We start from the raw sequence: 71023 nt of genomic DNA, 5'->3' as shown, positions 1-71023 counted from the left end.
TCCCTGAATTCGCCGCCCCTCGGTGGTTGATGGCTCCGACATCGCGTGGAGAAGTATTGCCGCTGCAGCCAGGTTCTGGCCGACTCCACTGGAAGTCGGTGGCGGCCTTACCCTGACATCGTCGGCGATGCCACTAGTACAATTTGGCTCTATACAAGCGGTAGGCTTTTTACATCACAGACGGTTCGGTTAGAAAACTGCATGTGATGTCCCAGGCGGTTCAGTACGCCTGTGATGTAATAGTATCACAAGCGATTTTTGTTTAGGACCGCCTGTGGTGCTCTATCCTTTTCACAAACGGACCCTAAGAAAAAACCGCCTGTGATTGTAAAAATATGAAAATACAATTTAAATATGAAAATAATTTAAATTTTTAACAGAAATATGCAAATCCAATTTAAATGAATTAATATTTAATTTTTAACAGAAATATGCAAATACAATTTAAATGAATTAATATTTATTTTTTAACAATAATATGCAAATACAATTTAAATGAATTATAATAGCACACATAGATAACTAGAGAGATTTTAAATTAATTGGCAACCACAATTCATAGTCGATCATACATGATAACAAATACAATTTGATTCATACAATTTTTCATGAACTACCATTTTTCCGCATGTATGGCTTTAAGTTCTTATCAATTTTCTTTTCCACACGCTTGATTCTCTCTGGACCGTTAAAGACGAACATCTCTTCATACTTATTGTATTCCTCATCTTGGTCTCCCACATTCTCAACTCCAACAATTTTTTGCTTTCCAGAAATAACTACATGCATCTTCTCATCTACTGGATCGAGTACATAGAACACTTGTGCAACACATTCGGCGAGAACCCACGGGTCATCTTTATATCCTACTTTCTTTAAGTCTACCAGTGTGAGTCCGTAGTTATCCACTATCACCCCCACAGGATGTTGTACCCATTGGCACTTAAATAAGGGTATTTTCATGCTTGGGCCATAATCAAGTTCCCATATTTCCTCTATGAATCCAAAATATGTGGTCTTCTGTCCATGTAGGTCAAAAGCATCGATACGAACACCGCTATTTTGTGCAACACTTTTCATGTCTTTTGATTTAGTGTAGAATGTGTACCCATTGATGTCATATGCTTGCCATGATGTCACAAAACACGATGGCCCAGAAGCCAAATTCTTCATTGTTTTCTCTTCCAAAGAGTCTCCGAATGGGATGTTTTGTCCATTAACCATTCGCTGAAACGATGTTTGTGCTCCCTCATGATCCAGTCCTCTGTGCGGTTCTGATTTTCTTTACGAAGCTCATCCAGGTGTTCCTCTATGTAAGGCTCGGCTATCATGAGATGTTGTAGTACACTACCATGAGCACAATGTACTAGCTTGTAATCCTCAACGCGAAAAGTTTTCTTGCCCATTCTCCCTCTCCCACATAGTTTACCCTCATGTTTAGGTACATGCACACCTATCATTGTTCCGTCACTGATGTAATCTATACAGCTCTCAATCACTTCTTCTGTAGTGTATCCCTCCATGATTGAACCCTCTGGGTGAGCGCGATTTCGCACATAACCTTTTAATACTCCCAGGTATCGCTCCAACTGAAACATATGATGTAAATATAGTGGCCCTAATATTTTTATCTGATCCACGAGATGTATGATTAGGTGTACTTGCATATCAAAAAATGATGGAGGAAAACACATTTCAAGCTTGCACATAGTCTCGATGATGTATGCCTTTAGATAGTCCAAGTCTTCTAAAGCTATTACTTTTTGTGAAACCGCATTGAAAAAGTAACACAAGCGTGTGATGACAACTTTGACATGCTCTGTTTCGAGGGCTCTTACCGCAATTGGGAGGAACACCGTCATCATCACATGGCAGTTATGAGAGTTGTAGCCAAATAGAGACAAGTCCTTCATCCTGACTAGTCTGCTGATATTGGATGAGAAACCTGTGGGCACTTTGACCCCACGCAAACATTTGCAAATCTTTGTTCTCTCCTCAACTGACAAGTTGTAGCTAGCTAGGGGGAGGTAAGGCTTCCCTTTGCCACTATCCACTGGATGAAGTTCTGGTCTGATTTGAAGATCTACTAGATCATTGCGTGATTTGAGTCCGTCTTTTGTCTTACTCGGCATGCCCAGCAAGGTTCCAATGATGCTGTCAAAAACATTTTTTGTTACATGCATCAAATCAATGCTGTGGCAAATTTCCATATCCTTCCAGTATGGGAGGTACTTGAAAAAATTGATTGCTTCTTGAAAGTTGTGTAAGTTGAAGGGTCAGTTCTCTTTCTCTTTTCTCCTTTGTTTTTTCCCTTTCCGAATACAACATGAATGTTCTTTACAATTTCAAAAACAAGTTTCCCACTATAAGGCTTTGGTGCACCTTCACTTTCCAGTTGATTGTTAAATTCCGCTTTCATCTTTCGGTACTTATGCTGCTTCATCAAGAACCGTCTATGTCCCATGAACACCAACTTCTTGGATGATTTAAGGTACATGGAAGCAGTTCTTTGCTTTAGTCTTTTGCCCTGATAGTGTGGCGCCACTGGGAGAATCATGGATGGTAACAAATATAATTGCTCTTAAGTTGAAATACTCATGGCAATACTCATCCCATATTCTAACTCCTTCATTCCAGAGCTTTGTCATATCTTCCATAAGAGGTTCTAGGAACACATCAATATCAACACCAGCTGATTTCGGACCTTGAATAAGAATAGTCAACATAATGTACTTTCTTTTGTGACACAGCCATGATGGAAGGTTGTACATCGTTAAAGTCACGGGCCAGGTGCTATGTACACTTCTTTTTTCACCAAATGGATTCATTCTGTCTGTACCCAAAGCAAATCTTACATTTCTGGTTTCTTTGGCAAACTCAGGATACATAAGATCGAAATTTTTCCATTGTGATGCATCAACAGGGTGTCGAATCTATTTGTTATTCTGCTTGCGATTTTCAGCATGCCAACGCATAAGCTCAGCCTCCCTAGGATTTGAGAACAAACGTTTTAAGCGATCAATTACTGGAAGATACCACATCACCAAAGTTGGGTTCTTTGACTTCTTTTTCCCATCCATGTCATCAAAAGTGTCATCGTCACTTTCAGGTCCAATAGTGGATTTCTTGTTTTTATTTTTCTTCGGGAATTTTTTTACAGACTTGATTGTAGCTCTTCTTGTATCGACTGACATTGCAAACTGGGCATCTTGATGCGTTCTCAAAATCGTCACGATACAGAATACAATGGTTCGGACATGCATGAATTTTTTGCACACCCAGAGCTATGGGAGATATAAGCTTCTTCGCTTTATAAGTGCTTGTTGGTAGTTTGTTGGGTTTTGGTAGTAATTGGGACAGAAAATTCAAAAGATCTGTGAAGCTAGTATCAGACCATCCGGCGCTAGCCTTCAACTTCAGAAGTTCTAGAACTGTACGCAGTGTAGTAAACTCTTTCTCACAACCCTTTGATTCATCATATAAAGGTTCTTTTGAAGCACTTTCCAGTCCCTCCATTTTAGATAGCCCTTTCTGCGATCCCATAGAACTCAACATTTCTGGTTCCATATGGCGCAACATCTCTTCGCAATCAAATTCTTCAAAATCTTGATTAGCATCCACATTATCCACTTTACCATCAACTTTAAGATCTAAAATTCCGACAACTCTCTCGTCATTACCAGGCACTTCACACGGATCCAACTCACCATGTTATGACCATATCGTGTAATTGTTTTTAAACCCTCTTTTTAGCAGATGTGATTGGATTACTCCTGTATCTCTCCAAGCTATCTTATTATCACAGTCGATGCACAGACATAATATCTCCTTGCTCTTTCGCAAATTCGCGTGCTTTTTGGCCGCTTCAATAAAGCTTCTCAAATTTCGAATATACAACGGATGTGGTCTTGGCACATTGTACATCCAACCTCGGTCCATTACCTATCCTTATATTGATTAACATCAATAAAATCATTAATTAATTGAATTCATCCATAAAACATGAAACGAATTGATATGTATGAAAATAAAACAAACATTGCAACAATAGATACCTTGAGGTGAGACAATTGTGTTTTTAAATAATCTTTAAACTAGATCAACTATTATAAGTCCAAATCTTGAATTCCAAAGCTTTTCTTCAAATCCGTTCTATATTACAAAATTGAGGCAAAAAATCGCATCAAAATGAGAAAGAAAACAAATGGAGATCATATATATGCATAAACTATTGAAATCAATCAATAAACTCAAAAACAAAACCTTCTCCCTGTAGATCTCAAAAAAAACCGCCGCCGCTACAGTGCCGTGAATTAGGGTTCTACGAGTTAGGGTTCTGGAACCCGTCGGGGGCTAGCCCTTTTATAGTGTACACACATCACAGGCGGATATTTAGCAAAACCGCTTGTGATAGATAACATCACAAGCGGTTTTTTACGTCGACCGCCTGTGAAGTTAATTTATCACAGGCGGTCGGAATTAACAACCGCCTGTGATGTTGTCTATCACAGGCGGTTCTGCTAAATATCCGCCTGGGATTCTTTACAATATAAAAGGCTCGTTGGTCGGCAGGAACCCTAACTCTTCCCGCCCGAGCTGACACAGTGCGCCGCTAGGCTGCCGTCGTGTCCCCGTCCCCGAGCACGAACCCGAGCGCCGCCGTCCCCTTCCCCGAGCTCGAGCGTCGCTGTCCCCGTCCCCGAGCCCGAGCGCCGCCGTCCCCGAGCGCCCGAGCAACACCGTCCCCTTCACCGAGCCCGAGCGCCGTCGTCCCCTTCACCGAGCTCGAGCCCCACCGTCCTCGTCCCCGAGCCCGAGCGCCGCCGTCCCCGAGCGCCCGAGCAACGCCGTCCCCGAGACCGAGCCCGAGCGCCGCCGTCCCCTTCACCGAGCCCGAGCGCCCGCCGTCCCTGAGCCCGAGCGCCGAGTCCCCGAGCCCAAGCGCCGCCGTCACGGTCCCGGAGCCCGAAGCGCCGCCGTCCACGAGCTCTGTCTTCTTCCTCTCGATAAGGTCGAAGTTCAGGTTCCATTTCTTCTTCCCCGAGCTCTTAATTCAGTTCAGGTTCCATTGGCTACAAGCAAGCAATGTTCTACAAATTGTGTATATGCATTCTTATTGTGTATTTCATTGTGTATATTCTACAAGCAAGCAATGTTCTACAAATTGTGTATATGCCAAGCAGAATTGTGTATTTCATTGTGTATATTTCAGTTCAAGTACTTGGATTATTTCATTGTGTATATTTCATAAGTGCATATTGACAAATTGTGTATATGCATTCTGCCCAATCGATGGCTATCCCTGATTATCAGTGCTTAGATTAAATGTTTGTCAATATGCTTATTGCTTATTGTTTGCTTATTGCTTATTGTTTGCATATTCATAAGTGCATATTTTCACTTACATATATTGTCAATATGCTTATTGCTTATTGTTTGGTTGTCAATTACTTCTTATATGAAGTCTATTTTTAGTGTTTTTTGACTACCTATCTTTGTTTGATAATCATTAGGCCAAATGTGCTTATGGCCACATACATCATGGAAGTACATAGCCATGACAATGTTATTATCTCCCTATGTTATAAGACTTGTTCTTATCTCCCTTCTAAGTTTTTTGAATACCTATCTTTGCTTCCCAACCCTATGTTATAAGACTTGTTCTTATCTCCCATCTTTGACTTGTTCATAGCCATGACAATGTTATTTGGACCCTTCTTTTTGCCCTATAAGCCACATCCTTGTTTTCCCTCTAATCCCTGCCTTTGTTGCCTTTGTTCTTTTGATTGTGAGACTTGGTCATTTTCAGTTTCAGAGATGGAAAAAGAGCCACTTGACATGGTTGAGACCTCAGTTCGAGTCATCGAGACACATGTTGACATCATTCGCAGTCTAGTGACTGATGGGGTTGTGGATACTAGTGAACCGGAATCAGTGTACACACTTAAGACCACTTTGTTTCAAATTGGAGATGTATGCGACATGCTTGAGAAGTGTGCTTTGTCCATCAAAAAGTATGCTGACTCCAAGAGGGCTAAAATTATTCAAGATGAAGCCCTGCAATATGCTGAAGATGATGAAGCTACAGATGATTTGGAGGAACTCCCAAGCCCAAATCTCCTTACTCAAGCCGACATATTGGAAAAATATTTTGGAATTGAGTATGATAGCGACCAGTCAAGGGGTTGTTGATGTTTAGTCCTAAACAACACGATATGAGTATCGTAGGTTTCACTCTTAGAGATAATGTATTTTGTATGAACCTCTTAGAGAGTGTCAAGTCAATGAACTATCTTCGAGTACTATTGGGAAGTGGATCTCTTTGATGTATTTTTTTCTAGTGATATCGATGGTGCCGAGTAGCACCAAATTTGGACTTGTGTCCATATCTATAGATGCTAGTAGTTGAGCACTAGCGCCTACAATCTTGACTACCTCATCCCTATTCTCTGTTTGGGACTTATATGGAGAATGGCATCGGCGGAATGCCTGAATCGGGTCGAGAAGCAAGCTCGCAGATAGAAGTGCACTTTCCAATGCAGTTAGACAGAGAAGGCATGGCTGTGATGTTATAATGCTGAAGGACCCCAAGAAGAGATTAAGCCCTGTAGTCTACCACTTCCCGTTATTTGTGGGCTTCACCGATGGCTGGAAACATTTGGTGATAGCAAACGACCTTCGGGCTGAAGACGTCTGCGAGCTTGTTAAGGGGCCAGACGATGGTGAGCCGGTGTACTATGTCCGGATGTGTGGTCACAAAATTTAAAGCCGCCCCGGCTGCATGTGTGTGCTTCTCTTCTCTTAGGTGGGGTGCTAAGTGATCTTAGTAGCCTACATAAGAGAAGAGAAGCGCACAGATGAAGCCGGGGCGACTTTAAATTTTGTGACCACACATCCGGACAGAGTACACCGGCTCACCATCGTCTGGCCCCTTAACAAGCACGCAGACGTCCCCAGCCTGAAGGTCGTTTGATGTCACCAAATGTTTCCCGCCCTCGGTGAAGCCCACAAATAACGGGCAGTGGTGGACGACAGGGCATAATCTCATCTTGGGGTCCTTCAGCATTATAACATCACAGCCATGTCTTCTCTGTCTACTGCATTGGGAAGTGCACTTCTATCTGCTCCGTGCTTCCCAGCCCGATCCTGCCCCGGAGGCGGGTTTGGGCTCGATTTCTTTTGAATCACCTTTTCTCCAAGTTCCCTTATTGATGGAACCAGTATATCAGACTAACATTATATCCCTTTATCGATGGAACCAGCTTGAATGGCAGACAACGAGCAGCCTAGTATGGATGTGGTCTGCACCGGTGCGTCTAACAAAGTTGATGAAGACGCGACCAAACTTGAATGGCAGACAACGAGCAGCTCCGGTGAAGGGAGCGGGGAGGATAGTTCTAGTGACGACAATCCTTGTACTCCTATACCTCCAAGGAAGAAAAAAACATCAGATGAGCTTGATGCCGACTATATTCCCAACGATGAAGAGGTAAATAGAAATATGCCGACTATATTCTAAAATAATGTTCATATATGAAAGGACATTAATTGTTTCACTATATAGATTTCAAATGAAGAGAAGAAAGAGGATGCATGTTCTACACGAAACACAGAGGATGCTCCGATGTCTAAATCATCCGTTTCACATAAGCGGAAACGAGGGCGACGAGGTCCGTATCAGATGAAAGAAGGTGCAGTTATGTACGTAACAAAACTAAATGCAGAGGGGTTTCCTGAAGAACCACTTGACGTGGTTACAAAGTTTCGAAATTCCTGCGGGTCTACTGTTAGAGATATAGTGCCAATCACACTTCAAAAATGGAAGGATTTAGATGAAGACACCCGCAATAAGCTATGGGCTAAATTGTCTGAGTCATTCAAGTTCCCAAAAGGCACAGAGGATGCAGTAAGGAAGTCGATGCTCTCTGCTATGGCCAAGATGTTTCGTGGGTGGAAGGCCGAGATGAATAGGGAATTTGTTAAGAAGAATAAGGTTCCTCCACCCAAGAAAATGGGGAAAATCACTCAAGCTCAGTGGGAGGAATTTGTTCGTTAGAAGACCGAACTGAAGGCCAAAGAACTGGGCGAAACTAATTCTCAGAGAGCGAAGATGAACAAACACCCCCATCGCCTGGGGTCAACCGGATATCACCATAAAGTTGTGCAGTGGAACAGGATAATCGAGGAAGCTATAGCTAACGGCACTTTGGACCCAATATTAAAAGATATCGATGAGCGAGCTATTCGTTGGATCTTAGGTCGGGCAGGTTTGAGTGAGGACGGCAAACTTTTGCATCCAGAATTGGTAGGCGAAGTTTCGACAAAAATTCAAGAATATGCAGATAAGAGAAAAAAGGAGAATTTAAGCCTCGGAGGGAGAATGACATACTAACTGCAGCACTAGGCAATCCTGAACACACTGGACGGGCTCGGGGAATCTCTTCTAAGATTTCCTGGAGAGAGGCGTTTCCAGAGTATGCGTCGTCATATAGGAAACACAAGAAGTCGAAAAGGACCCTTGAAGAGACTATTGATGAAAGGGTACAAAAGGCTATTAATGACGTGATGAACAAAATGAAGAAAACAGAATGCATATCATTTGAACTCAAGCCAAGCCACATGAGTCCACCTATAGTCCCTAGCAGCGTAGGATCTGTGCAAGACTTTACCAAGTACCCTGTAGACGATATTGTTGAGGACAAGCCTTGCTTTCTTCATATTCCAATCAATCGATCTGGGACAAAAACAAAGCAAGCTGCTACTGGTTTGGTAAAACCAGGACTTGTTAACTACAAGGATAATCCTATCCCGCCACACTATGTTGTGGTCCAAGTTCTAGAAATCACAGACAGTGGTTGTGAAGATTGAGAGATAGATTTTCCAGTTGAGGGGATCATAACTTTGCAGGAGGCAATGAACGAGTTGGTCCTTTGGCATCGACGCGACATCAAGTTGGGTGATGAGCCGAATTCAACACCAATGCAACAAAAAGATAGTTCGATCATTCCACACCCCATGGTGCAGGAAAATATGACACCGACGTCCAAAAAATCGTTGAAACAATCATATCGCCTCTTGCGAAGGAACTCGACGAGGGGGACGTAGACAAAATTGTTCCTCAGAATGTCGACGTCAACATCAAAAAGGAACCAAAGGTTGGCACCAATGTTGAAGGGCCAACTATTTCAAAGAAAATTCATAAGCGAATCGCCACTGACGATGTCAAGAAACTGTCAGAATCAGTGGCACGCTACCTGCATAAATTGAAGAGAGTTATGACAAATCAATCAAAAGCAGAATCAGCATCTCATGGAGTAGGCACACGGTCCCAAATAGACAATTTCGAAGTATGGGAAGAAGATGGAATGATTCATACTCGAGAATCATTACGTCTTAAAACCAATATCTCGGTATACAAGAAGGAGGATGTTCCTCCAAAATTTGTGAATGGGAGGCCGTTCTTGACGACGGTGCAACTTTCTAAGTTGTCGACTCCGGAGATTAGAATGCATGAGTGGTACATGGTGGCTAGCAACAAATACAAACTCGAGGACTTCACATTTGTTGTGCCAGAAGATGCATTTTGGAGCAATGATCATATAGATCCTGTGCGGCATTTATTCTTTGACGATCTCTGGTCGTTGTACCACCGACAAAGGATGGAAACCAACTAATTAACCCTCTTTTGCTTGTAAGTACCTCTAAACTTTCATATTTGTTAGTTTTTTGTACACGCACACATAAACGAGAGTCTAACGATTAACACTATTACACGTAGGATGCAATACATGGATGATAAGAAGAAACAACTTAAGACAGGGTTTCTTGACCCGTTGATGATATCCCAAGCTCGCTACAAAGTAGTTGCTCGGAGGCATGGAGAAGAATACAAAGACTTGGATGATGCTGAATTTGAGAAAGCCGTCAAACAGAATCAGAGAAAGAAAATGAAGGTAATGGCGGCATACATTGGACGAGCCATGTATAATCATGTGCAACATGGCAAGGACTTAATAATAGCTCCGCACCACTTTAAGTAAGTTATCAACATGGTTTAATTTTGAACTATAAATTATGGCAATCGTGATCTTAACATGTGTTTTCGTCTATGTCTATATAGTGACCACTACATTTGTATCATGATCTTTCCAAAGGATGGTAAAGTCGTGGTCTTCGACTCACTGAGAATGGAAAAGGCTACGTATAATGACTTCTTGAAGATTTTAGAGAAGTATGATTATTATTGCACACTTGTACTTATTACAACTTAACAAATGTATTCTTAATCTCACAATGCTATTCTTATATGCAGTGCATACCATTTTTATTGGAAAGATCTTGGCGGCGAACATCCAGAGGACAAGTCTAATTTGTCAATATCATTATTTCCATATGGTGACAAACAACCTCCGGGTACTGTCCTGTGCGGTTATTATGTATGCGAATGGTGTCGTGTCACCTTCCATTACATGGTCAATCGTGAGGATGTAAGTTCGCTATCATTGTCTATGTTGCAATTTTTATGTTATATTGTTGCACATCACATTACTCTTAGCACTGCTTGTTTTTTTGCTTTCATTGCAGGTTCCTAAATCCAAGATCAATGCTGAATGGTTAGAAAGAGATATGGTTTCCGTCGACGTGGCTAAGGTTGTAAGAGACTTGCTTTACTTTATGCGCCGTGAAGTTCTTCATCAACAAGGGCTATTCTACAATACAAATGGAAATTTGCAACAATTCCCAGAACTAAGTTTGTACACAATATCACACAGTGTTTAGGTATTTAGTTAGGAACTTTAGATGTTTAGTTGTCTATGGAACTTTGAGATGTTTAGTTGTCTATGGAACTTGATATGTGTATAAATCTATGTATGACGATGGAACTTGATATGTGGATGAATCTGTGTATTATGGAACTTGATATGTATAAATCTGTGTATGCAATCGGTGTGAATCTGTGCATGAAATCTGTGTATAATCTGTTTGAAAATTATGTATATGAATCTGTATATTAAAAAATCGTCTGTGATTTATATTGTATGCAGTCGGACTAATATTAAAAACCGCCTGTGATGTGTAGCTAACACAAGCGGCTAGGATAAGAAACCGCCTGTGATGTCTGTCTATCACAGGCGGTTCCTTTGAACTGGACCGCCTGTGATGTCTGTCTTCACAGGTGGTTTTTGATTGACCGCCTGTGATGTTGTTTTACTTCACAGTCGGTGCACCACAAGCGGTTCCTGGAACCGCCTGTGAAGAGGCGAACCAAACCGCCTGTACAGAGGTTTGCTGTAGTAGTGTGCGGTGCTGGATACCTTGGGGTAGATGACGCACTTCTCTGGCCGGAGGTTGGCCCGCCCATTCCTGCCCGATGTCCTGGCGGATCGGCTCAAGTGTTCCTGCCCCCTCGTCGAGCCTGGCCTGCATCTCGCGGATTTGCTCGAGCTGTGGGTCATGACCCCCCGCCGGAACGGGGACCACAGCTAGCTCCCGAAGGATGTCAACGCGAGGCACAGGCCTAGGGAGATCACCGTTCTCCGGCATACCAAGATGGTTGCCTTCGTCGGGACCCCCTAGATCGACGTGGAAACATTCACGACTTGGGCCACAGTCCTCGTCGCCGAGGCTGCGGCTACCGTCGGAACAGTCGGAAAGGCAGTAGTCGCACGCGGTCATAAAGTCCCGCATGGCACTGGGGTTACCAAGTCCGGAGAAATCCCAACAGAAGTCGGGCTCGTCATCTTCCTCGGACCCCGGGGGCCCATAGGTCGATACGGCCGTCAGCCGGTCCCAGGGTGACCGCATACGATACCCTAGAGGGTTTGGACTCGCCTCTATGAGAGCGTCCACCAAAGCGAAGTCGCTTGGCGGGTCGAGGCTGAATCCAAAAGGCGTGAGATGGGAATCGGTTGGTACCTCTTGGTCGACGGGCGGTGACGAAGTCACATCAGGGGCTGACTGCACCGTCGTCTCAGGTACGAGGGTGACGCCCAACAAGTCCTTCGCGAGCGTGCTGGCGTTGTCCGTTTCCTTGGGATTGGCGTGTTGCGGGGAGACGACGCTCGTCTTCGTCTCAGACGCGAGGTCGATGCCCGACGTGCCCCCCGTTGGGGCGCCGGCGCCGTCGACTCGCTCGACAGCCGACGAGGTGCCGCCTCCTGCTTGGCCTTGGTTGCCCCGCCTCCTCCTCCGTCGACGGGGGAGGGGACGGGGCGAGCTCGAATGTTGTTCTTCCACCACGCGGGGAAGACGTCGTCGATTCCGCCGCCGGCGAGCGGGCTGTCGGCCGCCATTGTCGCTGTCGCGCGGCGGGGGAAGGAGTATCATGTCGTAGCTGCCGTCGAGGGACATGAACTCAAGACTCCCGAAACGGAGTACCGTCCCGGGCTGGAAAGGTTGCTGAAGACTGCCCATCTGGAGCTTGACGGGAAGCTGTTCGTCAACACGCAGCAGGCCCCTACCTGGCGCGCCAACTGTCGGCGTTTCGAACCCGGGGGGTCCCTGGACCGACGAGTAAATTATCGCCGCGTGCCCCAGCCCAGATGGGTCGGCGCGAGACAGAGTGTGAAGGGGGGAAGAAGCCGGAGGGAGACAGGCGTGAGAGGTGAAATCCCGTGGCCTTCGTGTTTGTCCCGCGCCCAGGTCGGGTGCGCTTGCAGTAGGGGGTTACAAGCGTCCACGCGGGAGGGAGCGAGCGGCCTCACGCGAGCGCCGTCCCGTCCTTCCCCGCGCGGCCAACCTTCTGTAAGAGGGCCCTGGACCTTCCTTTTATAGGCGTAAGGAAAGGATCTAGGTGTACAATGGGGGGTGTAGCAGTGTGCTAACGTGTCTAGCGGAGGAGAGCTAGCGCCCTAAGTACATGCCATCGTGGCAGCCAGAGAGGTTTTGGCACCCGGTTTGTGTGGTGTCGTGGCCGTCGGAGGAGCGCTGGAGCCTGGCGGAAGGACAGCTGTCGGGGCTGTCGAGTCCTTGCTGACGTCCTCTTGCTTCCGTAAGGGGGCTGAGAGCCGCCGTCGTCATAGAGCGTGCGGGGCGCCATCATTACTTGTTTGGCGGGGCGAGCCAGATGGGACGCCGGTCTTGTTCCCCGTAGCCTGAGTCAGCTTGGGGTAGGGTAATGATGGCGCCTCCTGTGACATGGTCGGTCCGAGCCCTAGGTTGGGTGAGGTGGAGGCTCCTCTGAGGTCGAGGTCGAGTCTGTCTTCTGAGGCCAAGGTCGCGTCCGAGCCCCTGGGTCGGGCGAGGCGGAGACCGTCGGCTGAGGCCAGGGCTTAGTCCGAGCCCTGGGGTCGGGCGAAGCGGAGTTCGTCGTCTTCCGGGGCTGAGCCCGAGTCTGAGCCCTGGGGTCGGGCGAAGCGGAGTTCGTCGTCTTCCGGGGCGGAGCCCGAGTCTGAGCCCTAGGGTCGGGCGAAGCGGAGTTTGTCGTCTTCCGGGGCTGAGCCCGAGTCCGAGCCCTGGGGTCGGGCGAAGCGGAGTTCGTCGTCTTCCGGGGCTTAGCCCGAGTCCGAGCCCTGGGGTCGGGCGAAGCGGAGTTCGTCGTCTTCCGGGGCTGAGCCCGAGTCCGAGCCCTAGGATCAGGCAAAGCGGAGTTCGTCGTCTTCCGGGGCTGAGCCCGAGTCCGAGCCCTGGGGTCGGGCGAAGCGGAGTTTCCTATGGCGCCTAGGGCCGGGCTTGGCTGCTGTCAGCCTCACTCTGTCGTGTGGCACAGCAGTCGGAGCGGCGTAGGCGGCGTTGTCCTCTTGTCAGGCTGGTCAGTGGAGCGGCGAAGTGACTACGGTCACTTCGGCTCTGTCAGCTGGAGGACGCGCGTCAGGATAAAGGTGTCAGGCCACCTTTGCATTAAATGCCCCTGCGATTTGGTCGGTTGGCGTGGCGATTTGGCCAAGGTTGCTTCTTGGTGAAGACTGGGCCTCGGGCGAGCCGAAGGTGCGTTCGTTGCCGTAGGGGGTCCTCGGGCGAGACGTAAACCCTCCGGGGTCAGCTGCCCTTGCCCGAGGCTGGGCTCGGGCGAGGCGCGATCGTGTCCCTTGAATGGACCGATCCTTGACTTAATCGCACCCATCAGGCCTTTGCAGCTTTGTGCTGATGGGGGTTACCAGCTGAGATTTAGGAGCCTTGAGGGTACCCCTAATTATGGTCCCCGACAAGGGTCTAGGGCTACAAGAGGTATGTTTGCGACATTTTGGGTTTTTTGGGTATTTTTGGTGTATGAATATTGAAAACCACACCAAACACCAAACAGAGCTAAAATCTAAACCGCACCAAACACCAAAAACCAAATAAACCACAAATTTCGGTGTATGGTGTTTGGTTCGATTAAGTTTTTGGTGTGTGGTATTTTTTTGCCTACCTCTAGTAATTTTCTTTATTATTTAGATTAAAAATATTTTTAAAACTATTTAAATTGATATTATAAACTATAGCTCCACACTGGAGTTTGAACATGGAGCCATCCCATACAAGTGTCTTCTCTATTATTGGCAGCATTAGGGTTGACATCCATGAGTGCATTGTTAGGTTTTCTGTAGACTTTGTGGTCATATGGATATGCTCTCTAGTCGAGGCTTGAGGCATCTATAGGTGCCTAGAAAAAGTGATATTCTAGGTTATGGTGTTTCTTCCGCTACTAGTACATCTATATCAAGTGCCTTTTAGTGTCGCAAGTCTAGAACCCGTGCTTCAAGGATCCATAAGAAAATAAGATTTTATTGAGTTGCTTTATTCATTTGCATTGACTTTCTAACTCTTTTGGGGCCTTTTATTCTCATTACCATTCCCACCTTTGCGAGCTTCCTGAACATTTCTCCACTTGGCCCCTAATAACTGTGACACTCTTAGGCTATCTCCAGCAGTGTCCTCTCTCTCTCTCTCTCTCTCTATATATATATATATATATATATATATATATATATATATATATATATATGTCGGCGTTTCGAGACCGGGGGTCCCTAAGCCGACGAGTGAGTGTGCTGCGTGCCCCAGCCCAGATGGGTCGAGCGCGTGGGCGAGCGCGAAGGAGGGAGAGGCGAGGTGGCCGGAGACGGGCGTGAGAGAGGTGGAAGTCCCGCGGCCTTCGTGTTCGTCCCGCGCCCAGGTCGGGTGCGCTTGCAGTAGGGGGGTTACAAGCGTCCACGCGGGTGAGGGAAGCGAGCGGCCCCAAGAGAGCGCCTGTCCCGTCCTCGGTCCCGCGCGGCCAACCTTCTCTAAGAAGGCCCTGGTCCTTCCTTTTATAGTCGTAAGGAGAGGATCCAGGTGTACAATGAGGGGTGTAGCAGAGTGCTACGTGTCTAGCGGAGGGAGAGCTAGCGCCCTAAGTACATGCCAATGTGGCAGCCGGAGAGATCTTGGCACCCTGCTGGCGTGATGTCGTGGCTGTCGGAGGAGCAACGGAGCTTGGCGGAAGGACAGCTGTCGGAGCGGTCGAGCCCTTGCTGACGTCCACCTGCTTCCGTAAGAGAGCGGAGAGCCACCGCCGTCATGGAGCTTGGGAGGCGCCATCATTGCCTATCTGGCGGAGCTGGTCAGATGGGACACCGGTCTTGTTCTCTGCGGCCCGAGTCGGCTCGGGGTAGAGTGGTGATGGCGCTCCCTGTTGACGTGGCGGGCCCGCGCCCGAGGCCGGGCGACGTGGGGGCTCCTCCGAAGCTGGGGTCGAATCTGTCTTCCGTTGCCGAGGCCGAGTCCGAGCCCCTGGGTCGGGCGAGGCGGAAGTCGTTCGGCAGAGGCCAGGGCGGAGTCCGAGCCCTGGGATCGGGCGAGGCGGAGTTCGTCGTCTTCCGGGGCCGAGCCCGAGTCCGAGCCCTGGGGTCGGGCGGAGCGGAGTTCGCCGTCTTCCAGGTCTTAGCCCGAGTCCGAGCCCTAGGGTCGGGCGGAGCGGAGTTCGTCGTCTTCCGGGGCCGAGCCCGAGTCCGAGCCCTGGGGTCGGGCGGAGCGGAGTTCGCCGTCTTCCGGGTCTTAGCCCGAGTCCGAGCCCTTGGGTCGGGCGGAGCGGAGTTCGCCGTCTTCCGGGTCTTAGCCCGAGTCCGAGCCCTGGGGTCGGGCGGAGCGGAGTTCGCCGTCTTCCGGGTCTTAGCCCGAGTCCGAGCCCTGGGGTCGGGCGGAGCGGAGTTCGCCGTCTTCCGGGTCTTAGCCCGAGTCCGAGCCCTGGGGTCGGGCGGAGCGGAGTTCTCTTTGGCGCCCCTGGCGAGGCCTGACTGCCTGTCAGACTCACTCTATTGAGTGGCACTGCAGTCGGAGTGGCGCAGGCGGCGCTGTCCTTCTGTCAGACCGGTCAGTGGAGCAGCGGAGTGACGGCGGTCACTTCGGCTCTGTCGGGGGGCGCGCGTCAGGATAGAGGTGTCAGGCCACCTTTGCGTTAAATGCCCCTGCAACTCGGTCAGTCGGTGCAGCGATTTAGTCAGGGTTGCTTCTTAGCGAAGCCAAGGCCTCGGGCGAGCCGGAGATGTGTCCGCCGTTAAAAGGGGGGCCTCGGGCGAGACGTAAGTCCCTCGAGGTCGGCTGCCCGAGTCCGAGGCTAGGCTCGGGTGAAGCGTGATCGAGTCACTCGTATGGACTGATCTCTGACTTAATCGCACCCATCAGGCCTCTGCAGCTTTATGCTGATGGGGGTTACCAGCTGAGAATTAGGCGTCTTGAGGGTACCCCTAATTATGGTCCCCGACAGTAGCCCCCGAGCCTCGAAGGGAGTGTTAGCACTCGCTTGGAGGCTTTCGTCGCACTTTTTTGCAAGGGGACCAGCCTTCCTCGGTTGCATTTTATTCCGGTGGGTGCGCGCGAGCGCACCCGCCGGGTGTAGCCCCCGAGGCCTTGGAGGAGTGGTTTCACTCCTTCGAGGTCTTAATGCCTTGCGTAACGCTTCGGCTGGTCTGGTCGTTCCCTCATGCGAACTGGCCATAGCCCGGGTGCACGGTCGGGGCCCAAGTTCTCGGGCTGGTATGTTGACGCTGTCAACGGTTCGGCCGGAGCCGGGTTTGCGAGAGCAGCCCCCGAGCCTCCGCACAGGGCGAGAGGACGATCAGGGACAGACTCGACTTTTTACATACGCCCCTACGTCGCCTTTCCGCAAGGAGGAGGGGGGGAGTGCGCCATGTTACCCTCGATGGGCACCGAACATGGTGTCTCCGGTGAGCTGCAAGCGGGTAATCCGAGTGGACGTCCGTGCCCCGTTCGTTAGGGGTCGGCTAGGGGCCTAGAGGCACGCCCAAAAGTACCTGCGGGTGATCTGCCGGACCCGGTCCCCTGGCGACGGGGTCCGAGGGCTCGATGCCTCCCTCCGATGGGATTCCGTTACAAGATCGCTCCCGCTGGTCTCGGAAATGTCCTAGGGTACCTCGGGAGCGCAGCCCGAGCCTCGGTTATGTATCGAACGTACCCCTGGTCATCCCTCGCTCGGCGTCTGAGGCGACTGTGAACCCTTCGGGGGCCAGCCTTCGAACCTCTGATCAGTAATGGGCGCGGAGCCCGAGTAGCCTGAGGCGGCCATGGAGCCCTTCGGGGGGCCGGCCTTCGAACCCCTGACCAGTAGTGGGTGTCGGGCCCACGCGATCTGAGGCGACTGTTGAACCCTTCGGAGGGCCAGCCTTCGAACCTCTGATCAGTAGGGGGGGCTCGGAGCCCGGTTCCTTCACAGGGAAGGATCCTTTTCGGGGTATCCCCCTTTCCCGGTCCCTGTTGCAAGAGATAGAGAAAGAGGAAAAAGGGAAAAGGATATGAAATCGAACGACGTGGCGTACCTTTTTTGGCGCGGTTATTACGACGAAGGCGAAGCGTCGTCCGCTTCTCCTGCCAGAAGCGCCGCCTGTCCCGCCGCGGAGTTAATGCGACGGGGCGAGTGGTTGGCGGGGCGGCCGTTGCGCGTGCGCGAGCCATTCGAGGAACGGATCGCGGGCGCACCGTCTTCACGCCGTGGGAGGAGGCTCTCTGGCTGTCCCTGGATGGGACGTGAGCCTGGCTGACGACGTGACTGCTGCTCCCGTCCGCCTGCCACCGTCATTACTGCCGGCCCACTTTCGGCTGCATTGACCGTCGCACCAGGCTGGCGCCGCTGGGTCGTGCGCTGGGTCGCCTCGAGTCGCGGCATAGGCTCCGCAACCGAAGAGGTGCGACGGTGGCACAAGTGGTGGCGCGGTTGCTTGCATGCAGCAACTGGCGCGCTGGTTGCGTGACGTGTGGGCCTGGGCCTCCAAGCTGGCGTGTCAGAAGTCGGAGAAGCGCGTCCACCTGGCGCGGTTGCATGCCGCCTGCATGGCTGTCCGCCCCTCCCGCCCGTTGGTCTGGGCAAAAGTGGGGGGTCGCTTGTAACCGCTGGGCGGTTGTGCGCACCACGCGCGGCGGTTTGGCTTCTTCTGCTCGGAGCCGGTCTGCATGACATGCTCGGAGCCGTGTTTTTTCCTCATTTTCGAGCACTAAGTCTCGCATGTTTATTATCTGTACCGCTTCACCAAGCATGAGTCGCCCCGTGTCAAGGTGACGAGTGAGGTATCCGTATCCCGGAGGCGTAGGAATCCCTCGGCTCGATCGGCCTTGTTGTCTGAGGCTCCTCTAGCTTAGTTAAAGAGACCCCTCGGCCGCTCTTCGACGAGCCGAGGCCAGGGGTAGCGATATTAGTACGAACAAAGGCGGAGTTGGCTCGAAAATGGGAACCTGGTTGGCCGGAGCCTAGCCGGGTTGTCCGTCAGCGGATCCGACGCCGGAGTCGATCAGCCGAGGCCTCGGGTCGGGCTAGCGCCCTTGGAAGATGGTTGGTCGAGGCCCCAGGGGTAGCCGGCCGAGCCGCCTGCTCGGGCCGGATTCCCGGAGAAGTCCCTGGACCGCGCCGCCGTCCGAGGCTGGGTCGGACCTTGCTGAAGACGTCGTCGATGCCGAAGGTGCTACGGCCCCCTTCAGCGTGAAGACCCGAGCCTGCAGGATCAGATCGTCTTGTAGTGCGTGCCTTCTGCGGCCGTTGAGGCCAGAAAACACACCCTCGCTGCGCTTGTAAAGCTGCGTCCCTTTTCCCCTTATTCCGAGCATCTGGACTTTCCGTCGGTAACAGGGATGTTTGTGCAGGCGAGAGTTGCTTCTCGCGGAAGGTGATGAGTGAGGTATCCGTATCCCGGAGGTGTAGGAGTCCCTCGGCTCGGTCGGCCTTGCCGCTTACGCGTACCTTCACCCGTCCATGAGGCCCTGTCTCCGACTTAGTCGAGGAAGCTTGAAGGACCACTTTGGCAGAAGAGCTTCCGAACGTGAAGACTTGTCCGGTCCACGGAGTCGCTTTATCCGAACGCGAGTTACTTATCGCAGAAGGTGATGAGTGAGGTATCCGTATCCCGGAGGCGTAGGAGTCCCTCGGCTCGGTCAGCCTTGGCTGCTTACGTGTACTCCGTCGTTTCCAGGATCCGCTTTTCGAAGTAGTCAAAAAGCACGAAAGAAATTCTGCTAAAAAGAGATCTTTTTTCGAGGGAAAAATTCGACGCAGAGGGGGTCTCCCCCCTTTTAGCCCCCGAGGGAGGGTCGGGCTTTACCGAGGCGAGGCCGACCCTTCCTTGATGACTAAACTTTTGCGTGGGTGCGAGGTATATGAACAACTTGAAAACATCTTAAGGGTAGAAGCGACGTAGCTGTTTGATGTTCCAAGCGTTGCCGTAGACCTCGCCTTGATTGTTGGCCAGCTTGTATGTTCCGGGCTTCAGGACTTTGGCGATGACGAATGGCCCCTCCCAGGGGGGCGTGAGCTTGTGCCTCCCTCGGGCGTCCTGCCGTAGCCGAAGCACCAGATTGCCCACCTGGAGGTCTCGGGACCGGACCCCTCGGGCGTGGTAGCGTCGCAGGGACTGCTGGTACTGTGCCGAGTGTAGTAAGGCCTTGTCCCGAGCCTCCTCCAGCTGGTCCAGTGAGTCTTCTCGGCTAGCTTGGTTGCTTTGTTCGTTGTAGGCCCTCGCCCTCGGGGAGCCGTATTCCAGGTCAGTGGGCAAGATGGCCTCGGCCCCATAGACCAGGAAGAACGGCGTGAAACCCGTGGCTCGGCTCGGCGTTGTCCTCAGGCTCCAGACCACCGAGGGGAGTTCCTTCATCCATCGCTTGCCGAACTTGTTGAGGCCATTGTAGATCCGGGGCTTGAGCCCTTGTAGAATCATGCCGTTGGCACGCTCTACTTGCCCATTCGTCATGGGATGAGCCACGGCAGCCCAGTCCACCCGGATGTGGTGGTCTTCGCAGAAATCCAAGAATTTTTTGCCGGTGAACTGGGCACCGTTGTCGGTGATGATGGAGTTTGGGACCCCGAAGCGATGGATGATGTTGGTGAAAAACGCCACCGTCTGCTCAGACCTGATGCTGTTCAGGGGTCGGACCTCGATCCACTTGGAGAATTTGTCGATGGCGACCAGCAGGTGCGTGTAGCCCCCGGGCGCCTTCTGCAAGGGACCGACGAGGTCCAGACCCCACACAGCGAAGGGCCAGGTGATGGGTATCGTCTGCAGAGCCTGAGCGGGCAGGTGGGTCTGCTTCGCATAGAATTGGCACCCTTCGCAGGTGCGGACAATTCTAGTGGCGTCAGCCACCGCCGTTGGCCAGTAGAAGCCTTGCCGGAAAGCATTCCCGACAAGGGCTTGGGGTGCTGCATGATGGCCGCAAGCCCCCGAGTGTATTTCTTGCAGGAGTTCCTGACCTTCGGCGATGGAGATGCATCGCTGGAGGACGCCTGAGGGGCTGCGGTGGTAGAGCTCCTCCTCATCGCCCAGTAAGACGAACGACTTGGCGCGTCGCGCTACCCGCCGAGCCTCGGCTTGGTCGAGGGGTAGCTCTCCTCGGTGGAGATATTGCAGGTACGGGGCCTGCCAATCTTGATCAGGCGTGGCCCCGCTCTGCCCTTCCTCGACGTCCAGTGCCTCGCCCTCGGGGGCTGAGGGTACCTCGGGCTGTGCCGAGGGTGCCTCGGGCTCGGGAGCGTCGTCGATCTTGACAGAGGGTTGATGCAGATCCCGGGAGAAGACGTCTGGGGGGACCGTCGTTCGCCCCGAGGCTATTTTAGCCAGCTCGTCTGCAGTCTCGTTGTAGCGCCGAGCGATGTGGTTGAGCTCGAGCCCGAAGAACTTGTCTTCTAGGCGCCGAACCTCATCGCAGTAGGCCTCCATCTTCGGGTCGCGGCAGTGGGAGTTCTTCATGACTTGGTCGATGACGAGTTGTGAGTCACCGCGGGCGTCGAGGCGTCTGACCCCTAGCTCGATGGCGATCCGCAACCAGTTGACCAGAGCTTCGTACTCGGCCACATTGTTGGATGTCGGGAAATGGAGGCGTAGCACGTAGCGTAGGTGCTTCCCAAGGGGCGAGATGAAGAGCAGGCCCGCGCCGGCTCCCGTCTTCATCAGCGACCCGTCGAAAAACATGGTCCAGAGCTCCGGTTGGATCGGAGCTGTCGGCAGCTGGGTGTCGACCCATTCGGCCACGAAGTCCGCCAACACCTGGGACTTGATGGCCTTCCGAGGGGCGAACGAGATTGTTTCGCCCATGATTTCCACCGCCCACTTTGCGATCCTGCTCGAGGCCTCTCGGCACTGGATGATCTCCCCCAGGGGGAAGGATGACACCACAATTACCGGATGAGACTCGAAGTAATGTCGTAACTTCCGCCTTGTTAGGATCACAGCATATAGCAGCTTCTGAACTTGTGGGTAGCGGATCTTGGTCTCGGACAGTACTTCGCTGACGAAGTAGACTGGCCTCTGAACGGGCAATGCATGCCCTTCCTCTTGCCTCTCGACCACAATCGCGGCGCTAACCACCTGAGTGGTTGCGGCGACGTAGACCAAGAGGGCTTCTCCATCAGCTGGGGGCACCAAGACAGGCGCCTTCGTAAGGAGCGCCTTCAGGTTCCCAAGGGCTTCCTCGGCCTCAGGGGTCCAAGCGAAACACTCGGCCTTCCTTAAGAGGCGGTACAGAGGCAGACCTCTTTCGCCGAGGCGTGAGATGAAGCGGCTCAGGGCCGCAAGACATCCCATGACCCTCTGTACGCCTTTTAAGTCCTTGATGGGTCCCATGCTGGTGATGGCTGCGATCTTCTCCGGGTTGGCTTCGATGCCACGCTCGGAGACGATGAACCCCAGGAGCATGCCTCGGGGCACCCCGAAGACACACTTCTCAGGATTGAGCTTGACTCCCTTCGCCTTGAGACATCGGAATGTCACTTCAAGGTCGAAGAGGAGGTCGGAAGCCTTCCTTGTCTTGACTATGATGTCATCGACGTAGGCCTCGACTGTGCGACCGATGTGTTCGCCGAACACATGGTTCATGCACCGCTGGTACGTCGCGCCCGCATTCCTCAAACCGAACGGCATGGTGACATAGCAGTACATGCCGAATGGCGTGATGAAAGAAGTCGCGAGCTGGTCGGACTCTTTCATCCGGATTTGGTGATACCCTGAGTAGGCATCGAGGAAGGACAGGGTTTCGCACCCAGCGGTGGAATCCACGATTTTATCGATGCGAGGCAGAGGGTAGGGAACCTTTGGACATGCTTTGTTGAGACCAGTGTAGTCTACACACATCCGCCATTTCCCCCCTTTCTTCCTCACAAGCACAGGGTTGGCAAGCCATTCGGGATGGAATACCTCTTTGATGAACCCCGCTGCCATCAGCTTGTGGATCTCTTCGCCAATCACTCTGCGCTTCTCCTCGTCGAATCGGCGCAGAGGCTGCCTGACGGGTCGGGCTCCGGCCCGAATATCCAGCGAGTGCTTGGCGACATCCCTCGGTATGCCGGGCATGTCCGAGGGACTCCACGCAAAGACGTTGGCGTTTGCGCGGAGAAAGTCGACGAGCACTGCTTCCTATTTGGGGTCGAGCCCGGAACCGATCCGGATCTGCTTGGAGGCGTCGCCACTGGGGTCGAGTGGGACGGCCTTAACCGTCTCCGCTGGCTCGAAGTTGCCGGCATGACGCTTCACATCTGGCACCTCTTTGGAGAGGTTCTCCAGGTCGGCGATGAGGGCCTCGGACTCGGCGAGGGCCTCGGCGTACTCCACGCACTCCACGTCGCATTCGAATGCGTGTTTGTACGTGGGGCCGACGGTGATGACCCTGTTGGGGCCCGGCATCTTCAGCTTCAGGTAGGTGTAGTTGGGGACGGCCATGAACTTCGCGTAGCATGGCCTTCCCAGTACCGCGTGGTAGGTTCCTCGGAACCCGACCACCTCGAACGTCAAGGTCTCCCTTCGGAAGTTGGAGGGTGTTCCGAAGCAGACGGGGAGGTCGAGTTGTCCGAGGGGCTGGACGCGCTTCCCAGGGATGATCCCGTGGAAGGGCGCAGCGCCTGCTCGGACGGAGGACAGATCGACGCGCAGGAGCTTGAGGGTCTCGGCGTAGATGATGTTGAGGCAGCTGCCCCCATCCATCAGGACCTTGGTGAGCCTGACGTCGCCGATGACGGGGTCGACGACGAGCGGGTATTTCCCCGGGCTCGGCACGTGGTCGGGGTGGTCAGCCTGGTCGAAGGTGATGGGCTTGTCGGACCAGTCTAGGTAGACTGGCGCCGCCACCTTCACCGAGCAGACCTCCCGGCGCTCTTGCTTGCGATGCCGAGCCGAGGCATTCGCCGCATGCCCACCGTAGATCATGAAGCAGTCGCAGACCTCGGGGTATTCTCCTGCTTGGTGATCTTCCTTCTTGTCGTCGTCGTGGGCCCTGCCACCCTCCGCGGGTGGCTCGACCCTGTGGAAGTGGCGCCGAAGCATGGCGCACTCCTCGAGAGTGCTTGACGGGCCCCTGATGATAGGGGCACGGCTCCTTGAGCATCTTGTCGAAGAGGTTTGCACCTCCGGGGGGCTTCCGAGGGTTCTTGTACTCGGCGGCGACGACAAGGTCCGCGTCGGCGGCGTCGCGTTTCGATTGCGACTTCTTCTTGCCCTTCTTCTTGGCGCCGCGCGGGGTAGACGCCTCGGGAGCCTCTTCCGATGGGCGGCCATGGGGCTGCTTGTCCTTTCGGAAGATAGTCTCGACCGCCTCCTGGCCAGAGGCGAACTTGGTGGCGATGTCCATCAGCTCGCTCGCCCTGGTGGGGGTCTTGCGACCCAACTTACTCACCAGGTCGCGGCAGGTGGTGCCGGCGAGGAACGCGCCGATGACATCCGAGTCGGTGATCTTAGGCAGCTCGGTGCGCTGCTTCGAGAATCGCCGGATGTAGTCCCGGAGCGACTCTCCCGGCTGCTGCCGGCAGCTTCGAAGGTCCCAGGAATTCCCGGGGCGCACGTATGTGCCCTGGAAATTGCCGGCGAAGGCTCGGACCAAGTCGTCCCAGCTGGAGATCTGCCCCGGAGGCAGATGCTCCAACCAGGCGCGAGCAGTGTCGGAGAGGAACAGGGGGAGGTTTCGGATGATGAGGTTGTCATCGTCCGTTCCACCCAGTTGGCAGGCCAGGCGGTAGTCCGCGAGCCACAGTTCCGGTCTCGTTTCCCCCGAGTACTTCGTGATAGTAGTCGGGGGTCGGAACCGGGTCGGGAACGGCGCCCGTCGGATGGCCCGACTGAAGGCCTGCGGACCGGGTGGTTCGGGCGAGGGACTCCGATCCTCCCCGCTGTCGTAGCGCCCCCCACGCCTCGGGTGGTAGCCTCGGCGCACCCTTTCGTCGAGGTGGGCCCGACGGTCGCGTCGATGGTGCTCGTTGCCGAGGTGGCCCGGGGCCGCAGGCGCGGTGTTGCGCGTGCGCCCGGTGTAGACCGAGGCTTCCCGCATGAATCGGGAAGTCGCGACATGAGGTTCCGAGGGGTATCCCTGCCTTCGGGAGGCAGTGCTCTCGGTCCGTCGGGCCGCAGCGCCTTCCAGGAGATTCTTGAGCTCTCCCTGGATCCGCCGACCCTCGGTAGTTGATGGTTCCGGCATCGCGCGGAGGAGCATCGCTGCGGCTGCCAGGTTCTGACCGACCCCACTGGATGCGGGTGGCGGCCTGACCCTGACATCGTTGGCGACGTGGTGCTGGAGACCTTGGGGCGGGTGACATATTTCTCCGGCCGGGGGTTGGCCCGCCCATACCCGTCCGACGTCCCGACGAATCGGCTCAAGCGCTCCTGTTCCCTCGTCGAGCCTGGCCTGCGCCTCGCGGACTTGCTCGAGTTGTGGGTCGTAACCCCCCGCCGGAACGGGGACCACAGCTAGCTCCCGCGGGATGTCGGCGCGAGTCGCCGGCCTAGGAAGATCACCGTCCTCCGGCATGCCGAGGTGGTTGCCTTCGGAGGGATCCCCTAGCTCGATGTGGAAACATTCGCGGCTTGGGCCGCAGTCCTCGTTGTCAAGGCTGCGGCTTCCGTCGGAACAGTCGGAGAGGCAGTAGTTACATGCGGTCATGAAGTCCCGCATGGCACTGGGGTTGCCAAGTCCAGAGAAATCCCCACAGATGCTGGGATCGTCATCTTCCTCGGACCCAGAGGGCCCGTAGGTCGAGACGTCCGTCAACCGGTCCCAAGGCGATCGCATATGAAACCCCAGTGGGGTTGCACTCGCCTCAATGAGAGCGCCCGTCAAAGCAAGGTTGCTAGGCGGGTTGAGGCCGAGTCGAAATGACGTAAGATGGGAGTTAGTCAGTACCTTTTGGTCGACGCGGAGCGACGTAGTCACATCGGGGACTGGTTGCGCCGTCATCTCAGGTACAAGGGCGACGTCCTGCAAGCTCTCCGCGAGCGCGCTGGCGTCGTCTTCTCGCTCGGGATCGGCGTGTCGCGGGGGGACGACGCTTGCCTTCGTCTCGAACGCGAGGTCGACGCCCGGCGTGCCTTCCGTCGGGGCGTCGGGGGCGTCGATTCGCTCGACGGCCGACGAAGCGCGGCCTCCCGCTTGGCCTTGGTTGCCCCGCCTCCTCCTCCGCTGGCGGGGGAGAGGACGGAGCGAGCTCGAAGGTTGTTCTTCCACCATGCGGGGGAGATGTCGTCGGTTCCGCCGCCGGCGGGCGGGTTGTCGGCCGCCATTGTCGTTGTCGCACGGCGGTGGAAGGAGTATCATGTCGTAGCTGCCGTCGAAGGACATGAACTCAAGACTCCCGAAACGGAGCACCGTCCCGGGCCGGAGAGGTTGCTGGAGACTGCCCATCTGGAGCTTGACGGGAAGCTGTTCGTCAGCACGCAGCAGGCCCCTACCTGGCGCGCCAACTGTCGGCGTTTCGAGACCGGGGGGTCCCTAAGCCGACGAGTGAGTGTGCTGCGTGCCCCAGCCCAGATGGGTCGAGCGCGTGGGCGAGCGCGAAGGGGGGAGAGGCGAGGTGGCCGGAGACGGGCGTGAGAGAGGTGGAAGTCCCGCGGCCTTCGTGTTCGTCCCGCGCCCAGGTCGGGTGCGCTTGCAGTAGGGGGGTTACAAGCGTCCACGCGGGTGAGGGAAGCGAGCGGCCCCAAGAGAGCGCCTGTCCCGTCCTCGGTCCCGCGCGGCCAACCTTCTCTAAGAAGGCCCTGGTCCTTCCTTTTATAGTCGTAAGGAGAGGATCCAGGTGTACAATGAGGGGTGTAGCAGAGTGCTACGTGTCTAGCGGAGGGAGAGCTAGCGCCCTAAGTACATGCCAATGTGGCAGCCGGAGAGATCTTGGCACCCTGCTGGCGTGATGTCGTGGCTGTTGGAGGAGCAACGGAGCTTGGCGGAAGGACAGCTGTCGGAGCGGTCGAGCCCTTGCTGACATCCACCTGCTTCCGTAAGAGAGCGGAGAGCCGCCGCCGTCATGGAGCTTGGGAGGCGCCATCATTGCCTATCTGGCGGAGCTGGTCAGATGGGACACCGGTCTTGTTCTCTGCGGCCCGAGTCGGCTCGGGGTAGAGTGGTGATGGCGCTCCCTGTTGACGTGGCGGGCCCGCGCCCGAGGCCGGGCGACGTGGGGGCTCCTCCGAAGCTGTGGTCGAATCTGTCTTCCGTTGCCGAGGCCGAGTCCGAGCCCCTGGGTCGGGCGAGGCGGAAGTCGTTCGGCAGAGGCCAGGGCGGAGTCCGAGCCCTGGGGTCGGGCGAGGCGGAGTTCGTCGTCTTCCAGGGCCGAGCCCGAGTCCGAGCCCTGGGGTCGGGCGGAGCGGAGTTCGCCGTCTTCCGGGTCTTAGCCCGAGTCCGAGCCCTGGGGTCGGGCGGAGCGGAGTTCGTCGTCTTCCGGGGCCGAGCCCGAGTCCGAGCCCTGGGGTCGGGCGGAGCGGAGTTCGTCGTCTTCCGGGTCTTAGCCCGAGTCCGAGCCCTGGGGTCGGGCGGAGCGGAGTTCGCCGTCTTCCGGGTCTTAGCCCGAGTCCGAGTCCTGGGGTCGGGCGGAGCGGAGTTCGCCGTCTTCCGGGTCTTAGCCCGAGTCCGAGCCCTGGGGTCGGGCGGAGCGGAGTTCGCCGTCTTCCGGGTCTTAGCCCGAGTTTGAGCCATGGGGTCGGGCGGAGCGGAGTTCTCTTTGGCGCCCCTGGCGAGGCCTGACTGCCTGTCAGACTCACTCTATCGAGTGGCACTGCAGTCGGAGTGGCGCAGGCGGCGCTGTCCTTCTGTCAGACCGGTCAGTGGAGCAGCGGAGTGACGGCGGTCACTTCGGCTCTGCCGGGGGGGCGCGCGTCAGGATAGAGGTGTCAGGCCACCTTTGCGTTAAATGCCCCTGCAACTCGGTCAGTCGGTGCGGCGATTTAGTCAGGGTTGCTTCTTAGCGAAGCCAAGGCCTCGGGCGAGCCGGAGATGTGTCCGCCGTTAAAAGGGGGGCCTCGGGCGAGACGGAAGTCCCTCGAGGTCGGCTGCCCGAGTCCGAGGCTAGGCTCGGGTGAAGCGTGATCGAGTCACTCGTATGGACTGATCTCTGACTTAATCGCACCCATCAGGCCTCTGCAGCTTTATGCTGATGGGGGTTACCAGCTGAGAATTAGGCGTCTTGAGGGTACCCCTAATTATGGTCCCCGACAATATATATATATATATATCCTTCTCTAAAAGATTCTCTTCTCTGTATTTCCCCCTCTCAAAAACGTCTCTATATATCTTGTTCTCTATACGTAAATACCTATGTTAGAGACATGTTTTACTTTTGATTTTTGTATGTACATATTTGTCATACTCTCAAATGTATGTATTGTACAAGTTTAAGTTTTGTTAAAAACTATTGTTTAAAGTATTACAATGGATAGATAAAAATCTGTTGTTTAAAGTATTATAATGGATAGATAAGACGAGAGAGAAACTATATATATACAGGATCCAACAGTGTGCTCTATATTTATATTACTATTTAAACGACGTTGCTGGAGGGATAGAGGACAGAAATCTCCCCTAAATATAGGGTAGAGGAGGCTTTAGCACTCCTCGTAGGAGGCAGCCCCCTTATCTCGAGGGACCATTGTTCCGTTAATTCTAAAACTAGCATGGACTTTAGACTTTATTGTCTCAGTGGGGCACATGTTATAGCTCCTCACTAGGTGCTCATTTTGTGCCTCACCACCAAGCAACACATTTATAAGGTCACAACATTTCATGTACTTATTGTTGTGGAACTACTGCTAGAAAGGAATGTGTCAAGTGTCTTCTCGATCATCTCCAACTCCATAACATTCAGGCCATAGAAGTAGAGCTAGGTGACTACATGGTGGATAGACATATTGTATACCTCCATCGTCTTGAAGTAGAGGAAGCAGATATTTGCCCAGTCATAGCCGGTGGGAGGAGCAATTGCTTTTGCATGCTTAAACACTCATTTAGGGTCTGTTTGATTCAGGTGTAGATTCATGAAAAATCCTATTCTAGCTATGAGCTGCGTGAAAGATGTTGTGAGCTGATGGTTGTGGAAAAACTGAAATTTATTTAGTTGAAACAAGTGTCAATTATAGATTCTATAAGAGCATGATAGCTTGTAACATGGATGTCAGGAATCTGAAAAATTTAGGGTAAGCCGTAATTCTGAATTGAACTAGAGGAATCTGGCCATTTTTACGAATCTATTATGTTGTTATACCCATTTGGTTGGGATTTCAAACTCTCAACAGCAAATTTAGTTTAGAAAGCTGAATCAAACACACCCTTAACTTTGTCCATAATACCAACGTGTCTTTTATCTTTAGATACTACATTTTCAGGTCTAGATGTATGGCGTTCCTTAGCAAGTCACACATCTTTTCATTCTAGAAAGCTGGTGGTCGACGACATCAGCACCATATGGTAATAGATCGTGATCTAAATGTTTCTTCACAAAATAAATGGTATGACCATAAATAAATATTAGTTCAAAAATAAATAAAAATATAGTTCGATTTTAATTCGATTTTATTTTTAAATTTTATAGTATAAAATTTAGAGCTCATTATCACCGTATGTGATGGTATCAGTCACCTACATCGCCTCGAGGTGGAACTTCTCTGTTTTGGTGCATATCTGTATATGACTTGGGTCTTAGTTGATAGTAGCAGGTGAGCGGGCCAGCGGTCTGGTGGCCGGGCCTTGGCTCCGCGACCGAGCTAAAGCTAAAAAAAATTTCACGTAGATGGCCACGAGCGTTAGTTATTTTTTACTGCGCATTAATTGTGCCAAAATGAAAAGTCCACGCAGTGGCCAGATCGAGATCAAACTACGCGTGCTTCAAGTACTTAACACGTGCTTGTGCGCTCGATCTGGCGCGGGCTGGTTGATCCACATCCACCCCGCACGCACAGGATCTTCTTGCTCACTGCTCAGGCAGCATTCCCTCACTACATCATATAGCATCTCTCCCGGCCACATTACCTTACTACATCGTACGGTACGACATGGGGGCGGGATTGTTCGGAGGCAGCAGCAAGCAGAGCGGCCACGCGGTGTCGTTCCTCCTCGGCGCGGCGCTGCCCACTGCCCTACTCTTCTTCCTCGCGTCCGACCGCCTCGGCGAGGGCTTGTCCACCATCTCCAGCAGCTGGCGGGGCAACGGGTCGATATCGACCGCGCAGCAGCCTGCCGCGGCAAAGCCGGCGACGACCGATGCTCATGCTCTGTCCGCCGCCGCCGCCGACGCCTCCGATGCCCGTGCCGCGCCTACGCAAGATCACGAGGTACGTAGGCGTAAACGAAGCTCCGATCCTATCCTCTCCGTCTCTATAGACGCGCGTTGTTACACAAGCTAGTCAACGTGAACAGCGATGTGTTCTTGAGCTGCGAGTACTCTATGCATTTTTCTCAAGCTGGTATGCAGGTAGAGTTCGCGGGCCTTGCCGAGCTGCTGGCGAGAGTGGCGACGGAGGACAGGACGGTGATCATGACGTCGGTGAACGAGATATGGACGCGGCCCAACTCGCTGCTCGACATCTTCCTCGGCGGCTTGAGGGGCGGCGAGGACACAGCGCACCTCGTCGACCACGTCCTCATCGTCACCGTCGACGCCGGCTCCTTCAGCGGCTGCAAGGCCGTGCACCCGCACTGCTACCTCCTCGAGGTCAAGTCCATGGACATGAACAGGGCCAAGACGTTCGGGACCCCGGAGTACGTGGAGATGATCTGGCTCAAGCTCTCCATCCAGCAGCGCGTCCTGGAGCTCGGCTACAACTTCCTCTTCACGGCAAGACGATCGACCGACATGCTGCCAGCACCAGCAGCACTCTCGTCAATTGCTTTGAGCTAGCTACTCCTACTCATCGATGATAGATCACCTGTGTTGTGTGTATATATAGGACGCCGACATACTGTGGCTTCGCAACCCGTTCCAGCGCATCTCCGTCTACGCCGACATGAGCTGCTCGGTGGACAACTCCAAGATGGCGCCGGCGCTCCTGGACTGCGAGAACAACGTCGGGTTCTACTACATGAAGTCGACGAACCGGAGCGTCGAGATGGTCAGGTACTGGCGGGCGGCGAGGGCGAGGTTCGACGGGAACCTGATCGAGCAGGTGGTGTTCAACAAGATCAAGTACGAGCTCATCAGCAGGCTCGGGGCCAGGATCCAGCCGCTGGAGACGGAGTACATCAGCGGCTTCTGCGACTTCCAGGATCATTTCGACAAGGTCTGCACCGTGCACGCCAACTGCTGCATGGGGCTGGAGAACAAGGTGCATGACCTCAAGAGCGTCGCCGCGGATTGGAGGAACTACACGAGCCTGACGCCGGAGCAGAGGAAGCTGCAGGAGGGGAGCTTCAAGGTGACGCCCCCGCGCATGTGCCAGAAGTCCATGGGATGGGTCTGAACTCTGAAGGAGACCGGAGATGCATCAGAGACCGCGGAGTTTCAGGTTGAAATGCAGTTCGAGCATCCACCGCTGCGCCTGCGCGCACTAGTAATGCGACCTCTCAGCTCTGAATAACATACACACACACGGTTGCTTGTTACTCCTGTATGATAAAATGAAGGTGTCATGCGACAGAGTTTTTTTTTAGAAACCTTTTGCAAATTACTAGACGGGAGAGAGAGAATGTTGCGAAGCAATTGCCAAGCACGAGGACCCTTTGACTTATTACTCTCGTTTCCAGATCAATAAACAGTCGTTGTACTGGGTGATCTACCCTTATTTTTCTTCAGTGACTGACGGACTGACTGATCCTAGTATAATAAACCATTAAACCTGCAAACGAAGAGGTTCGGAACAATTTCACATGGAAGGTGGCATCAAAATTCAAAACGTTAGCCTTAATATAAAACATCCCTGTCCCTTCTGAAGTCAGCAGTTCAGCACACAACAGCCACATGAAAGATGGTGCTACTGCTACCAAGTTTCTTTACTGCTCTTATGGATTTGTTGACATACAAAAATACCGCATTGGCGCATTGACCTGTTTGGATCGCTGTCTAATCTGCCACATTTTGCCTAACTTTTCTGTCTAAGGTTAGTTCTTCAATTCGAACGACTAATCTTAGACAAAGTGTGGCATAGTTAGCCACGAACCAAATAGGCCCTTAATTTCCATGCGGTCGTTCAGAAGCCTCTGCGGCCACAGAAGTGGATCCTAGGATGCTTGGAGAAATCTGCTTCTGTATGGAATCTAATTAAAACCTCACTCGATAGATCCATTAGTTCATCAGGATACAATGACAACTGCGATCATCGATGCAGATTCTCTATTCATGGTCGGTTCATAATTTAATAAAAACGCTGCATGGAACAGGATAACTAGAATCTTCAGTATAGATAGAGTCCAGATTATATAATTTAACTTATTTTAATTAGCACATAGTTCAAAATAAGTTAGGTTGTATAATATGACTAGATTATAATCTTAAACAAACAACCGTTAAACATAAGAGACATCGCACATCGACACATTGTATATGGTTCGCAAAGCTAGCAGTGGTTGGTTGGAGGCTTGGAGCCTGCCATGGAACTGTGGGAGTTTGCAAACTTCTATGTTTGTGATGGCGGATCCATCCTTGATCACCTCTCGAAGGCACGTATTCTAAACAAAGAGGGACTAGGCAAGGTTTGAGAGATCATTGGCTAGATCTCGCCACCACTCTTGGACAACGTCTATCCCGCTACCTTTTTGGCATTGCTCCCATAGGAGGAGCCCGGCGAGTACGGTGCTTTCTATCCCCATCTTATAGTTGGAGTTCACTTCCCCCTCTCTAGATTTCTGTACACCATTCTTGACTACTATAGTCTCCAGCTTGGACACCTTACGTCCACTGTTCGCACCCTATCCACATTTTCCTACTTTTGTGGGACATTTGTTGGAGTGAGGCCATGTGTCACATTGTCTACCACTTCTTTGTGGCTCAAACCTCTAGCGAAAAGAGCCCTTTTGGGAATGTATATTTCTAGTTGTGTATAGGGCCTCGATGCTTTTCCCACTACATATCTACGCATTTTTTGGGAAGTGGGAACACTGGAGACACATCTTGGATGTACATGACCATCCGCTAGAGTAGGTGTGTGGAGATGCAGATAGGGGAGCCAGAGGTGGACATGCTCTAGTGGCAGGATATCCTCGAGATGAATGAAGACCGAAAATCTGGTGCTTGTGAGGATCAAGGAACTTATCGGGACCGATCATTAGACTAACAAACTTTTAGCCCACTTCTTTGCTCAAAGGATTGCACTGCTTCAAAGACACACCAAAACTATGTGGGAGTACACTAGTGACATAGATGAGATGTGAGTCGGGTTTCATGTTGTCACCCACAACACTTGGTCCACCTATGTAGGGGGGTCCTATAACAATGAGATGCTCACACTTATAGTAGGCGTCTATGCCCTCTTTGAGAGTGATAGGTTTTTTGAATGGGCAGCAATAGAATGTGGCATAACTGATAGTTGATTAGAGGGTATGAATAGGCAATGACTAAAAATGCTTTCTCAAATACAAGATATCAGGCAAATATTCTTACTTTGCTGGTTAGTACGAGAATAATATAGTAGCTTACACTCAAAGAATAATCACCTGCTACGAGCTAGCTAAACTAAGTGTGAAATGGAAGCTAGCAACAAGATTAAATAAGAGAAAAAGCTCAAATCAGTAGATATAACAAGCAAGAACAATATGAGTTAGACCTACCTGGTATTGTTGACCTATAAATACGGAGCATTTCCAACAGTACCTTAAATCATTGTCCTGTCTTGAAATATAGGACTCAACTTATAAAACAGCTCCAACAATGTTATATTTTTTAAAAAATTTATCAAATAATATAGGGCACATTATAAAGTGGCCTAAATATGATACACCCCAAATTAGTGTCATATCCTTGTTTTCAACAACATTTTCAACACTTTCTATTCTAATAATATAATTTACTTCCTAAAATACATGATTTAGAACTTAAATATTGGAGCTCAATTTGTTTTTAGTGCCTCAATCATTTTAAATAATATAATATTTTAATTTTTGGGGGCACAGGTTCCGAGCAAAGCGGTTTATACCTACATCCTTTTTTGGCGACAGGGACTAGAGGCAGGGGCAGCATACGAGCAGTACAAATTTCACATAGCTGGAACTACCTTTTGTTTTAGCTTTTTTCAGCTTCTGTTGAAGACTGCCAAACACCCAGCTTTTCAGCCCACTTTTATGTGAATCGTTTTAGTCAAAACCGTCCAAAATCAACATGAACATATAATCGACCAAGTCATTGTAATAGTAGGAAACCGTCACTTTTTACATCCTAAACCATATAAACTCTTTTATCTTACTCCACGGATAATCTCCATGATATTTAAATTCTTTCCTTAATTAGACTATTTCCATAACTAGATTCTAAAAAAACTGAACCAAACAGCCCTTAGGCAGGTCGCAGCCGCAGGCAGTCAGGCACCAACGGCACAACACAGCCCGAAACCAAATCGCCTGCAGTATTGTAGGTTGCACTGCGTATGTCCATCGTAAATCCAACGGTTGCCCAGGCGTCCAATCCTACAGTGTGTTGTCGGACGCAGCCAACCCGTCCCTCCTCTTGCTCGATGTGCAGACAACAACTTCGTTGTTTCCCCTTTTTCTTCCTTAGCAGACAAAAACTTTGGCTTGAGGCAAATCAACGTCGCCACCGGACCACACCTCATGCACCGCTGAAATAGAGCCAAGGCTAGAGCCCAAGGTCAAAAACGGAGGCAAGTCGCCCACACGCTACTGAACACAGAAGACTGAGGTTGTACTTCTGCATCACACTGAAGAAAGTTTTAGAATGGCTTGAGCTTATATTGTTTAGCATTGTCAATTAATTTACATGTACAACAAGGTTGTATGATGAGGAATGATTTGTATACTGAATTTGGAAAGAAAGTGAATGTAATTATTAATGAGAATTCTAGCACTGAAGAATTCCTGATGAACAATTTTGTTTTAGACCGAACATTCAATCCAAACAAAATACTCCACAATTTATAGTGTGGTTTAAACTTTACAATTACATGAACAAAATACAGGTGTCAATAACAAAATATCTCTCTTGATTTGCCCCAAAACTAAAATAATCCCTCAATTTTCATACCACCACCACTTACTCCATTCAATAGTTGAGTCAAGGAGGTGATGGTCCTATGTTTTTCAGAGTCCTTACCCTTGTCGATGCTTGCTTATTTCCCCATATCTTCAGCCGGGTGAGAAAAGAAAGTTGAAATTTTCAAAATATATCTAAAACTCTATAATAATATAATAATACAATGCACTTGTTAAGAAATTTGACATACCATTGGTACTTGTACAGGCACCAAAGTTTTTCTTTGACCTTTTTCCACCCTTTGTACTTTTCTTCCCAACCAAGTTTTTGTCTCTTTGAACTTCTTACGCGTACCTCTTTTTTCTTTAACCGTGCATTACTCAATGTGTCATTGGGTGGAGCAACATCAATATGAGTTTCACTTTGACTAGCATTGGAAATACTTTGGCATGTACTAATTTCATGCCCTCTTCTGGATTTCTAAATTTCATGCCAACATGAGGAACTAAACATGACAAAACTTTCTCTCTGAAATTCATTAGTACTTTTGTCATTGTATATACAAGGCAATAACTATAATTCCTTTGTGTTGTAGGGCTACATCAAAAGTTCAAAACCTAATGCTATGAGACACAAAATAGATAAATCTTATGTCACGTATTTGCGCTTTGCCTTTGCTCCTCCTCTTTTTGGGTTCAACCGTATTTGGGCAATTATCCCGAAAATGGTCTTCTCCCCACATGTGAAGCATCCTCCCTTTCTTTGCCTTTTCCTGTCATTGTTAAAGAGGATCATCGACCTGCAGGGAACCACCCATTAGATTAATCTTGCGAATCATACTCATTACCTTTCCGACGTGTCAGATCATTTCTTCGTCTTCCGAATATGATGTAGAGACTTGATCATCTTCTCCATCATCGTCTTCTTCATATTCCTCTTTTTCTTCGCTCGAGGAACTTGAGCTAGGAGCCTTCTTCTGCCTTTCTTTTTTCATCACATGCAAAAGCATATGGCGTTGATGAAGTGGCCTCCTCCTGACCCATCTTTCGTGACATCTCAAATGCCACAATTTTCCCGATCATGAGTGTCGAGATCATTTGGCTTAAGTCCTCTAAGTTGTGAAGGATGGTGATGATGCTCTCATATTTTCGTTGTGATAGAAGAGAAATGATCTTCCTTACATTATCCACATCGTCTAACTTATTAATGCCAATATAATTGAGTTCAGAAATAACAAGATTTAAACATGAATACATGTATCTAACAAGCTCATTTTCTTTTATAGCAAAAGAATTGTACTCGTTTAAAAGTAGACATTATTTTTGCCCACATATATTTGATGTGTTGTCATGGAGCTCGTGCAATTTTAGCCAAATCTCATTAGCAGTTTTCAAAGTGAATACTTGATTGATAATTTCTATGCTAAGAGATTCATACAAGCAACTTTTGGCTCTAGCATCCAAATGTATTCTTTTTTGTCTCAGGCGGTGGGCTTCTCGGGATTATAAGGTGGTTTCATCCCATCGCGAGTGACTCTTAGATCAACATCTTCTATGTAACAAGCCATCTAGCATTATAATAGGGGAAGTTAGTGCCATCGAAGTGTGGTGGCCTATGAGTATTCATCCCTTCCTCTAAAAAGTGTCGGCTCGATTAGCGGTGAAGCTAAAATATTCCAAATATTCTAAATGAGCCAAACCGCCCTCTCAATTGAAAGGAACACGAACGCCAAAGAGGGGGAGGGGGTAAATTAGAATTTCTAAAAACTTTGATAATCTAGGCCATAAATATGTAGAACAAATCCTATGCAAATAAGAAAATTAGAATGTGCAAACTAGGTATTGTCTAAGTGTTGCTATTTGTTGGGTAAAAGGTCCATGGCCCCTAGGTCCCACTAGTCAGAGAGAGTGCACGGGATAAGGACCTCCGAACTACCGGGGACCAGCGATCAGCGGGGGAATAAGGGAACTGTCTACCTTGGAAGCGTCCGCTCCTGGATAAACCACGAGGCACCGAGCTCGAGGTCGGGCATGGCGGAGCTAGAAAGGGGGCCAGTCGAACCGAAAGGAAGACACTCGACTGAATTCCTCGCCTGATCCAAGACTGACCCGCCGTAAGTGGTCGGCTACATTGACTACGTCTAGCACTGAGCCGTAGTAGAGAGCCGGTCTGCCTTCTAGTCATGACCTGCGAGCCCCTCGACATGCAGTACACTCATGACCTACGAGCCCCTCGGGCTACGGCGCACTCATGACATATTAGGACTTGGCCTGAGTGTGCAGGCCATCTATAGAGCTTGCAACGCGACGAGCCACGTCGAGACCCAGGCTACGAAGGCCAAGGGTTGGCGTGGCGTGGAGGTAGTAATGATGGCGTCAGGGCCCTGCGCCGCCCACGCTGTCTGTTATAATGAGCACGAGAAGAGACGACTAAGACGCGTACAACCAACACAGCCTCACCAAGGTAAAACACCCGTTTTTACCACGATATAGTGGCTCCTTCTTGGGAAAGCCACCGACGATCGACCCTCACTTTTGCCTATAATAGGAGGAGGTCGGTCATGAGGACGGGGGTTCGACACCCAGACAAAAAAATTGATAACTCCAGAAGGCAACGACACACGCTCAATGAGACCTAAAGACCTGGAGGCCACAGCCAAGGCCTAGAGTAGGACTCCAGTCCCGTAGTATTTTAAGTCCACCCTCCTATAAGAGACTTTGGAGGTCTTCTTCCCTCTCTCGCCCGCTTGTAACTCGCTTGTAACCCCTACTACGAGCATCAAGTAACAAAGGTCTCGGTAGCGCGAGCCACCGAAGACTAGATGTATGGACATTCTGTCCGAACCAGTATAAACCTTGCGCCAACCGAGCACACCATCCGGAGCCCAGGACGTGGACATATAAATTTACTTGTTGGAGCGAAGGTTTGAAACACCGACAGTTAGAGCGCAGGTATGGGGTTTGCACGTTCTCGATGAACTCTCCAGGCTCTGGATGGCCAGCAACGATAGTGACATAGTTTACTCTAGTGGCGACAAGGCGAAGAGAGGATGCAATTTTATTGTCACGTAAACGAAGTAGAGAGCTATTTTTCGATGGGGAATTCCTCGTTGCCGTGCCTACTCACGTGTAGGGCTCTCCATTCACATCCTCTCACATCTTCCTTTGAACTGGATGAATCGTTTGTTTGCCCTCCAAATTCGCCCTTTGTGCTGCCCAATCGGTGTTGTGTCGGAGTAAATATTCCCTTGGATATGCTGCTTTCCTGCATCCTTTTTCCTCTATTACGCCTGCGTCAGCATGTCTTAGAGGTGTTTAAAGGCACTAGAACTGATAGTTAGTGGCTAAAATTAGTTGAGACATTCAAACATCCTATCTAATAGTTCAACTATTAGATATTTTTGGTAATTTAGTTAATAGTTAGGTAGATATTTATCAGCTAGCTAATTTCAATAACATTTTTTAGCCAATTAACTATTTGTTCTAGTGTATTCAAACACCTAGCATGGATAATGCAGGAGACAAATAATAATAGAAGAAATTGTTGGGCCACAATATGGGCTATAGGTACAATACAAGTCCAGCAAAATGCAGAGGCCCACCGGCGCACTGCGGCGTCCGACGATGCACTTTTACAAGAAATTGATGAGTAGGACTGAACGCCCGGACAACCGTTGGATCGATTTGCGATGGACGTACGCACAGCAGCCTGCAGTACTGCAGACGATCTGGTTCCGCACGGCCCTGCGTAACGAATATCGTCCGTACGATCAAGAGCGAACGATATCTGACGAGGAAGCAAACCAGGCGTGGTCGCATTTAAAACCGCCAGCTCAGCGCAGCGGGCAGATTAGTCGACTCCATTTCGCTTCCCCGTCCATCTCATTCCTCTTCTCTCCTCCCCTCCCTCGGCCTTTCTCCCATCCCCGTTCGAAGAAGCCGCCGATACCGCGGCAGTCGAGGATGGCGGCGGCGGCACCACCGGACGGGCAGGAGAAGGTGATTGCGGCGGCGCAGCACATCGTCAAGTTGCTCGCCAGCTCCAAGAACGCTGCCGACGACATGATCCGCATCCTCTCCGGCTTCGACAACCGCCTCTCGCTCATGTCCGACCTCTTCACTCCTCCCCCTGCCGCCGCCGCCGTTGGTTCCATCCTGGAGGCGGACGAGGGGACCCAGAGGGAGGGGGACGAGGCCGACTACGACGAAGACGACGCCGCTGCCCGGGCCGAGGCGGAGTGGGACGTGGCGGCCGAGGTGGTCGAGCGCCGGGTGTCCCCCGCTGCCGGGGCGGCCGAGGTGGTCGAGCGCCGGGTGTCCCCCGCTGCCGGGGAAGCGCTGGTGTTCGACTCGCGGGAGGGCGCCGAGGAGTACCTCGCCGCGGTCGCCTGCCTCGTTGGCGCGCCGGGCCCGCGCGCCGAGGCCGCGCTGCAGGCCGCCATGACGCGGCTCGAGGACGAGTTCCGCCACCTGCTCGTGCGCGGGGCGCCGCCGCTCGCCCCAGAGGACCTCCAGACCTCGCTCCTCCGGCGGCTCTCGCTCACGGTGCCCTCCTTCAACTCCTCCGCCGTAGACCTAGACTGCCACTCCTTCGCCCACCACCCGGCCGCCGTGGGGGGAGACGAGCAGCAGTGCGGCAGGAGCTCCGCCTCCGACGACGAGACCTTGCCCTACCTCATGGCCCCGGACACCGTCAGCGCCCTCAGGGACATCGCCGACGTCATGCTGCGCGCGGGCTACGCGCCCGAGCTGTGCCAGGTCTACGGGGAGGTGCGCCGGGACACGCTCATGGAACGCCTCGCCGTGCTCGGGATCGACAAGATGAGCCTCGAGGAGGTGCAGCAGGTGGAGTGGGGCGTGCTTGACGGCAAGACGAAGAAGTGGATCCAGGCGTTCAAGGTCGTTGTCCGGGGCCTCCTTGCTGAGGAGCGCCGCATCTGCAGCCAGATCCTTGCGGCCGACCCTAACGCCGAGGAGGAGTGCTTCACTGAGGCGGCCAAGGGCTGTGTCCTCCAGATGCTCAACTTCGCTGACGCCATTGCGATCGGGAAGAGGTCCACAGAGAAGCTGTTTCGCATCCTTGGTATGTATGAGGCGCTTGCTGAGGTGCTGCCAGAGCTTGAAGGCTTGTTCTCCGGTGACGCAAAGGATTTCATCAAGGACGAGGCTGAGGGAATACTGGTACGGCTCGGTGATGCAGCGCGTGGCACGATTGAAGAGTTTGCTAATGCCATACAGGGAGAGACTTCTCGGAGTCGGAGACCGCTGCCTGGTGGGGAGATCCATCCTCTTACCCGCTATGTCATGAACTATGTGTGTCTGCTTGCGGATTACAATGCCTCGCTAAATAGGCTTCTGGAATATTGGGATACTGAGCTGACTGGGGTTGATAATCCGAACACGACTCCATTGGGGCACTGCGTGTTCATGCTGATCACACACCTACAGTGCAAGATTGATGAGAAATCGAGGCTGTATGAGGATGAAGCGCTGCAGAACATATTTTTTATGAACAATCTGCTGTACATTGTGCAGAAGGTGAAGGATTCAGAGCTCAAGACATTGCTTGGTGATAACTGGATTCGCAAACATCGTGGTCAGATAAGGCAATACTCTACAGGGTATCTCCGGTCATCATGGACTAGGGTGTTAGCTTGCCTGAGAGACGATGGGCTTCCACACACAATGGGTTCATCAGGCGCACTCAAGGCTGCACTGAAGGATAGATTCAAAAACTTCAACTTGGCCTTTGAGGAGCTGTACAGGACTCAGACATCATGGAAGGTTGTCGATCCTCAGTTAAGAGAAGAGCTGAAGATTTCCATCTCCGAGAAGGTTCTTCCAGCATACCGTTCATTTGTTGGAAGATTTCATGGCCAACTAGAGGGAGGGAGGGGTTCTGCAAGGTATATAAAGTACAACCCTGATGATTTGGAGAACCAGGTCTCGGAGTTTTTTGAAGGGAGAAAGCCAAATGCTTGATGGTCAAGGTGAGTGCCATCTCACGGGCTGTGTTCCCATACATGTATTATTGGAAGGTTATGCAGTCTGACCTTTTCATTTTGCTTGCTTCGTTGAACTGTAAGAGAATATTGGCATGGTATATTGTCCGTCATAGATTAGTTATGATCATGATTTACGACAATTGCAAAGTTTTTGAAGCAGTGATTTTTCTTCAAATTCTATCACTTATCGTTCTGTCGGTCTGAACAATAAACTCACTATTATGACCCTTTTGATGTCCAGGGATGTTCATATCAACTATGCAACCTCAAGACATGCAAATTTGATGATGCTAGTTCCAAGTTTCCTTCCAAATTTCTTGAACTACCGTACATGGAACTTCTAGCCTACCCTAACTTGGTTGGAACTTAAAGGTCTGTACAGAGAACTTGACCTTCCAACATCTTTTGAATGTCTGAAGACAACTGACAAAAACTGTGTGAACTTCAAAGCAACCTGAACTGAATACTTTAGCCTGTCATCCTTGATCCTGTCATGGTGTGTGGTCACATCATTGAGGCTTGCACATGGGATTATGACAACTGCATCTGCCATAAGCTGTATAATTGTAATTAATACATATTATCTTTTTTTTTTGCCGATTGTAACATCTCGTGAGCCATGTTTGACTTCAAAAGAATGTTGGTGCTAGTCATTTTTATGTACAGTCCTACCAGCAGTCATGTTCACATTTACCTTGTTGCAACCTTTCGTATAGTGCGTTGCAGCCTCCTGTTATATTCATTTGTTAATGACAACAAATGGTCCCGTTGTCTTGTTAATCTCTGATCGTAAAAGTAGCATTTTCATGATGCTTTACAATGTTCTTAAACTTTTCAGTTCCTAAACGATGTTCTCTGTTTATCCAACTTTGGTTCCATTTGGTTTTTGTACATGTGTTATCTAATTGCTGAAATTGGGATCTTTCCCTTATTTGGGTAGTTTGGTACTTTGTTAGTTTTTTTTTCTGCTCTTATATACCACTGAGGCACTGAACATACACATAAAACTTGTGATGTTTGAGGAAATAGCTGATAGAGTAGAATAGTAACCTGTCTAATCATAGTTTCTTATATTGACTAATGCACATATACATGTTAGATATGTGTAGTTAAGGAAAGATAGAGTATCTCCTACGTAAGTAGGAAGTAAAACGATAAGCTTTATGCAGTAAATTGATATGAAAAATTCTGAACAGAAGGATAAGATGTGTGCTTCATAGTTTCAAGCTGTTGAGAGTAATCAGAGAGAGAATTCCTACGGATGATAAACCACAAAATCTTAAAATTTAGGTGAAAGCCCTTTGGATTGAGCAATAAATAAAAATGCCAGGTAAAGTGAGCAGCAAGCTATAGTGCCTAGTCTCAGGAACAGAACAGGGTAAATGATACTCTGGAGACAAGTGAAGCTGGCATGGCTAAATTCCAGGCATCGACTTGTTTAACATAAACATGGACACAGCATTATTGTTCCACACATGGAAGCGTTATGACAAGCTACCATTATTCATCTACATAAGTGATAATTATAGACGAAGGAAGCTCACTAAAAAAATTATGGACACTAGAAATGGAACATAGGTGTTACCAAATCATAGAGAGAAGGAGAGTAAACAGAGAGCATGGTAAAAGGTTTTCTTGACTTTTTCAGACCCTGCTGTTGGATGGTAGAGGGATAACACCATTGAAGAAGTCCCCAAAGTAGCCAGGCGGTTCATACACCAGCTTGGCGATTATATCTCTGAGGGTGATCAACCCGTCCAGGTTCCCTTCCTCGTTGATCACGTAGATCCTCTGCCTCTTCTCTGCATCCAGCTTCAGTATTATGTCCTTGACGCTGTCCCCCCTTTTGCACGTTATGATGCTCATTTGCCTTTCGCCGGAGCTCTGTCTCGCATTCGCGATGAATTCTTTGGCTGTTAGGGTCCTGCAAGCAGCGGTCTCTGGTCAAATACACAACTCATTTCATGTTCATACAAAACGATGTTTCTGAGATTGATGATGTTGCCATGTAAAGACCTGACCTGTAGTCTCTGTTTGTCTCCGATGCAGTAAGGAGATGCTTGACATCCTTGATCATTATGCTGCCTACCGCCCTGCCGCTATCGTCCACCACCGGTATGCCTCCAACCCCTTTTCTCCTCATCAGCCGGAAGGCCTTGAGTGCCGGCTCGTCCTCGCGCACCTGCCAATACAGTTTCACCGCCACCAGGATCAGGAGGATCATCACCGAGAAATGGGGATTCTGGATCGGAATCAGAAATGCCTAGTGCACCTTGACGATCTTGCTGAGCCTCATGATGGGCAGGCCGATCTCGGAGAGCGTCTTGGTGCCCCACTCCTCGAACCAGTGGAGGCCGACGCACTCGGAGAGCATGTGCACGACGGCGGCCTGCGTGATGATGTTGCTGATGGTGCCCTCGCCGATGTCCACCACCGGCAGGCTCTTCATCCGGTACTTGGACAGCAGCAGCAGCATGGTGAGGAAGGTGTCGGAGCTCTGCAGCGCCAGGAACGGCGCCCACCGGAACGACCCGGAGATATCCTTCACCTTCGTTTTGTTGAACAGGTCCGAAGACGGCAGGGCTCCGAAGACTTCCGCGATGGCTCCCTCAGGCTCCGCCGCCGCTTTGGACGTGACGGCCGCCGCCGCCGCGGCTGCGGCGGCGCCCTCCAGCGTGACGGTGCCTAGCTTCGCTGCCAGCTCGTCGGCGCCTACTTCGGCCGTCGCCGCGGCTTCAGACTGTAAGGAAAGGAGCAGATCAGCGGGGTCAGAGTTTCCTCGCGGCATCATGCAGTGCCGCGCATGAGAAGCGAGCAGAGGCCATGCATGGAGCACCGCCGTGCCTGGTGGAGCAGCCAGACGGCGATGCCGGGGAACTCGACAATGCCGATGTAGCGGTCGATCCAGCTGGCGTCCTCGGGCGCGTCGACGTTCCTGACGGGCGCGCTGATGATCCGGTTGCGGGACAGGATGTCGACGGCCTCGGCGAGCGTGGCGTCCGAGGGGATCTCCACCAGCTGGGCGCCGTCGAAGGCGTGCGGGAAGGACGCGACGGGGATGCTGTCGAAGCAACTGTTGAGCTTGTCGCCGTGGCTCAGCTGCCGCTGCTGCACGTCCAGGCTGTCCCAGATGTCCTCCACGCGCATGCCGATCTCCGCCTCGGGGCTCCACGACCGCGCGCTCCCGTGCGGGGTCGCCTCCGCCTCGGCACCACGCTGCTCCGCCCGCGTCCGCACCGCCTGCATGGCCGCCTCGCCTCTCCCCTCTGCGCGTTGCCGGGGGGTGCTGCTACTCCGTCACGGCTTCTTGCTGCTCTTTCTTCGTTCATTCATGTCATGCGCTACCCGCTAGCTAATAGCTATTTTGGTCCATGGCTTGCACCCGACAACTGAGGCGCGCGCGGATCTGACAGTCAGATGTGTCGCTCCTAGCCATCGGCTTCGCGGGGTCATAGGAACGCCCCTGAGTCATGCGTGGCTGGTATCCTGCGCCTGCATCTCCATGCACAAGGAGATGTTAATTGCTTGGCTTACTACCAGACATCCAAATCCATACCTAGCTGATCTTAGTTGTCACTCTCTACATTCTGAATTGCAAGATATTTTATCTATTATTGGTATATATATTTAGATATACATAATACATTATCTCTATCTATATAATAAAAGTAACATATTTAGAAAATGCCATAATTCTTATCTCTTCCCTACCCCTGTAAAGCATCAGTTTCTCTTGTTTCTATCGTCATCCCTTTTGTAAAAAGAAAACAATAGTATAATGTTCGTGCGTTGCGACGACACAAAAACATATTTGATATATGTCGGTACCTTAAGAATGGGGTACCCACTCCTGCTCGGTCAAGGCAGGATCATTATGGCAAGCTTTAGACACATGATCACATGCGATCTGCCCTAGCTCATAGACTAGGTTTGTCTGGCCAGGCCATTGGTCCTAGCAGGGGGCCAAATCTCCACGAAGGCTCTTCGGATCCCCAACAGTAGGGATCTAGGTCTGCCATGTGTCTACAGAGAAGAAGCACTGTGTCCATAGAGAAGAAGCACTCTGTGGAATTTAGTCAAGGATCGAACACTCATGGGTCGTCTTGGACCCCTTGCGTGTGCCATTTGGACCACCCATCAGGGGTAGTTCGGTGTCGTGCACATGTCCGGACTAATGTGGATAAAGCCCAGACATCCACGAGTGACTTCCAAATCCTCAGGTACGGGAGGTGAGAAGCTACCACGTGGCTAGTAGTTCCTGACCCTTGCTCCAGGCAGAGACCCGCTGTCGCCATGTGGCATGACATAAGCCAGCTAGCGGAGCCTGACACATGCCTCTGGCATGAGTCGTCCCAACATTAAATACAGATAAGACGTGCGCCTGTCCACTTCGGTGGCACGCCCAGTCCACAGTGCGCGGGCTATACTGTTACCCACGTGTTACCAAGGCAAGACCATTGACTCAACGCATCCCCATTATGACTCCGAGTGTTCCCCATGCTTACCGAGGCGGGATGTAACAGGATGAGGGAATAGGACAATAACATCTATACACCCCTACGCACGACAACGTATCAGACTACGCCGCAACCTACACAAAGTCTACACCATTGCTCCGATTAGACATGGAAAGGGTGTAGGATACTAGGAGATCCACACGAAGACCAAGAGAAGGTATCTAACTGCGGTGGGAGGAGATCTTGGTCTGCCAGGATTCATCTCTCCATCTTCTACACATTTAAGTATTAGATTGTCGGGCCTACTTGTCGGGGCTTGGTCACCATATATGTGCCCCCCTTGGACTATAAAAGGGGTAGCATACACACGGACAGGGAGACTTAGACATAAATTTTACAAGCTACGAGCAAAGCAACTCATAGTGGAGTAGGATATTACACTCCGACGGACTGAACCACTCTAAATCCTTATGTGTTCATGTGTTCATACATCTCTACAAGCTAACTTCAAGCCCCTTCCTCATCTTAGGATTAGGGCGGGTGTTATCCGCCACCCGACTAGAGTTTACCTTCGACAATACCCGAAAAAAGCAATAAACTTTATATCAAAGTGAAAACGTAGTTCACATATCAGATATTAAACTAATAATAACAAATATTACAGGTTGTCTTAGCCAAAAGGGTGATAAAGATATGAGTTTAAAAGGAGCCTACCCTTTTTTATAGATTGCTTAGTCATTCGTCCCCTTTAGCTAGCGAAGTGGTACTATGTGAGAGCGTTACGCAACCTATGGCTTTTTATCGTATTAGGCTTGGATGATTTCTCACGACCCATTTGTTGTGTAATGACTTATTGGTAGGTGAGAAGCCAGAGAGAAACATACATATGCGCTTCGCATGTGATGCACCACGCACGACACACGAAACTGATGCTTTAAAAAGTAGTGATTTAAAAATCTTTCTAATCTAACTAGGTCATTACCTCACAGATGGACCGTGAGAAAATACTCAAGGCCAATAGAAAGTACTGTCTCGTTAGCTGAAGGAGGACGGATGAATGAGGAGGACGAAGTACTATCTCGCTAGCTCAAGGCCAACACGAAGTACTTGTCTCCTTTTTAACTCGTACATTTTCAACTTTTTCGTTAAGATAAAATGCAATATTTGTATTTTAATATTTGGTATGTGGGTCATATGTCCACTTAAAATTTAAATTTATTTTTTATGAGAGAGCGTCCATCACACTGGCTTGTCGTTGGACCTCCGCGTGTCGCACAGTCGTTGCACTATATCATTAAATATGATTAGTGTACCATCGCAACGAACAAACATTGTAGTAGTAATTTAGAACGTATGAGTTTTCCTTTTAAAAAACTTATCTGGCCTTTTATTGATATGCCTAGTGAATATTTTTCTTGATCAGATCACCTTGTCATTTCCAAAACTAAATAAAGGGTTAACTCAATCTTAGAATGACCGGTCTAAGTCTCAACCCAATTGAGAGTTGACCAACTCATGAACACAAAAAATACATACAAAGAGGTTATAAAAAACACCATAGACCAAAACAAAAGCATGAAAATAGGTGCAACTCTCCAAATAGGACATCGTCTAGAGTAAATGTCATAATATGATGATTCGCGGACCATGTCTAGGGACAAAGATTCGGTTTTAACATACACATGAGAGCCCCTGTGTCTTTGCTACTTTTAAACCTGCAAGACAAGCTTTGCCTCTTTGATAGTAGTGCGCAAACACATCAGATACATACAGGTTTAGTTGATATTACATTTGTGTTTATATTTCTATTTGGATCCATAACGTTTGCACCCCTATTGATAGTGGATTACAAGCTCTTGCAACTAGGTTAGTTTCCTCATATTATACATTATAGACCACAAATTGGAGGATGCATAAGAGCTTATTCGGTTAGATGTGGACTGAGTAAGATTAGAGAGGATTAAATTCCCTTCTATTCAAAATTCGGATAGGAGGGGATTTAATCCCCTTCAGTCTCCCTCAATCCATATTAAACTGAACATGCTCTAAGTGTGGTAACCATCAATCTCTACTACTCTATAAGACACTAACGAGGGCGTCCACACCCAGCTTCACCGTGCCCCCGTCCGACCCCGCATCCCGCAGCGCCCGCCCCCCGTGTCGTACGCGCACTCCGCTCCCGAAAACGTCTCCCTCCGCGTCAGGGCGTAGCCGCCATCAGCGCATCCACAGCTCGCGCCCGCCCCCCGTGTCCTACGCGCACTCCGCTCCCGAAAACCTCTCCCTCCGCGCCAGGGCGTAGCCGCCATCAGCGCATCCACAGCCGACGCCGAAATCCTCGCTCGCCCCCAAATCCTCCCCCACTGCGCCCTTCCATCGACGACGGACTACCCACGCTTTCGCATCTCTTGAGCTCCAAAGGGCCCCACAATCCTCACCCTCGCTCATCGCCCTTCCATTGACGCCCTTCCAGGTACGTGTGCGCCCCCAAGCTCCTCGCCCTTCTAGGTACGGCCCTGCCCCGTATCTCCCCTTCATTGGCGCCCGTATCTCCTCGCCCTCCCATCCACAGCTATCGCGCCCGCCCCTTTCCATCGTCATCGCCCCCTTCCATCTACAGATCCCCTATGACCTCGTTAGCGGTGTGCCCTACAATCCTACATCGCACTCCCCATCACCGCCGTACTCTCTATCCACGCCTTGCCCCACCCGGGCGCAGCACCTCTCGGTCGCGCCGCCACCGGAGGTCTGCCCCCCTAAGAACAGAGGCAGCATCATTGCCGACGACGGAGCCCGCACATTTGTGGATCCCGTAGAGTGGAGCTCTCCTCTCCTCTTCCCAAGCGGTGGGTGCTCTCCGTTCTCGGGGAGGCCGACGCTTGTCGGTGGGTGTCGTGCCAGCAGCATCAACGACGATGATCTGGTGAACCTCATTTTCGGGAGTCACCTCCCCTCAAGCTACCGACACTCTTCTTCCTCACGCGCGTCAGTAGGCCTCCTCCCCATCCCACTTCAGTTCACTGCCTTTCAGAGCCACCGACGATGAGGACATATGGTGTCGCGGCACCTACAAGCTGCGCGTCGACTTCAGCCGCTCACGCCGCCAGCACAAGAGATGGCCTACTCGCCCTTCGCTGCCTCGACCGCGACGCTAGGCTCTTCAAGCGCTGTCGCGACGAGTCCGCTCCCGCCGTCCCTGCCTCCAATTCGACTCCTACACCCACTAAAGCAGCCCTGCCCGCAAGAATCACCTATCCGATACTCATTCCCTCCTTGTCGCCCGACGTAGCAGCTCGCCGGGATGCTATTGAGTCAGAGGTGCGTGCCTTGCCTAGGGTTCACTCAACAACATAAACATTCACAATTTACTGACGTCCGTGATTAATGTGCCTGAGGAAATTCTAAAAAAGTTAGATGGTTATTGTACCCTTTCCTCTCTCCACCAATACCTTTGTTTACACTACCGTCAGTGGGTGAACCACTTAACAGATAGATGTGGGGAAGTGACTAATAGTAGCTTGCCTCGGTAAAAAAACGATTAGTAGCTTGCAAGGAATTTGATGTTTTGCTATTTGAAAGTTTAAGAAAAACATGACGTCTTCAATAGTTTCATGTACTTCTTGTGTTTCTTTTCAAATTTCTTTAGTTTGTCTTTTATATCCAGTTAGCTTGAAGACCTGTCAAAGCTGGTGGACAAATCACAAACAATGTTCAGATGACACCACCAGTTAGCTCAAAGCCTCAGTCCTATTGTTTAAGGTAAATCTAATCTATCTATGTTCTATTGTTTAAGGTTATAAGCTTAAAGATCCCTAGATGACTCTGTAGTTGTATGAACATGTTATGTGCTCGTGCCTGAGATTGTGTAAGGTTATAGACATTCATATATACTAATATAAATAGTGACACTGGTAACCGAGCACATATATTTCTTCCAAAAAGATTAGCACAAATATTTACATCCTAAACAAAGATGGTCTAGGGATTTTTCCCAATATCATGAGGGAAGGTTCTAATATGTTCTAATAATCCTTTTAAGATGACATAATTATTAGTCAATGCGATGAAATAGGTGCTAGCACTCTCAGTCTGCATTCATCTTGGATTATGGCTTGAGGCTATGACTGTTCAGTCAGCATTCACATGCAATTGGAAATTCGTATTCTGGTAACTAGCAACGATTACTACTTATGTTCTATTTTTATTATTCTGGCAGCTAGCAACGATTATTGCTTTTTTTCTAACATCCTGTATGAGAAGATCACGTAAAGCAAATCTGAAACATTCAAGACTAAAGTTGCTAACTGCGCAGAGCATGTGGGTTGAACAAACAGAATGGTCCTTGCGGTTTGGGATGGAGATCCAAATTAATGGCCTGTTAAGTAGATATTATTTAGCAGTACCAAAACTGTAGTATCAAGTGACAAAAGGCTTTTATAGACCAAAACAACATTACCAAACTATGGAGCTAATTGGTTGTACGGACCAAAGCAGCAGTAACTAAGGCTGGACGAAAAACTCATAGTTCGTTAACTCGCTCGACTCGACTCGATAGTGGCTCAACTCGACTCGACTCGTTTATAATTTGTAACGAGTTGAGCTTGTATTTCAACTCGCTATGATAACGAGCCAACTCGAGCCGGCTCGCGAGCTAACTCGCGAGCCAAACGAGTTGGAGTAATTAGTCAAATCACAATAATCTCCGATCCAAAATAGTTAATCTTCTACTCTACTATAGTTAATATTGTTCTTTGTTGAGTGTGGAACCTTAAGTTGCAAGCTCTATTCTTTTTTTCTAAATAGAGCTCTTTCTTTTCTTTTGCTACATGTTTTTATATCCGTTCGTAGACACTAGACATGGTATTATCGAGCTGGCTCGCGAGCTAAACGAGCCAGCTCGAGTCGGCAAACGAGTCAAGCCGAGTTGGATCTTTAGCTCGTTAACATAACGAGTCGAGCCGAGCCAGCTCGTTATCTTAACGAGCTCGCTCGAGTCGAGTCGAGTCGAGCCGAGCCGAGCTAGCTCAATATCCACCCCTAGCAGTAACCAAAGAATGAGACAGAGACATTTTTCGCATTCCATCATGAGAAGCTAACCAGTTTGATATAGTTGTGAAAATCACAGTCAGTAACCATAGAAATGTATTCATCCAACATATATGGCGATCTGTGCTATGTGGGTGCAGGGCGATGCGATCTTATGAGTATGCGTGGTTAGTGACTCATCACAAATTGAGGTGTGCAAGAAACCTGCCAGTTTAATTGGTGTGCAAAGAAACTGCCAGTTTATTGGGGTTTAATGGCTTTGTTGGTTATGTGAATAAGTTTAATGTGATCATTTTAATGCAGCATTAGGCTTAGCTTACTTCCAGTGAATCAACACTCCTGCCACTACTTGTTAACTGGCTTGTGTGATTAGAGCAATCCTAGCCAACACTGTCAAGTGGCTTGAGTGGGGAGTGTTTTGCTATTTTTGGGCTATGGCTCTTGCAATTGGGGGTGGTAGGGTTTAGCCCATCGGGTTTCAATTTCGATTTTGGCTATTTGTTGATAGGCTTTGAATTTTAGTGCTTTTGTTTAGACTGAAATGGTTCAGTTCATGGGTCGTACCCAAGTTTATTACTTCTGAATGAGGCGATTGATTTTGCTTCAGTAGTTGTGTGCTTGTAGTGAGGCTGTAATGGGGAATCTCCTGCGGGTTGGAGCTATGGCAATCACTGCTAATAGGAGCTTTAGCTTACCTGTTTTGAGTTGGATGTTGTGTTCTTTATGGTAGGTTACAGGTTCCAGTGTTTTCTTCTATTTGGGCTTGAAATGCTTCATCTATTACTTTAGATTAGTGATTGATGTTACTTGAGTAGCAGTGTGTTTGTAGTGAAGGTGGAATGGGGAATCTCTTGCAGCCTGGAGCTTTGGTAATCAGCCAGTCACTGCTACTACAAGCTTTAGCCCCTGATTTCTAATTGGATGTTCAATTGTTCAATATTAGATGGCAGGTTAGTTTCTAATGATTTATTTTGTTTTGACTTCTAATGCTTCAGCAACTATAGTTATGCTGTTTCGATTTTTCTCATTATCATTATCATCTTAATTTTCTATCGTTATAAGAGCATGTCCTTGTAAAGTAGCTCTAATCTTTGAGGTCAAACTGTATTCTATATTGTACCTGTTACCTGACTATTCAGACATACATCATTTTATCAACACATATTTTCCAGTATTTATAAACTAACTGCCAGATTTTTGTTCTTATTTCCTTTGTTTGCAAAGTTTGTTCGTTGTTATACGCAACTATAGTTATGTTTTCTTTTTTGAGAGGATTATCCTATAATTTTCTCTGGAGTGATTCTTTGTTCATTTAAATCTGATCGAAATTTGAAAATAATGTTGTATTGCAATCCTTATAGCTGTCTAATGCTGGAGGCCATCTTATTATTTTAAGCGACGGTGTTTGGGATGCTTTTGACTGCAGAAATTGGTTTTAAATGTGCATGAGGGCTTCCTCCTGAGGCCACAGCTGAGCCAATTGTTAAAGTACAATACTAATACCCTTCCCACCCATCCTAACACAAGGTCTCAAATCCTCAGTTGTACATGTATTGTTCCTAACTGGTGTATTGTTTGCAGGAAGCAGTTGAAGCAAAAGGATTGAGAGATGATACAACTTGCATTGTCATTGACATAATATCACCAAAGAAACCAAAACACACTATACAATCTCAAAGAACGCCAGGAAAAGGCCTTGTGCTTCTAAAAAATTTCTTTTTAAGGAAAACAACATCTAACTCGTTGTCTCTCCATTATAAGAATAATTATTCTGAGCCAGATTTGGAGGAGGTCTTTGAGGGTGGATGCCCATCCCTATCAAGGAGGTTTGTACCCTTACCTCATCTTGATTGCGAATGCATTATAGCTGGGAAATAATTATACTATAAACTTATGCTTTCCAGTTAATAAATGTATTGTCATCTATGGAGACATGAGAATTGGATCAACTAAAACTATGACCCCTGTGTTGTTCGTTTGCTCTCAGAACATTCGACTAGCAAAAGACCCAGTGATCTATCAAAATATTTAATTGTTTTACTAAGTCGTATGATCAATGACACTTACAAATACATCTGGCTGTGAATAATTTGCAGGTATCATTGGAATTCAGTCTTTAGTTCGACAAATAACGGCTTAGTAGCACTAGAAAAAGAGGGGGTCATGATTCCACAATCTGTGCAGTGTGCTGGTTCAGGGACATGGAATCACCAGGCGGTTGTTCTGGATAGTTTGAAGACTAAGGGCCTGTTTGGTTTGTGGCTAACTACGCCACACTTTGCCTAAGGTTAGTCGTTCAAATTGAAGAACTAACCTTAGACAGAAAAGTTAGACAAAGTGTGGCAAGTTAGGCAGGGAACCAAACATGCCTTAAATATCTCCAGTCATGTATACAATAATCTTACAGTCCGTGAGAGGAAATTGCTTGTAAAATCTTGCATTGACTTATATCACTCGTTACTAGCAGCAATAAGTCTATATGTGTCGGGTACCATAATTAGGGGTACCCCCAACGCTCCTAATCATGGCTGGTAAACACCCTCAGACCAACTGACGGGTGCGGTTCAAGTCAAGGCTTCGTCTACCCAAGGGATGCGATTTCACCCGAGCCCAGCCTCGGGCTGGAGCAGTAGTCCCAGACGAGTTCACGCCTCACCCGAGGGCCTCCTCAGGCAGCGAGCGCCCCCTCGGCTCTCCCGAAGCCCGGCTCGGGCAGGCTTCGTTGTGAAGCAACCTTGGCCAGACCGCCTCACCAACCGACCGCTTCGCAGGCACATTCAATGCAGGGGATGCCTGACGCCGTATCCTAACACACGCGCCTCAGTCGGCTAGGCCGAAGTGACCGCAGTCACTTTGCCCCTCTTCTTTACTGTCTGATGTGACAGGAAAATAGCGCCGCTCGCTCCGATCCGACTGTCGTGTCAACCACCCAGACAAAGACTGACAACAAGTCACGATCAACCACCGAGTTCGGCCTCGGGCGCAACAGGAAGCTCCGCCTCGCCCGACCTCAGGCTCCGGCCTCGGGAGGAGGTTTCCGCCTCGCCCGACCTCAGGCTCCGGCCTCAGGAGGAGGTCTCCGCCTCGCCTGACCCCCGGACTCGGCCTCGACCCCGGTCTTGGGAGGAATCGCGTCCTCACCCAACCCCAGCATCGGCCTCAAGAGAAGTCTCCGCCTCGCCCGACCTTGGGCTCGGACCGACCATGCCAACAGGGGATATATCATTACCCTATTCCTAGCCTTCTCAGGCTACAAGGAACAAGACCGGCGTCCCATCTGGCTTACCCCGGCGACGGATAATGATGGTGCCCCACGTGCACCATGACGTCGGTGGCTCTCAACCCCTTACGGCAGCAAGGAGACGTCAGCAGGATCCTTGCCGCAGTGCCAACTGTGCTCCTACAGGACTCAGGCGCTCCTCCGACGGCCAAGCCATCATGTGTACAGGGCCCAAGCTCTCCCCCGACAGCCACGTTGGCATGTACACAAGGCTTAGACACTCTTCTGCCGGACATGTTAGCGCATATCTACGCCCCCCGTTGTACGTCTGGACCCTCTCCTTGTGTCTATAAAAGGGAGGTCCAGGGCCATCCTGGAGGGGGTTCGCGCGAGGGAAGGAGCGGACGAACGGGCTCCCACTCTCTGCCTCACTCTCCCTCACGTGACGCGCTTGTAACCCCTACTACGAGCGGCACCCTGGTGCAGGATAATACAAGGCTTGCCCCACATCTTGTGTTCCATCCCACGGCAACCCATCTGGGCAGGGGCACGCAGCGATTTCACTCATCGGTCCAGGGACCCCCCGGGTCTGAAACACCGACAGTTGGCGTGCCAGGTAGGGGCCTGTTGCATGTTGACGAACACCTTCCCGTTGAGTTCAAGATGGGGAGTCTTCAGCAACCTCTTCAGCCTGGAACGGTGCTCCGCTTCGGGAGTCTCGAGTTCATGTCCCTCGACGACAGCTACGACATGGTACTCCTCCCCTCGCGGCGCGACGACAGCGACGGTCTTCGACTCGCTTGGCGGCGGAGAGCTCGGCGACAGCATCTCCCCGTGGCAGAAGAGGAGCACTCCGGTCATCCCCGCCACCCTCCTCGCCGGAGGAGGAAGAGACGGGGCAACCATGGCCACACAGGAGGCGGCACCTTGTCGGTTGTCGCACCAGAGCAAGTCGACGACGCCGACACTCCCCCGAGGGACATGTCGGGCATTGTCCTCGCACCTAAGACGACGGCAGGTGTCACTTCCCCGCAATGCGTCAACCCCAAGCGGACTGATGACGCCAGCACCCTCGCAAAGGATCTGCTGGGCATTACCCTCGTACCTGAGATGACGGTGTGCTCCGCCCCTGACGCGATGTCACCACCGTCCATCGACCAAGAGGTACCGTCCATTTTCCATCTCGTACCTTTTCGATTCAGCTTCGATACACCTAGCGACCCCGCTACGGTGAGCGCCTTCGTAGAGGCATATCCAAACCTTCTGGGGTACCACATGTGGTCGACCTGGGACCGACTGACAGCTGTCTCAACCTTCGGACCGGCGGGTTCCAAGGAAGAGGACGACCCCGACTCCGGTTGGGATTTCTCTAGCCTCAATGACCGCGGTGCCATGCGGGACTTCATGTCAGCATGTGACCACTGCCTCTCCGGTTGTTCTGACGATGGCCATGACCTTGACGACGAAGGTTATGGCCCAAGTCGTGAATGTTTCCACGTCGATCAGGGAGATCACAACGAAGGCAACCACCTCGGTATGCCGAAGGTTGACGATCCCCCTGGGCCCGCATCTCTCGTTTACATCCTGCGAGAGCTAGTTGTGGTCCTAGTCCCTGCGGGGGTTAGGACATACAGCTCGAGCAAATCCACGAGATGCAGGCCCGGGTCGACGGGGAAGCAGGCCGGCTTGTGCAGCTCTGACAGAACATCGAACAGGAGTGGGCAGGCCGAACACTCACCGGAGAAGCCTGTCATCGGGCCCAAGACATCCAGCACCGCATCGTCGACAATGCCAGGGCAGCGTTGCCCCCGGCCGTTAGCGGGTCCGGCCAGGACCTAGCTGCAGCGGCGATGCTACTTCAAGCCATGCCAGAGCCATCCACCACCGAGGGACGGCGTATCCAGGGCGAACTCAAGAATCTCCTAGAAGGTGCCGCAGTTCGACGAGCCGAGAGCTCCGCCTCCTGAAGGCGAGCTGACCCCTCGGAGCATCACGTGGTGTCCTCCCGACGCATGCGGGAAGCCTCGGTCCGTCCCGAGCGCATGCGGGACGAGGCGCCTGCCGCCTAGGATCGCCTCGGCAATGAGCACCACCATCTCGACCATAGAGCCTGCCTCGACGAGAAGGTGCGCCGAGGCTACCACCCCAGGCGTGGGGGACGCTGCAACAACGAGGAGGATCGCAGTCCTTCGCCCGAACCACCCGGTCTGCGAGTCTTCAGCCGGGCCATATGACGAGCGTCGTTCCCTGCCCGTTTCCGAGCCCCAACTACCATCACCAAGTACTCGAGGGAGATGAGGCCGGAGCTGTGGCTCGCAAACTACCGACTGGCATGCCAGTTGGGAGGGGCGGATGATGACAACCTCATCATCCGTAATCTACCCCTTTTCCTCTCTGACGCCGCCCGAGCCTGGCTGGAGCATCTGCCTCCTGCGCAGATCTCCGACTGGGACGATCTGATCAAGGCTTTCGCGGGAAACTTCCAAGGCACGTACGTGCACCCTGGGAACTCGTGGGATCTCCGAAGCTGCCGCCAGTAGCCAGGAGAGTCTGAAAGGGAAATGTGCCCTTGGGCCATTTCTAAGTATTTTGGTGATTGAGTGCCAACGCAAGTGCTTTTGTGTTGATCTATGCAATGTGGTGGACAAAGTGCAAATCAAGTCAAAATGTATGTTTCTAGACTTAGTACATTGTTTTATGGACTAATGTATTGTGTCTAAGTGCTGGAAACAGGAAAGATTGAATTGAAAATGAGTGTCACACCCGGCTTTAAGGGACAAAGCCAGGTGCATCTCATACATGCGCCAAGAAGACAACATATATAATAACAGAGTGTATAGAGATAAATGTCAATAACATCAGAGTATTTATTACATAGCGGAAGACTTATTACAAAATAAAAGAATAAATATAAAACGAACTAAGGATCGTTGGCGCCAATGTCAACTGAGAAACGCCACCTAGATCAGATCATACTCCTCGCCTTGTGGCTCCTCCTGAACTACCTGTTCTTCTCCTGTGGGGGGTGTGAGACAGCAAGGGTGAGCTCACACATGTTCATCGCTCAACAAGTTGTGGGGAATAATGTGGCATGAACTCACCAAAGGTGGGAGTTCATGAAATGTAAGGCTGATCAACAACAGGGGTTAAAGCTGAGCATTGCTTTTAAGTAGTTGGTCAAAATTTTATTAGCAGTTACTAAGTGTAAGTAAATACCAAACCATAATAAAGTAATAGAACAAAATTAATAATAATCCCATGCAAATAACAAATTGAGTTTAGGTTCCATAATTTAATCATCGGAGAGTTCTGAGCCGCTCATGACCGTGAGCTCGGCTAGTATACCAGTTTTACACTCTGCAGAGGTTGTACCCTTTACCCACAAGTCGTGTTTCCCATGTCGCCAGGGTTAGTTAGGCCCTTAGACACTACCAAGGTGAATGGCTAGGGATCCACTACGAGGCCTTTACAAAGTTCCACTAGCTTCCGAAAACCCGCTACAGTTTATAGGAAGAGCACTTGCAAGAATCCCCCGTCTGACCGCCATCGCAGCTAAATCAACCCGAGAACCTCCTTGCATGCAACTCCCCTACTGCCCTTGCCCCTTTCGGGTAAGGTAGTCTTCCACTAGCTTTCCTAATTAGTCAGCCAAGAGCGTCCCATTAAACCCTTGTGGCGGCACGTGTTTCTCAAGTTAAGCTCCATGTTCCAATTAACAATAACATAATGATCTTGATATGAACATAAATAGAATAACAAAATAACTGGAACATGGATATAATAAATGATTATACCAAAACCATATAAAGCAATAGCAAACTACCTAAGTGATTCAGGGGTAAACAAGGTAATGAGATAAACAATCTAGGGTGACCTATCGGGTCCCATCAAAATTAAACCTATGCATGGTAAATGATTATGAAGAACATTATTGGGTAACAAAAGTGAATCAAGGGCACAACTTGCCTGGCACTTGAGACTCCAGGTACCAACTTGCTCTTCAAGTAACTCGTAACCTCGCTGATAGTCGTAGCAATACAAACAAACATGGTATAAACAAAATTAACATCACACCAAACATAAGAATACACTGCGTAAAAATAATCTACGCGTTGCTACGAGACTAACGCAACTTGAACGGATCAAATCGGAATTAAAATGAAGGAGTTATGAATTTATGAAGTTTTAAGTGTTGGATAACAGATTAAATAGGATATTAATTTTAATATGGTTTTCATGTTAAAATAGTGTTACCAAGGGATAAACATAATTAATACAAATTATAGGAACTAGAATGGGTTAATTTGGACCACATATGAATTTTCTATGAATAAAATGAGTTTCTGGAATTATTTATATACTAGAAATCATTTTCTATAATTATTTATTTATTTTCACTGCTCCCTGGATCTCGCGCACAAAACAGAGAACAGCCGGGTCTAACTCATAAAAATTCTTAAGACTCAGTGAACACCGCCCGAGGATGGCGGGTTAATTCCTACTTTAATCAGGGGCTCATGTGCAAAAAGGCCAGGCCGAAGGGGTACCGGGTAACTAGAGCCGTCCAGATTAGATCTAGCGGCGAAGATTGGATCTGGCGTGTTATGTACTGGTGAGCAGTGAGGACCATTGGATAATGGATCAACGGTCCAGGTCACATTTGAACGCGATCTAATCCTACACGTCGGTAAATGATCCAACGGTAGAGATAGGCTCTAGTCGGGTTGGCCCTATCTTCCAATCCTGGCCACTGATAACATGATCTACGGTTCATGGGTTGTCTTCCACCATCGATAGCTGAGCGCAGCAGATCCCGCACCAGTGGCGGCTGCCCCCAACGGTGGAGACCATCACCGGTGCCTCCATCCAATCGAGCACCAGAACTCCACTTTCCCCTACGGTTTGTGCTACGCAGAGCGGACCAGCAAGCGAACCAAAGGGTCCAGAATCTCACCAGGGATCATGCCGAGGAGACCTTCAACCATGGTGCAGCGGCTCGGTGATGAGCACTAGATTGAAGGAATTCCGCAGAGGCCCTGCCCATCAGCGCACCATGGTGAACCGTCCGAACACCGACGGGATCAAGCGCTGCGACCCTGTGTCCCTCGCAGCTTCACTCTGACGACGACGGCACGCTCGCTGCAGCGAGGAAGCCCTGGATTGGGCGCTCAAGGTTCCCGTGCTTCCTGGTAGTCAACGGAGGGCGAAGTCTGACACTTATGTAGGCCTCCCAGCGGAGAGCCCGACTGTCCGAGTATGGCGCGATAGCGCGGCGAGAGAATCAGCAAGGTTGTTTGCCGAGCAGTGGAAGGGAGATCTCCATGCAATATTGGCGTGGCCAGATCCAAATTTCCACGGACTACTCCGTCTTCTGCGCGCGCGTCAGGTAGGAGGAGCACCTGTGAAGCTAGGCAGTGGGTCCCGCCAACGGCTAGCCCCATCCGCGCTACGAATAGGTGCCGCGCTGCGCGCGGAATTCTGTTACAGTGCCTACGATCCTGGAGAAAAGATAGGGAGGTGGAGAAGATGGACCTGACCGGTGGGTCCCGCCCTGAAGCAGCAGTGCGCGCTCGGCCATGTGGCTGTGAGGATGACTGCCACGGCCCACCCGTCATTGGGAGAGAGCATGAGGCACATGGTGGGCTGGTTTGAGCCGTCCGGATGTAATGTGAGATTGGGCCAAAAGTGAGGTAGCAGGCCCAACGACGTCTTGCTTCCTTTTTTTCTTTTTTTTCATTTCAAATATGAATTTGATTCAAGTTTAAATTCCTGGTTTCGAAAATGCATCAAACCAGTACTTCATCATGTGTTTGCATAAATATTTCATTTACCTTTACTGTATTTATTCATTCGTTAATATTTTAAACTTTATAGCTAAGGGAATAAATAGCTTAATTCAAATTTTCTTTCCATTCTCTTTTATTTTCTATTTCCATGTCATTTTGTTTTCAATTTAGAGATTATACCTCATGTGTCCATTAATATATTAATATATTTTTAATGACACATTTATTTTATTATTCACAAATGCACAATCCAATAAGACTCATCATGATGCACATATTAATTTAAGTGTCATTAGCTAATCAATGACTTTTGAAGTGTTGATTCACCAAAACATGTGTGTAAATCAACTATGTTTTCAATTTTACATTTTTGAGTATTACAAATCCTACCCCCCTTAAAAAGAATCTCATCCTCGAGATTTAGGAAGGACTAGGGAAAAGATGGGGAAAATCTATGCGAAGCCCTTCTTCTCTTTCCCAAGTAGCTTCATCTTTTCCATGATGTCTCCATTGTACTTTACACATTTTTATAGTCTTATTTCTTGTAACTCGAGCCAAAGTGTCAAGAATCTTGATAGGGTACTCCATGTAAATAAAACCACCCTGAACATTAAGCTCTTCCATTGGTAATTGTTCCTCAGGACACGGAGACACTTCTTGAGTTGAGACACATGGAATACATTATGTACATCTGATAGATTATCAAGTAGCTCGAGTTGATAGGCCATCTCTCCAGCTCGCCTAAAAACTCTGAATGGTCCAATGTAGCGAGGGGACAATTTGCCCTTGACTTTAAATCTCCTCATTCCACGAAGTGGTGACACCTTGAGGTTCACATGATTACCTTCCTCAAACTCCAGTGGTCTTCTTCTATTATCAGCATAGCTCTTTTGCCTGGTCTGAGCTACCCTCAAATTCTCCCAAATTATACGGACTTGTTCTTCTGCCTCTTGAATAAGCTCAGGTACAAAGAATTGTCTTCCTCTAGTCGTATCCCAATATAGAGGAGTCCTGCACTTCCTGCCATATAGAGTCTCGAATGGTGACATCTTCAGACTGGCCTGTTAACTATTATGAGAACTCAGCATAAGGTAGACTCTTGTCCCAACTACTACCATATTGAAGGGCACAAGTTCTCAACATGTCCTCCAATACTTGATTAGTCCTTTTTGTCTGTCCATCAGTCTGAGGATGGCCGAACTAAAATTCAACTTCGCATCCGTATTCTCATGAAAACTTTTCCAAAATCTAGGGGTAAACTATGATCCTCTATCCGAGATGATCTTCTTCGGTACACCGTGTAGAGACATAATCTGAGCCATATATAACTCTACCAATTGAGATCCCTTACAAGTAGTCTTTATAGGAATGAAGTGAGCCACTTTAGTCAATCTATCCACAATCACCCATATAGCATCATATCCTTTCTGGGTGCGAGGCAATCTAGTAATTTAATCCATACCAATCTCTTCCCACTCCCACTCAGGTATCTTTAGTGAATGCAGTAGTCTAGCTGGCCTCCGGTGTTCAGCCTTAACTTTTTGACACACATCGCACATAGCCACATGTGTAGCCATATCTCTCTTCAATCCATATCACCGGTATTTCTGCTTCAAATCCTGATACATCTTGGTACTACCAGGATGAATAGAATAATCCAAGTCATGGGCTTCCTTTAAAACAGTCTCACGAAGGCTTTCAATCTCCGGAACACATAACCGATCCTTGAACCATATGGTGCCTTGCTCATCATCCGTGAATTCCGGACCTCGTCCTTCAGTAATCAGATCCTTAATCTCTTGTATTTTAGCATCACCAATTTGTCCTTTGCGGAATTCTTGCTCCAAGGCAGGTTCTACATCAATAATAACTCCTTTAGTGTGAGCAACTATCCCCAGGTTAAGTCTCCTAAAATCCTCAACAATCTCATCGGGTAGCTGGGCAACAACAGCTGAACGAACATGCTCCTTTTGACTCAAGGCATCTGCAACCAAATTTGCCTTGCCCGGGTGATAGTGAATTTCCAAATCATAATCCTTAATAAGCTCCAACCAACGGCGTTGCCTCAGGTTGAGATCCTTCTGAGTGAATATATACTTCAAAATCTTATGATCCGTGTACACATGGCACTTGGTTCCCATGATATAATGTCTCCATATCTTAAGTGCGTGCACAACAGCTGCTAATTCTAAGTCATGAGTGGGATAGTTAAATTCTTGTTTCCACCACTGACGAGATGCGTAAGCAATCACGTGTCCTTCTTGCATGAGCACACATCCTAATCCTTGGCCACATGCATCACAATAAATGTCAAATCCCTTTTGTAGATTTGGCATAACCAACATTGATGGTGACATTGATTTACTTCTTTAATTGATCGAAGCTATCTTGGCACTTCTCATCCCACTTGAACTCTCTTCCCTTCTCCAGAAGTGAGGTCATAGGCTTAACAATCTTAGAAAATCCTTCAATAAATCTCTGATAGTATCCTACAAGTCCCAAGAGGCTCTGAATCTCCATAACTGTAGTGGGTATGCTCCACGCCACTATCTCCTTAACTTTAGCAGGATCCACTGAAATTCCTCCATTAGAAATAATATGACCAAGAAATGGCACCTCGCCAATCCAAAACTCGAATTTACTGTACTTGGCGTAGAGTTGATTATTTTGTAGCTTCTGTAGCACCAATCTCAGATATTTCTCATGATCACTATCACTCTTGGAATAAATAAGAGTATCGTCAATGAAAACCACGACGAATCTGTCCAGATCATGAACTCCTTATTCTTTAGATCCATAAAATAGGCCGGTGTATTAGTTAGTCCAAATGACATAACGGTGAACTCATATAAACCATATCGGGTTGAAAAATCCGTCTTGGAATTATCCGATGGCCAAATCTTCATTTGATGGTAACCCGATCGAAGATCAATCTTCGAGAATACCTTTGCACCCCTCATCTGATCAAGTAGGTCCTCAATACGGGGAAACAGATACTTGTTCTTCACTGTAACATCATTAAGTGATATATAATCCACACACATTCTTTGTAATCCATCCTTCTTCTGTACAAACAGAACCGGCGCTCCCCAAGGTGAGGAATTCGAACGAATGTACCTAGCCTCTTGTAACTCTGTTAATTGCTTCTTAAATTCCTTTAGTTCTTCTATGGACATCTTGTATGGCCGTTTAGAAATAGGGGCAGTCCCAGGTAAGAGATTAATGACCAACTCAACTTCCATATCTGGTGGCATCCCTAATAACTTCTCTGGAAAGATATCCGAAAAATCCCTAACTGCACGGATGTTGTCACCCACCAACTTCTCATCTACTAAGAATGTCGCTAGTCTGATGGTGGTAGTTACTGCAACTTCAACTTCAAATCTTTGTCCTTTGGAACTGATGAGTTCTACGGTTCCCTTAGCACAGTGTATATACTGCCTTTGTCTTTCTTAACCATGACATACCAAGGATCAAATCTATACTGCTCTCTTCTAACAGTATAGGGGTAGCCCATTAGGGTTAGAAATATAGGGTAAGAAAGGAAGAATTGTAGACAAGGCGAGTAATTAAGAGGAATATTACTGCGGGGGATTTATTAGCTAAGTAGATTAGTGTGTTTTCCACTAAAGCTAATACATTACCTTATGGTGGTACATGCTAAGATGCCCGTCTATACTATTTCAATCAATCAAAGAAGCAAATCAGGCATTTATCATCAGAACAATCAAACAACATTTTTTAAAGAAAATAGTTTTAATTTGGTCTTAGGCTTCTTATCTCTTAAAAAGATCATAAATCTAGGATTCCAAGGTGAGAAATCCATCTTGTCTCAGAGTAGAAAAGGTAAGAATGATCAGAGTGGAACAGTAGAAGGTGAGACAGGATCAAGATAAGTGTAGAAAGAATCAGAGTAAGGTAAGTATAGAATGAATCAGAATAAGATAAGTAGGTAAGGGTTTTGTCCATTTCTATCTAGGTCTCGTCCTATAGTCAACATTTCCTCTGATACCACTTCTGTCACACCCGGCTTTAAGGGACAAAGCCAGGTGCATCTCATACATGCGCCAAGAAGACAACATATATAATAACAGAGTGTATAGAGATAAATGTCAATAACATCAGAGTATTTATTACATAGCGGAAGACTTATTACAAAATAAAAGAATAAATATAAAACGAACTAAGGATCGTTGGCGCCAATGTCAACTGAGAAACGCCACCTAGATCAGATCATACTCCTCGCCTTGTGGCTCCTCCTGAACTACCTGTTCTTCTCCTGTGGGGGGTGTGAGACAGCAAGGGTGAGCTCACACATGTTCATCGCTCAACAAGTTTTGGGGAATAATGTGGCATGAACTCACCAAAGGTGGGAGTTCATGAAATGTAAGGCTGATCAACAACAGGGGTTAAAGCTGAGCATTGCTTTTAAGTAGTTGGTCAAAATTTTATTAGCAGTTACTAAGTGTAAGTAAATACCAAACCATAATAAAGTAATAGAACAAAATTAATAATAATCCCATGCAAATGACAAATTGAGTTTAGGTTCCATAATTTAATCATCGGAGAGTCCTAAGCCGCTCATGACCGTGAGCTCGGCTAGTATACCAGTTTTACACTCTGCAGAGGTTGTACCCTTTACCCACAAGTCGTGTTTCCCATGTCGCCAGGGTTAGCTAGGCCCTTAGACACTACCAAGGTGAATGGCTAGGGATCCACTACGAAGCCTTTACAAAGTTCCACTAGCTTCCGAAAACCCGCTACAGTTTATGGGAAGAGCACTTGCAAGAATCCCCCGTCTGACCGCCATCGCAGCTAAATCAACCCGAGAACCTCCTTGCATGCAACTCCCCTACTGCCCTTGCCCCTTTCAGGTAAGGTAGTCTTCCACTAGCTTTCCTAATTAGTCAGCCAAGGGCGTCCCATTAAACCCTTGTGGTGGCACATGTTTCTCAAGTTAAGCTCCATGTTCCAATTAACAATAACATAATGATCTTGATATGAACATAAATAGAATAACAAAATAACTGGAACATGGATATAATAAATGATTATCCCAAAACCATATAAAGCAATAGCAAACTACCCAAGTGATTCAGGGGTAAACAAGGTAATGAGATAAACAATCTAGGGTGACCTATCGGGTCCCATCAAAATGAAACCTATGCATGGTAAATGATTATGAAGAACATTATTGGGTAACAAAAGTGAATCAAGGGCACAACTTGCCTGGCACTTGAGACTCCAGGTACCAACTTGCTCTTCAAGTAACTCGTAACCTCGCTGCTAGTCGTAGCAATACAAACAAACATGGTATAAACAAAATTAACATCACACCAAACATAAGAATACACTGCGTAAAAATAATCTACGCGTTGCTACGAGACTAACGCAACTTGAACGGATCAAATCGGAATTAAAATGAAGGAGTTATGAATTTATGAAGTTTTAAGTGTTGGATAACAGATTAAATAGGATATTAATTTTAATATGGCTTTCATGTTAAAATAGTGTTACCAAGGGATAAACATAATTAATACAAATTATAGGAACTAGAATGGGTTAATTTGGACCACATATGAATTTTCTATGAATAAAATGAGTTTCTGGAATTATTTATATACTAGAAATCATTTTCTATAATTATTTATTTATTTTCACTGCTCCCTGGATCTCGCGCACAAAACAGAGAACAGCCGGGTCTAACTCATAAAAATTCTTAAGACTCAGTGAACACCGCCCGAGGATGGCGGGTTAATTCCTACTTTAATCAGGGGCTCATGTGCAAAAAGGCCAGGCCGAAGGGGTACCGGGTAACTAGAGCCGTCCAGATTAGATCTAGCGGCGAAGATTGGATCTGGCGTGTTATGCACTGGTGAGCAGTGAGGACCATTGGATAATGGATCAACGGTCCAGGTCACATTTGAACGCGATTGTTGGGTCTATGCTTCGTCGTCGAAGGTCTTCTAGGAAGAAGCGGCTTTCGGCTGAAGCTGTTTGTATGAGATGGCCGAAGGTTCCTCTTCATGAAGCTTCGGTATTACAAACCGACTTAAAGATAGAATGACCTTTTAGTCCATAAAGGTCTGAGTCAACGTTGTAAACTTTTATGAGGGGCGTAATTGTAATTCCTCACAGGTTGTGTCCTGTGCCTATAAATAGTGAAGAATATTCCTTTACTGTTCACGCATTCTAGTAATTACAATCGCATCTTTCGGGAACCAACCTTTGCCAAGGCAGAGGTATTATTGTGTTTAACGATTCAATACATTAAGTAAATATAATATAACTCGTCTATGATTTATTTACCCTTTTATACCCTTTATTTTATGTTATCTTATACAATCTTTTGAAATTTTATTACGAAGACTTGAGCTTCGTAATTATATTCTCATCAACCTTCGTCCAAGGCTCATTATCCTCAAGGGAATAATGTTTCATGGACGAAGGACGTTAACATTTAACATTTTGTGTTGCCTTGTTCTTAATTCATAGCATTTGAGAACAAGTCCCCAACATTGGCGCCCACCTCCGGTGAACTCACTTCCACTTTTTGAGCTGATGGCTTCGTTCAATGATCAAGCTGGAGCTGCTTCGGACCCGAAGCTGGTGCTCCCGATTACAGGTGGTTCGTCCTCAGAGCCAGCCAACAAGAAACAGAAGAAAGAAGCACAGAGAAGGGTACAACATGTTGGGGTGCAAGGACCCTTCATCAAGTCAAGATGGTCTCACATTCCTATTACCTTCTCCCAAGAGGACCTTCAGCTCAAGGATTACCCACACAACGATGCCATGGTTATCTCTTGTGTTATCAAAGGATTTCTGGTCCACAATGTCTTGGTTGACACAGGTAGTGCAGCTGATATCATATTTGCTAAGGCCTTCAGACAAATGCAGGAGCCAGAAGATAAGATTCATGATGCCACGCATCCTCTCTGTGGCTTCGGAGGAAGACAGATTGTAGCACTGGGCAAGATCACCATGTCAGTGACCTTCGGGTTCATCAACAACACTAGAACTGAGCAAGTTGTGTTTGACATTGTTGACATGGAATACCCTTACAATGCAATTATTGGTCGTGGCACCCTCAATGCTTTCGAAGCAATTCTTCATCCTGCTTATCTCTGCATGAAGATACCTTCGGATCAAGGACCCATCGCTATTCATGGAAGTCAGGAAGCTGCCAGAAGGGCCGAAGGAAACTGGACTGACTCAAAAGCAATCCATAACATCGATGGAGCTGAAGCTTGTGAACAATACAAATTCAGAAGGGAGAAAGCAGCTTCAGCAGATCAGCCGAAGCCCATGCTCTTATGTGAGGACATAGCAGAGCAGAAGGTGCTGTTGGGCTCTCAATTATCCAAAGAGCAAGAGAAAACCTTGGTAAGGTTTTTGTTCAACAACAAAGATGTTTTTGCATGGCCAGCCAATGATCTCTGCGGAGTTAATAGGGATGTTATTGAGCACTCGCTCAATGTTGATCCATCCTTCAGACCCAGAAAGCAGAGGCTTCGGAAAATGTCAGATGATAAGGCCGAAGGTGCTCGTAACGAAGTCAAAAGACTCCTCAGTGCAGGAGTTATCAGAGAAGTAAAGTACCCAGAATGGCTAGCTAACACTGTTATGGTAAAAAAGGCCAATGGCAAGTGGCAAATGTGTATCGATTTTACAGATCTTAACAAGGCTTGTCCGAAGGATGAATTCCCATTGCCAAGGATAGACTCTTTAGTTGATGCAGCAGCTTCTTCAGAGCTCATGAGTCTGTTAGACTGTTATTCAGGCTACCACCAAATCTGGATGAAGAAGGAAGATGAGCCGAAGACTAGCTTCATAACTCCAAGTGGCACATATTGCTATCTTCGGATGCCTGAGGGGCTCAAAAACGCTGGAGGAAGTTTCAGCAGAATGACTGCGAAGGTTCTCCAGTCTCAGATAGGCAGAAATGTGCTAACTTATGTTGATGACATCATTGTAAAAAGCACGAAACAGGAGAATCATATTGCTGATTTGCAGGAGACCTTCGCCAGTTTCAGGCAAGCTGGTTTAAAGTTGAATCCAGAAAAATGCGTCTTCGGAGTAAAGAAGGGGAAATTTCTTGGATGCTTGGTTTCAACAAAGGGAATTGAAGCTAATCCAAGTAAAATTGAAGCTATACTTCAGATGGAGTCACCAACTACAAAAAAGGGGGCTCAAAGATTGACATGAAGGTTGGCATCTCTCAATAGATTCACATCCAGATCAGCAGAGAGAAACTTATCATTCTTCGAAGTGCTGAAGTCAGCCGAAGTCTTTCAATGGGGACCAATCCAGCAGAAGGCCTTTGAAGAGCTGAAATAGTATTTGATAGATCTAACAACACTAACTCCACCTACGCCAGGGGCTCCCTTGTTATTATATGTGGCAGCTTCGCACTCAGCGGTAAGTGCAGCACTTGTCCAGGAGAAGCTTGATGGCCAAGTCAGGAAGCAGGTCCCAGTGTATTTTGTATCTGAAGTTCTTAGTATATCAAAGAAAAACTACACAGAATTAGAGAAGGTGTTATATGCTGTTTTGATGGCATCCAGGAAGCTTCGGCACTATTTTCAAGCTTACAACATAATTGTTCCTTCTTCACAACCTCTGAAGGATATTATGAGGAACCGAGAAGCAACTGGAAGGATTGGAAAATGGGCTACAGAGCTCAACGAATTTTGTATTGAATATGTTCATAGATCTTCGATTCAGTCCCAGGCGTTAGCGGACTTCATTGCTGACTGGACGCCAGGGCCCAGGGGCTCAGGAGGAAGAAACAAATAAAGACGCCGAAGCATGGACAGTGTTTTGCGATGGGTCTTGGGGAACCTTCGGAGCGGGAGCGGCTGCTGTGTTGGTTTCACCTTCCAAAGTTAAAACTTGCTATGCGGCAAAACTTGATTTTAGTTGCACAAATAACATTGCCGAGTACGAAGCCCTGCTTCTGGGTCTTCGGAAGCTAAAAGCAATGGGAATCAGAAGGGCCATACTTAAAACTGATTCCCAGGTTGTTTCGGGTCATATTGACAAGAGTTGCAAGGCCAAAGATCCGAAGCTTGAAAAATATCTGGATATGGTTCGAAGAGTTGAAGCTTCCTTCGAAGGATTTTCTGTCAAAAATATCCCTCGAGGACAAAATGAGTATGCTGATTTGCTAGCTAAGTCAGCAGCACAGGGGCTGCCCTTACCTTCGGATGTGTTCTTCGAGACAATAAAAGCACCTTCGGTGGAACTTCTCGAAAGAGCAGTCCTCAATATATCTCCTGTTTATAGCGAAGATTGGAGAACTGAGATCATCTCTTACCTTCAGGGTAAACTCCTTTCAGATGACGAAACTTATAACAGGAGGATAGAGGCAAGAGCTCGTCCATATGTCATGATAGAAGGGGAGTTGTACAAGCATGGAGTTTGTGCTCCGCTACTCAAGTGTTTATCTAGAACCGAAGGCATAGAGTTGATGAAAGAAATACATGCAGGCCTGTGTGGATCTCACATTGGATCTAGGCCGTTACTTGGAAAAGTTTTCCGTCAGGGGTTTTATTGGCCGAAGGCAGCTTCGGATGCGGCAGAATTAGTTCAAAAGTGCGAAGGTTGTCAGAAATGTGCAAGAGATCAAAAACAACCTTCGTCCTTGACACAGCTCATACAACCCATCTGGCCATTGCAAAGGTGGGGCCTTGACTTGTTGGGTCCATTACCACCGGCCCAAGGGAACTTAAGATATGTTGTAGTGGCTGTGGAATATTTTTCCAAATGGATTGAGGCAAAGCCTTTAGCCACAATAACTTCGGCCACCATTCAAAAGTTTTTCTGGCAGAATATTGTTTGTCGTTTCGGGGTACCAAAGGCCATCACTGTGGATAATGGAACACAGTTCGACTCCGAAGCTTTCAGAGATTTCTGTGATCAAATTGGTACGAAGATCCATTTTGCATCAGTCAGGCATCCGGAGTCAAATGGGCTCGTTGAAAGAGCCAATGGCATTATAATGACAGGAATAATGAAGTTAATCTTCAACCAACCTAGGGGAAAGTGGCCAGATCAGTTAACCAAAGTGGTGTGGAGCCACAACACAACAACATCAAGGTCTACAGGCTTTACTCCATTCAAGTTATTATTCGGTGATGAAGCAATAACTCCGGAGGAAGCTAAAACTGGATCAATAAGAGTAGTAGCTTCGGCAGAATCAGGTTCTGACGAGGCTTATTCTGTGGAAAAATATGCTTTAGAAGGGATCAGGCTTCAAGCTGTGGAGAATATCAATAAATATCAAGCCGAGACAATCAAATGGCGAGATAGAAAGGTTTGGCTAAAGAATATTGAGCCAGGACACTTGGTGCTTCGGAGAGTGGCCAACCCAGAAACAGTGGGCAAGTTGCAGTTGAAATGGGATGGACCTTTCTTAGTAGCATCTTCGTCAAGACCCGGTTCATACAGATTGAAGGATATGGACGGCAACGACATTCCTAGATCTTGGAATGCGGATGAGCTTCGGCGGTATTATGTGTAACTTGATGTAATTTTTGTTTTTCCTTTTTCATGGCACCCTTTTCCTTTCTAAAGGGGGAGAAAGGTTTTTAATGGGGCCATCACATGTAATTTCCTTTTTTAGTTCTATAAGAGCAAAATCCCCCAAGAAATGTAAATGTAAAAGCTGAGAGCGCACCATCGAGTGCCGAAAAGTAAAAGGCGAAGAAGCTCCAAAGTCGTTCCTAAGGGAATGCAGAGCTTACAGCGAAAAGTCAACGCTGATTCCGCCAAAAGTAAAAGGCGAAGAAGCTCCAAAGTCGTTCCTAAGGGAATGCAGAGCTTACAGCGAAAAGTCAACGCTGATTCCGCCAAAAGTAAAAGGCGAAGAAGCTCCAAAGACGTTCCTAAGGGAATGCAGAGCTGATGTGTGATTGTCTCTAAGAAAATAATGGCTGAGAGTATGGTTTCGGATATGTGTTTGGACATTCATTCGCACATTACATTACATCATAGCATTTGCATTCATAAACATTCATCCAGGCATATGTAGGATAATCATCATGGCATAAGTGGTTGCTTCGGCATAATAGAAAAGCTTCTTCCCGTACAAACAGGAGAAGCTTCGGAAAAAAAAGGGGGAGATGTTGTTTTCTATGCTTCGCTGTGTACGAAAAGAAGGGAAGGTGTTTTTTCGCCTTCGGCTCAAAAAAGATAATTTCGTCCACAACAAAGCACTTCACATGCATTAATGGAAGGGTAAGATCATAATACAAGGTATGAACAGAACTCATTAAAGGCAAGTTTAATTACATTCACAAAAAGTTATCTCAAAAGTTTCCTAAGTCTGTCTACAGTCTACTTCTACTTAATCTTCGGGGGATTTTAGCTTCGGCGTCATTCTTTCAATCATCGACTTCGACTTCGTCATCCTACATGATTTAAGTTGTTGTAAGTCAAAATCGAGCTTGAAGGAAGAGGTAAGCACAAGGTATGATTTCTTACTGGTTCAAGATGACTCCGAGCTTCGTCTCCAGCCTTTTCTCGTCCACCTTTTGTCCATATCATTTTTATAAATCTATTGGAGATACTTCGGGCGAGATCAGGAATGTCATCTAAGATTGATGGTGATAAAGTGAAATTTGGCCTATTGACAATCTTTCCGTGATCACAGCCAGCTTTTAGGAAAGCTGCAGCAGTGCCCCGAGAAGCTACCCAGGCACAGAAGTCACCGTGCCCAGCTATAACTTCGTCGAGCTCGTC

The 71023-nt window shown here is 49.0% G+C and overlaps 3 protein-coding genes and 1 pseudogene across 3 annotated transcripts; 2 read left to right on the top strand and 2 right to left on the bottom strand.

Annotated features, from left to right (window-relative positions):
* Positions 1-29552: 29552 nt before the first annotated feature.
* Positions 29553-31422, top strand: LOC103636349 (uncharacterized protein At1g28695). Its single transcript, XM_008658709.4, has 3 exons — positions 29553-29966; positions 30107-30469; positions 30582-31422. The coding sequence occupies exons 1-3, from the start codon at positions 29688-29690 to the stop codon at positions 31089-31091; spliced, it is 1152 nt and encodes a 383-aa protein (XP_008656931.1). The 5' UTR covers positions 29553-29687; the 3' UTR covers positions 31092-31422.
* A 7183-nt stretch (positions 31423-38605) lies between these two features.
* LOC103636348 (exocyst complex component EXO70B1) lies at positions 38606-41621 on the top strand. Its single transcript, XM_008658708.4, has 2 exons — positions 38606-40757; positions 41014-41621. The coding sequence occupies exon 1, from the start codon at positions 38731-38733 to the stop codon at positions 40747-40749; it is 2019 nt and encodes a 672-aa protein (XP_008656930.2). The 5' UTR covers positions 38606-38730; the 3' UTR covers positions 40750-40757; positions 41014-41621.
* A 428-nt stretch (positions 41622-42049) lies between these two features.
* Positions 42050-44406, bottom strand: LOC100384442 (SNF1-related protein kinase regulatory subunit gamma-1). The gene is made up of 4 exons (XM_008657104.4): positions 43617-44406; positions 43045-43512; positions 42794-42954; positions 42050-42696 (listed from the first exon to the last, which is right to left on the bottom strand). Exons 1-4 carry the CDS (start codon positions 44016-44018, stop codon positions 42417-42419), a joined length of 1311 nt encoding a protein of 436 aa, XP_008655326.1. The 5' UTR covers positions 44019-44406; the 3' UTR covers positions 42050-42416.
* Positions 44407-45759: 1353 nt separating this feature from the next.
* LOC111590081 (uncharacterized) lies at positions 45760-45924 on the bottom strand (annotated as a pseudogene).
* Positions 45925-71023: the final 25099 nt, after the last annotated feature.

Source organism: Zea mays, chromosome 8 (assembly GCF_902167145.1).
Source record: "Zea mays cultivar B73 chromosome 8, Zm-B73-REFERENCE-NAM-5.0, whole genome shotgun sequence".
NCBI classification, from domain to species: domain Eukaryota; kingdom Viridiplantae; phylum Streptophyta; class Magnoliopsida; order Poales; family Poaceae; genus Zea; species Zea mays.
Note: the sequence above shows the minus strand (reverse complement) of the source record. Positions and strands in the feature narration are given on the sequence as shown.

Bases quoted from the DNA above. Each gene is read 5' to 3' on its own strand.
- LOC103636349 (XM_008658709.4), top strand. From the start codon at position 29,688: ATGGGGGCGGGATTGTTCGGAGGCAGCAGCAAGCAGAGCGGCCACGCG. The intron at 29,967-30,106 runs GTACGTAGGCGT...GCTGGTATGCAG, and splicing joins CGCCTACGCAAGATCACGAG to GTAGAGTTCGCGGGCCTTGC. The intron at 30,470-30,581 runs GCAAGACGATCG...GTGTATATATAG, and splicing joins GCTACAACTTCCTCTTCACG to GACGCCGACATACTGTGGCT.
- LOC100384442 (XM_008657104.4), bottom strand. From the start codon at position 44,018: ATGCAGGCGGTGCGGACGCGGGCGGAGCAGCGTGGTGCCGAGGCGGAG. The intron at 43,513-43,616 runs GCACGGCGGTGC...CTTTCCTTACAG, and splicing joins CCGTCTGGCTGCTCCACCAG to TCTGAAGCCGCGGCGACGGC. The intron at 42,955-43,044 runs GTGCACTAGGCA...CTGTATTGGCAG, and splicing joins GGCTCAGCAAGATCGTCAAG to GTGCGCGAGGACGAGCCGGC.
- LOC103636348 (XM_008658708.4), top strand. From the start codon at position 38,731: ATGGCGGCGGCGGCACCACCGGACGGGCAGGAGAAGGTGATTGCGGCG.